Source organism: Camelus bactrianus, chromosome 3 (assembly GCF_048773025.1).
Source record: "Camelus bactrianus isolate YW-2024 breed Bactrian camel chromosome 3, ASM4877302v1, whole genome shotgun sequence".
NCBI lineage: Eukaryota > Metazoa > Chordata > Mammalia > Artiodactyla > Camelidae > Camelus > Camelus bactrianus.
The window spans coordinates 143,436,748-143,495,979 of record NC_133541.1 but is presented as its reverse complement, the minus strand read 5'-3'; the positions used below and the strand labels follow the sequence as shown (position 1 = coordinate 143,495,979).

General features: G+C 43.7%; 1 long non-coding RNA gene across 1 annotated transcript; it reads left to right on the top strand.

The window, feature by feature from the left end:
• Window positions 1–956: 956 nt before the first annotated feature.
• On the top strand, window positions 957–30,303 carry LOC141577182 (uncharacterized). The gene is made up of 4 exons (XR_012505881.1): window positions 957–3,723; window positions 11,144–11,296; window positions 12,054–12,161; window positions 29,420–30,303. It is a non-coding gene; the product is annotated as an uncharacterized LOC141577182 (long non-coding RNA).
• Window positions 30,304–59,232: the final 28,929 nt, after the last annotated feature.

Here is a 59,232-nt window from a genome sequence, read left to right as displayed (position 1 = left end):
GAAAACGAGATAAGCTGAGAAGCATATTTTAAGTATAAAATAAATGATTGCATGCCTTTAAAGACAAGAAAGTAAAAGCATGATAAACTCTGACTTTGACACACTTAAAATATAAAAATTAACATAATGTGATTTTACACACTTCTCTTTAACTCTTTCAGTACTTTCTCAGCCCCTTTCCCATTACACCTGCGTCCCCGCTCCTGACCCGCGCGGTGTACACACCTCCAATCACATGGGGGAAGGGGGACCCGGGCGGTGAGAACCAGGGGCGCGGACACTCACACCCGCATCCCCGCTCCTGACCCTTAGTGTACACACCCCTGATCACACGGGGGAGCGGGGACCCGGGCAGTGAGGACCAGGGGCACGGACACTCCAGCGGCCCGGATGGACGCGGACACTCACCCGCTCCCGGCGGGCGAGGAGAATAGTCGAAGCGTGCCCGCCAGCGCACCCGTCCCCTCCTGCCCAGCCGGCCGGGGCCCCAGCTCGGTCAGTTCCAAACACACCCCGGCAGGAAGCGGGCGCAGGCAGTGGGAAACCGGCGTAACTTCAGACAGCGGGCGGGGAGCGTCCTCCTCCCGCGGACACGCAGGCAGCGCTGTCCTGGAGCCTCCATGGCGCCGCCCGCTCAGTCCTGAGGAAAACAAGCTCCGCCCCCAGGGAAGATGCTGGCTGCTGACGCGGACTGCGCATGCGCACCGCCACCTAAGACACGCTGGCTTCGCGCGCCCCCTGCAGGTCCTCGAGGGCGGTGCAGTATGCTCAGAACTCACCATAGAACACATGACCCCTCCCAGCCAGGATGCTAAATCACTGGAAATCTCAGTGCCCTGGCCTCTTTGTTGATGGCACTGGCGATGCGCTCATCCAGCCATGCCTGCTCTCTTGCCTGGCACATGCCTCAGTCTTTGGAATCCCGCCTGAATCAGATTCTGTTCTGGAGGAAGGACAGGTGCAGAAGAATCTCAAAATTCCAGACTTAGAAGATGATCAGGAACCCAAACTCAACTCTGTCAACTCCCTGGGGTCCCCTGAGGAGTGTGGTTTTCTCAGAACCATCTGCCCTGTGTCAGGAGCAGACCAAGCCTCAGGTAGCTTAGAGAGGCTATCATGCAGCACATGCTTTGGACGGTTCTCAGTTCTGACCTGCATGATCTTGAGACCCTTCTGTAACTCCTAACACTGTTTTCTCATACCTATAGTGATGGTTATTAACGACTGAGTTAATCCTCTTACAATGCTGAGGTGCTATTGTTCCTTGGAAAACAGAATATTTTGAAGGGATCAACTGTTTATCACTTCCCCCTAATTAAGTATGTGTTTAAAATTAGAAATGTTTCAGGGGGCACTCAGGTCCTCCTCTTGCACCAGTTCCTGGTGTTGGCAGTTTCTGCTCTGAGCTCCAGATCCTGATCCTGCCGGTGGTCTATGTTGATGCCAGTGTGTGCATGCTCTTCCTTGTGCACCGGTGTGGAAAGGAGACAGCCCTTCCCCTACATGAGGCTGCAACATTCTGACACTCAAAGCAGGCACAATGAAGAATCAGCTAGAGACCCCGGTACCAGCTGTCCTAGGTAGAAACATCACCTTCACCACAGTGTTCCTGTGCTCCTATCAGGCCTTCACTACTCCCAGCAGGCCATGCATGAGCAGTGTGACAGGTGACTGCCTGTCCCAGCACAGCATGGTGGTGATGATCCCACCTTATCTGTTTGTCTTTGGAGTGTCCCCACACCTCTCTGAGCTTCACTTTGCTCTTCTCACAGGCAGGCTTGTACAGGCATGAACCTCACAGTGTTATGATAGGTAGTCATGGTAGCTGCTCACCCAGTGGCAGGCTCTGCCGAGAAGGCTGCTGGGAGTGCTGTGTGTCTTCACACTTTTCCTTCACTCTCCCCAATGAAAACACTCTTGGCCTTATCCTTCCCTGGCCTGTGGCCTTTCTGTGTTTGCAAAAGAACATGGAAACAATCTGTTTGCAAAGAAGTTTTGAGGTTCTGTCCATCTGGTCCAGGAAATGCTGACTCTGCTAGATGTGCTGTTGGGTGGGCTCTCATGGGAGAGGCTTGGGCAGGACTTCTCTTGGCAACAAGCTGCCCCACCCAGGCCTTTCCATGATCCAGACTCCTGGGACCAGGTTGCAAATCCCCAGCTCCCCACTTGTCAACAATGTGACCTGGGCAACTTTCTCAAACCCAAGCTTTGTCCACCCAAGGTCATCAGAGATGGGGGATAACAGGATGTCCTGCACAGAGTGTCTGTGCAGATTAAGTGAGGTAGAACAGACAGAACAGTGGTGGGGCCTGGCCCATTGGTTGGCAGAAGGGAGCTCACCATGTTCAGCAATTTCCGCGGGTCACCCAGCAATCTGCCCAGAGGCTTAGCCACTCCATCACTATCATGTGTCTGAAGTCCACTTAACCACATGGGAGAGAAACAAACACATATTCTGAGTTTAGCTGCCACAGGGAAAAGTGTATCTGAGCGGGGAGTAATACCAGAGGGTGATCAGGATGGTGGAAGATGCCCCCTGAGTTTGAGCAGACTGGAGCTGCCCTCCAGAGCCTGGGGTTAGTGAGTATGGGCTTGTAGAAATGCCTCTCTCCTTTACCCATCAATGCTAGGTCCTGCTGGTACTGAGTCCCACAATCGGTGTGCTGCTAGTGCCCTCAGCACAGAGAAAAACCCACAGGTTCCCACAAGGCTTCGGCCATGTCCTCTGCTTCCTGAACCCCCATTCTGGTGACCCCACCTGGGATGCAGAGATGAGGTGAGGCAGGGGCTTGTGCTGTCAACACCACTGCTCTACCCTGGGAATCTGACACACAGTAGGTTCTCAGTAAGTCATTGTTGAATGAACAGCAATACTGGGCCAACTTTCTGTGGGTGTCTGTGCCCCCAGATCAGGGACCCCTCAGGGCCCACCTCACAAGTGACATGAAAATAATAATGCCACCAGGAGCAATAACAGTTCCTCAGAATAAGTGGGCTTTTCCAAGCACTCTCCACCTGTTGCAAAGGCCTCCCAGCAGGGAAGTGGGCTGTCAGGGGCAACACTGCACTCTCCACTGTAACAAGGAGAAAGCCAAGGGCCACAGAGAGGAATGCCTTTCCAGTGTCACTGCTCACTTTCCCACCTTTTGGGAGACTGGGAGGCTTTTCTACTTCATTCTGGCTCTGAAGCACCAATACTGTTTGGACATGCCTCCCTCCCTGGAGCAGGGAATCACTAAGTGACCTGTCACTTGTCACCAAGCAGACAGGCTCATTTCAGCTCATTGTGCCACCTGCAGGTTGTACTAGTAGCAGGATCCTCTGGGAGACATCACAGTCTCCCAACCTGAAAACAGGTGAACAGCTCACAGGTTTCCTGGAGAGGATGGTCACATGGCCTTGATCTGGCCAATCAGCATTTTCCATCCTCCCTGGCCACTGTGATTGGCTCAGGGCTGGGCACCAGCCCAATCAGGCTCCACGGAGGTCAGGCCTAGTTACTGGAATCCTGGGAGCAGAGAAGTTCTATTTCAGTTGGGAGTTGAGGGGTGATGATGTCAGCCTGTGGCAGTTGGTGACTATCTTGCTCTCATAAAGGCAGAGCCATGTGAAGATGACACCAGTGGCAGAGCCCAGAGGTGGGGAAGGATGACTTCTGGTGATGTCACTGAGCACCAGGTACAGCCCTGCCTGAAGCTATCTCCCTGTGGATGTCTCAGTTAGGTAAGTCATTCTCTCCTGCCCTGTTTGCTTCTTTAAGCCACTTTGGTTTTCTGTCACTGGTTTTAAGAAAAAGTTTGACTATTCCTTCAAGCTGGATAATTGGAGACCCTGGAACTGCAACAGTGTGGTGACAGGCAACAATGTGGCTAATAGACTCCAGAGGCCTCTGTTCAAACGGGGGATTGTAAATGACAAGGGAGAGTACACATGGCCTCAGTGAACAGACTTGCTAGTGGTAGCTCGCAGTTCCTGGATATTAGAGTGCATGCAATCAGCCAAGTCTCAACTCTGCTCTCACACCTGCTAACTCATACATCTCCTCTCCCACCTGCCCGGCCTAGGGGGGCTGGACACCCCCGGGCACCTGAAACAGCCCAGGGCTTTGTGTTGTAATTTACACAGGCTGCCCCCACTTCTGAGGGTAAGGGTGACTGGGTTCCAGTTTACAGAGAAAACAGACTAGACGGTCTCACTGGTGAGCTGTGGGGGTGGGACCCCAATCTACCATCTGACCTATGACTTCAGAGTGGACAGCCTCCCCACCCTCAGCCAGGATGCTTGCTAAGCCTAGGGGCTCAGGAGTCCTGCTCCCTCCAGCACCCCTCCTGGAGGTGAGAGTGGGGGTGGCTCTGCCCTATAAAACATTCACCCCTGCAGGGGCACACGTGTGACCTCACAGTCTGTCATCCCTTCCTTATGACCTGGACCTCCTTGGCAGGGCATGAGAGGTGCCTTGATGTGTGAGAACTGCAGTTCATTGGTGCATACGTGGGCAGGTGCACCATGTCTGAGAGGACAGCACCCCAATTTAAGCCCCCTCCATGCTCAGATGATTACATCCTGGAATTGAGGGGTTCCCAGGGGTCAGGTGGCCAATTCTGGCCTTAGGGGCAAATTCTTATCACCCAGGGGGCTAATTTTTAAATTAAATTACACATTTACAATTCAATAGTCAAGCCCCTTTCTCAGCAGCCTTGTAGCCTCTCAGCTTTTACCCCTCGCTGTGACCATGTTCTTAGCTTCAAATTGAGTGCCATTATGTACATGAACATGTCCCTGTCATGTGTCACCTTCAGAGTAAGGGGCCACCCAAAACTCCCCTCCCTTCCCCTTGTCGATACCTCCACACAGGGAGTAGGGCCCTTTCGATGCAGTTGTGCAAATGTGTGAGCTAAGGGTTTAGAATGATCAGGCTAGGAGGGGTCTGCCCCACATAGCAGGGCAGGTGGGCTGGCAGGGGGTGATGGTTCACTTGTAAAACTCAGCTGGTGTCAGGCAGCGACAACAGACTGGCAGCCAAGGGCTCAGCTGGTGCAGAGTAAGCGGATTAAATGTGTTCACCCAGACGCCTCGGGGATGGCAGCCCTGGAGTAAGACTACAATTGAGGAAGGTGGAGGGTCCCCACTGCCTGGACCTCAACCTTCTAAAAATCAGGACTGAGATGTGGCTTTGAAATCAGAACACTGTGGTTCAAAGCTTCCCCCAACACTTGGTCAATAATTCAAAGCAAATGAGCCTCAGTTTTCTCATGTGTAAAATCGGAACATTGAAGCCTCTCCCTCTGAGGGTGTGGAGGGAAGTAAATGCGGTGACAGCAGAGCACAGGAGCTGTCTGGGCTGAGCCTGCACACAGGCAGGCCGTTGTTGCTGCCATGACCACCGTCTTCCAGGGCAGGGTCTGCACACTCTCCCTGTGAAGGTCCAGACAGTAAACATTCTAGGCTTTGAGGGACCTACAGTCCCTGTCACAACTACCACCCTCTGCTGTTGGAGGACAAAGGCAGCTCCTGCAGTAGGTAATCCAGGCTCGCACCCCCACTTCCTGGGATAAGTATTCCTGAGATACAGTTGTCACATAACTTTGTTGGCTTTATGTGTGCAGCATAATGACTTGTTACATGTGCATATTGTGAAATGATCACTGCATTAAGTTTACTTGACGTCTGTCATCACCCATAGTCACACACTATTTTCCTTGTGATCTGAAATTTTAAGAGGTACTCTCTTAACAACTATCAAATGCACAGCGCAGTGTTGTTAACTACAGTCACCTTGCAGTACATTATGTCCCCAGGACTTGTTTATCTTCTAACTGGAAGTTTGTACATTTTGATTATCTTCCCGAATTTCAATCACCCCCTGACTCACCTCTGGCAACCACCAACCTGATCTCTGTTTCTATGGGTTTCGGTTTATTTTGTAGATTCCACATATAAATGAGATCATAGGTATTTGTCTTTCTCTGTCTTATTTATTTCACTTAGCATAATACCCTGAAGGTCCATCCAAGTTGTCACAAATGGCAGGATTTCATTTTTTTAATGTCTGAATAAGATTCCATTATATATACATATATATGCGTCACGTTTTCTGTATCCATTCATCTGTTGATGGACACTTAGGTTGTTTACATATCTTGGTTATTGTAAATAAAGATACAGTGAACGTGAGGGTGCAGTTGTCTCATTGACATAGTGATTTCATTTCCTTTGGATATATTCCCAGCAGTGGACTTGCTGGATCATATGGAAGTTCTAATTTTAAATTTTGGGGGAGTCTTCTTACTCTTTTCCAGAGTGATGGCACCAATTTACATTCCCACCAACATTGCAGAAGTTTCCTTTTCTTCACACCACCACCATCACTTGTTATCTCTTGTATTTTGATGACATCCACCCTGACAGGTGGGAGGGGATATCTCATTGTGGTTTTGATTTGCATTTCCCTGATGGTGAGTGATGTTGAGCACCTTTTCATGTACCTGTTAGACATCTGTGTGTCTTCTTTGGAAAAATGTCTATTCAGTTCCTCTGCCCACTTTTTAAATCAGATTGCTTGTTTTTTTGCTGTTGAATTGTAAGAGTTATTTATATGTTTTGGGTGTTAACCCCTTATCAGATATATAGTATGAAAGTACTTTCTCCCCTTCTGTCTGTTACCCTAACCTCTGCTTTCTGGATGACAGGGGTCCAGGCACTTGGGAATCTCTGTTTCTCACATGTTTCCAATGGTGGGGGGTGAGGGCTGTGTTGTGATAAAACTGCACAACCGTGGGTCACTACCCCTTCTTTTAGAAGGTGGGCTCTGAAGAGTGCAGTGTGGGCAGGGATGTTTCCCTGAAGTCATCATTTGGATGGTCATGTGCCCTGGAACTCACATCTTCTAGCCCGGATGTGATGGGGGAATTTGCAAAGGGAGGACCTTGAAGCTAAGAGACTGACCAGGTGCTCTTGTGTCTTGTTGGAAGGACCTGGAAACAAAGTTGTGTGGTACAGGGACTCCTCCAGGTCACAAGGCTCAGTTCAGACTTCTGGGATGCAGAGACCTGCTCTGAGCCACTGTCACTGAGGAGGGAAGGGCCTCAGGCAGGAGGGAGTGGTTGCTGGATTTCACTTGCCCTGTTTGTCAAGTATCAGCTCTGGTGATGTGTGGCACATGGGCTTAGCTTTGGGCATGTAAGAGGAGAGGTTCCTGGGGAAGGCCTGGCTTTTTCCTCTGATTGAGGTCCTACTGTGTGCCAAGAACAGCAGTCCTCTGAGTCAGAGATGGAAAGCCAGGCACAGAGAGGTCAGGGAGTTTCCAGGTCACACAACATTAGGGGCATCATTAGGGTCTGATGCAGACCTGACGCCCAGCCTACATTCTCTCTCCTTTCCCAGGACCATCATGATCCCACATGTCAGCATCACCCAGAGAGGCCCAGGTATGGGCACTGGGACATTTCCTGCCTAACATTCCAGGAGCCTTAAGAGGGAGGACAAGACACTTCCTGAGTCCATGATGCCCAGAGGCTGCTCTCAGCGAGAGGCCCAGCACACACTATTGGATGAATCCTAGCTCTGTCCTGAGTCGCTCTGTCCTCCCTGCCTCAGTCCTTCTGCCCACATGGGGCTGGAAACAGCAGCCACTTCACAAACGTCTAAGGAAACTCCAGGATCCTGGAAGCAGCGCCCTCACACAGGGAGCACGGTGGGGTCAGCCTCCATTGTCTCCTTAACTTTTCCTCACCTCTTTGCTGGATGAGGAGTCCTATCAGGGCCCTGGCTTGTCCCTGTTCTCACCCCAGATCAGGGTCCAGCAGGTGGTGGTGTCCAGGCTGGACTCTGTCCTCTGCCCCTTCTGGGCACCCTCATTCCCTACACCTTGGCTGCCTGGACACTGTCTTCCAGGGGCCACTCTGTGCCTCCCAAACCTACCTAGCATCCACCCACCCTGGGTTACTCCATCGCCCTCTGGCCCTTGGACACACACCTACTCCGTGTTGAGTGGAAATGAGGTGACGGACATGCTGGGCCTCCTGGACAGTGTGGGGAAGCCCGATATCCCCATCCTGCCCACCGCCCCAAGAGCCCAAGTTGGGGAGAGGGTGTGCCTCCATTCATACTCTGATTTGCTCAGATTCTCAGCACCTACTTTGCTGGGTGGATATGGGGGCAGAGGGATGATGTAAAAGCAGGAGACCTGGACAGCAGAGCATGAGAAGGGGGCTAGCCCAGGCTGGTCTCATAACCCCCTTAGCCTTGGCTTTCTCATCTTTAAAGTGGGACAGACTATTGTGAGGTGAGCAGGATCCTGACCCATAGTCAGGCACTGTCCTACACGCATAAGAGAAGATCACTGACTCCTCATGAAAATCTGTGGGGCAGGGACAGGCGTTATCACCCATTTCTGCAGAAGAAGTAACTGAGGCACAGAGAGAACAGGGGAGGTGACCACCCCAGATTACAGAGCCCAGGCCATCTGGTTCCAGTGTCCAGGCTCATGGTCAGTGCCCACTCTGGGTTTCCTTCCTCCCTTCACCCTCCACTGGGACCCATGGCTGCAGCCTCATCTCAGTGTGATTGTTCATGGGGAGCAGGATGGGGGCACAGAGGGCCCGTTTCTCTGAGCACTGCTTTCCCAGAAGGCTCAAGGGGTTGACTGTATTCACTACTGGACACCCAGGCCTGGGCCCAGGCCAGCCACACTGCAAGGCCTGAATCAATGATGAGTGAATACCGGGACCTCTGCATGTACCTGCAAGTTGCTCCCATTTCCTCATCTCCACGTCTGGCTACCCGGCCAACAACTTATGTCATCAGGCCTCTGCCAGGGACAGTGAAGGGGACCAGAGCTGCTCATCTGGGGACAGGGAGCCTCAGGGGCCCTGTGTCTGTCCCAAGCATCTCCTGGGCCAATTCACAGGGAAGCCCAGCCAGCTTCCAGGAACAGCAATCAGGCCCCAATCCCAGGGGTGTAGAGTAGGTCTTGAGGGGTGTTTCCTGAGACTGACTTTGTGTATGAAGGGGTCCTGGGGGTCAGGCTGCTTTCAACCTCCATTCCAGGCCCATACCCCTGCTGGCAGCATGGAGCTAGTCATAAAGGACACAGGCTGTGGGTCCAAGGCTATAGCAGGGCTCTGCTCCCTCTCTGTGGCTCAGTGTCCTCATTTGTAACAGAGAACTAGTAACAGGGCAATGGGAGGGCTCACTGAGACCCTCCTCTGTGGCTTTGGTTGGACACTGCCCTCTCTCTGCTCAGTGCCCTTCTCTGTAATAGAGAACTAGTAACATTTTTCTTAGCCCCTTTTGGCCCCATTTTTCTGAGTCTCTTTCCACATTGAGCCCAGGGCTTTCACAGAGATCACAGACTTGGGAGGTAATCAGAGTGTGGTCTCAGCCCTAGTGGTCCCAACTGAGGCCAGAGGAACTTCAGGAGGGGTGGGAATCCAGAAGTGCTTCATGGAGGAGGTGAGATCTGAGCTGTGTCCCCAAGGATGAGCTGTCATCCAGCTGAGGCCTGGCACTAAACAGGACACATATACATGGTGAATGAGGGTGTGAATGAATGAATGGGCACCCCTCTAACAGAGAGTGAGGGGGGAAGTCCCCCAGGCCAAAGCAGGAAACACAGGGCACCCTGGGGGAACAGAGGGCGGGGCTGCAGTTTGATGCCTGCCTCACCCTTTATGGGTGTCTTGCCCCACTTTAGCCTGTGTTCTGGTGGATTGGGAGCCCTTGCCTCTCCTCTGCTCCAGGATCCTGCTCTTCATTCCCAGCAACACCCGCCTGTGTCACCTCAGTGTCCCCAAGTGGACCTGGACCTGTCTTGTGGGAGATTGTGAAGAGGGATTTGGTGCGCAGCCCAAGACTGAAGTGGGAGGGAGAGGATAATAGGGACCTCCAGAGGGGATCATGGGCTGGGGGAAATCGGAGGGGTGGGGAAGGCAGAGACTCAGGGCTGAAGGATCCTGCTAGTGGTGGCTCCTTCACAAGGGGCTTCACAGGGAGGAAGCATTCATGGGGTAAAATCAGAGCTCAGTTTGGTGCTTGCTGACATGGAACAGCTCATCACAGAGACGTCCAGAGGAGCTGGATATAGGGAACAAAGGTGCCACTGATGTCAGGGTCAGAGCCTGAGACCCAGATGAGGTGGGGCGGTGGTGCAAGGTAAGGGGCTTGAGGATGTCAAGATGTTCATTCATTGGGGTCCTCAGGGTGGGGAACTTCATGTTCATTTCACATGGTGCCTGACAGAGCTAGACTTAGGGAGCTCACTGAGTAGACACGTGCTGACAACCTAGAGTCTCCTGTTTCCACATAAAGTCCCTGGTGTGAAGCCAGCTGGCACTCTTTAGAGTCATACACCCTCACCCCTGGGCTCTCTGTGTGCCTAGAGCCCAGTGGCAGTTTACCTCCCACTCCCCACTGCAGGACCCTTTGCACACCTGCATTTCCACAAGCTATAAAACATCTTCTCTTGCTGTGTGTTTACCCTATGAAAACTCATTGCCCTAGGAAGAGAGGCCTCACATCCTGCCCTTATTAAAGTGGTAAAGCCTGTTGTTCAGAGAAGCCCCTGTCAGATCTCACAACCAACCAGGTACCTGTGCATGAATTGATCATGCAGCCCCCTCCTCCTTGTGTGCACAGCACCCCCCCCAATAACAGACCCCACAAACTCAACCTTGGCCCTCGTGTAGGCACCTCTTGCCTGTGTGGCCTGATGTTGCCTATAGCAGTGTCCCTATTAAACTTTCCTAAACCCTTCTCAGATGCTGGTAATTCTTTACCAACCCAAGTAACTAGCCCGCCATTGTGCCCACAACACCTGAAACAGAATTGGTTAAATTATGCAGATTGATGATGCAGGTTAATTTGCTATAAAGGTGAAATCAAGGTTTACAAATAAAAGCAACATACATACTCACGGCAGGACTAAGAACTCACACGGATAACTAAGACCCTCCACGCGCATCCCACTGTGGCCTCAGGGCCTTTGCGCTGGCTGCTCTTTCAGCCAGGATCTCTCTCTGCCTGCTTCTTAAACACCTCCAGGAATCTGCTCAAATGTCCTCCCTGACCTTATTTTTCTCCATGGAACATATCACCTCCGGACACTGTGCATATTTTACTTAATTTTCTCTGTGTCCCCCACCAGGCTGTCTGCTGCATGAGAATGGAGACCTGCCTGCTTCACTACCTGCTATGCCCGGTATCTGGAACCCGCCCAACACACAGTAGGACGTCAGCGAATGTGTGACGGGTGTGTGATCACTGTAGGCCACAGACAAAAGTCTTCCCAGTAGTGATGGTAAGAGTCATTCATTCTCTACTTACTGAGCCCTACTGTGCACTGGATACTGACCTGGGTGGGAGGCATGCAGTGGATGAGACACAGTGAGCAAACACAGCATGTTAGGAGGGACACGTGCTCTGGAGAGCACACAGGGCTGGGGGAAATCAGGAGTGCAGGAGTGGAGGAGAAGAGGGCCAGGTGGAGACAGTGGTGGCAGAAGAGAGAGAGAGGTGGGGCCCAGGTCTTGCAGGGCTTGATGGCTCCTGTGAGGGCTTTTCATCAGGGCAGAGGAACCATGGCTGGGCGTGGAGCAGGGGCCCGTGTCCTGAATGCTATGCAGGAAATGGAGAAGTTGTCTGCTGGGGAGATGTGCGTGGAGAAGGCTGTCCCTGTAGACTGTGCAGGCAGGGAAGGCTCCTCTGAGGGGGTGACATCTGAGCTGAGCCCTTGTATGGACCGTGTTTCCACCTTCTGTAGACTGGATGCTTTCGTCTGCCCTGCAGGCCTATGCAGGACACACCCTGTTCTCAGTCACCTGGACTTGGCCTCCTGCCTCCCTTGTGGGCCCTCCCACCCCAGAAGGAGTCCTTCTAGATCTAACGTACTACCTCCTCCACTGGACTTGGACTCACACTGAGCCACTGTCCACCTGCCCAACTCACCCAGAGTCAAGTCCAGACACTTGGGGGAGCCCCTCCACCCTAGAGCCCATGAACTTACTCAAATGGCCAGTCCTCAGCCTGCTCACATGCCTCACCCTCCCCTCCTGCAGAAACCCTGTGACAGATCCTGTCCACAGCACCCTGCTCCTCCAATCCTGACCCCAGGCTTTCCCATGGTGTGTGACCCTGCATGGGGTGCAGTCCCCTCCTCCAGTCTGGTGAGTAGAAACTACCTTTTCTTTTTTCTTTTGTTAATATATTTATTTTTTAATTTTTATTTTATTGAGTTATAGTCAGTTTGCATTGTTTTGTCAATTTCCAGCATAGAGCATAATTTTGTCAATTGTGTTTACCCTTTCAAGAAACCATCTCTTGGCTTGATTTTTTCAAATGTTTCTAATATCTCTACTTTATTTATTTCCTCCCTGATCTTTATTATTTCCTTCCTTCTGCTTACTTTTGTTATTTTTTGCTCTTCTTTTTCTAATTCTTTTAGGTGGTAAGTTTGATTGTTTATTGCAGTTGTTCCTCTTTTTTCAGGTAGACCTTATTCTCTCGCTATAAACTTCCCTCTAAGCACTGCCTTTTCTGGGTCCCATAGGTTCTGTGTGGTTGTGTTTTCATCATCATTTGTCTCACTGTGTTTTTTTATTTCTTCTTGATTTCATCATCCACCCTTTTTTTTTTTTAAAGTAGTATGTTGTTTAATCTTCATGCTGTCATTTATTTCTCCTTTATTTTTCTGTAGTTAATTTCTAGTTTTATGGTATTCTGTTCAGAAAAAGTTGCTTCAAATATTTTCTATCTTCTTCAAATTGTTAATGCTTCTTTTGTGCCAAAGTATATGATCTATCCTAGAAAATGTGGTTCGTGCACTTGGGAAGAATGTATATTCTATTTTAGGGAAATATAATGTTCTGAAAATATTAACCAAGACAAATTGTTCTATTTTATCATTTAATTTCTATGTTGTCTTATTAATTTTATGTATGGAAGATCTGTCCAGTGATGTTAATGGATAGTTAAAGTCTTCTACCATGACTGTATTCCGATCAAATTTTCCCTTTTTATCTGTTATGTATTTAGGTGCTCCTATGTTGGGTTCATATATGTTAATGAGTGTAATATCTTCATCTATGACTCCTTTAATCATTATAAAATGTCCTTCTTAATCTTTCTTTATAATCTTTGTTTTAAAGTCTATTTTATTTGAAATCACTGTTGATATTCCTGCTTTCTTGTCACTTCCATTTTTGTGGAATAACTTTTTCAATCCTCTCACATTCAATCTATGTGTGTCCTTCTCCCTAAAGTGGGTCTCTTGTATACAGTGTATTGTAGATACTTGCTTTATTATCCACTCTGCACTCTATATCCGTTGATTAAAGCATTTAGTCCATTGACATTTATAATAAATATTGATACATATGTGTTTATTATATTTTGAACTTTGTTTTGCAGTTGATTTTGTATTTCCTCTTTGTTCCTTTCATTTTCTTTTTGTGGTTTGATAATTTTCCTTTTTATTATCTTGGTGTCTTCTTAGTTTTGTGACTCTATTGTAAATTTTTGGCTTGTGGTTACCCTACTTTGTACATATATTAACCCATTACTATATCTGTTTGTTTTAAACAGATAGTAATATAAGCTCAAACTCATCCTACCAAGAACAAAAGAGAGAGAGAGAGAGAGAGAGAGAGAAACCTGTATATTTTCTTGTTCGCCTCCCCCACCCTTAATGATTTAGTTGTCCTCTTTTATGATTTCATGTTTATTCTGTTGTAATTCATTGTAGCAATCACCTTTCCAATCATGGTTTTCTCCTTTTTGTAGCATCCTGCTTCTTTTCTGTTTAGAGTAGGTCTTTCAATATTTCCTTTAGCATAGGTTTAGTGTTGCTAAATTCTTTTAGTTTTTGCTTGTCTGTGAAGTTCTTTATCTCTCCTTCTATTCTAAAGGATAGCCTTGCTGGATAAAGTATCGTAGGCTGCATCATTTTTTCATTCAAGACTTTGAATATTCCTTGCCCCTCCCTTCTGGCCTGTACTGTTTGTGTAGAGAAATCAGCTGAAAATCTTATGGGGGTTCCCTTGTATCTCATTCTTTGTTTTTCTCTTTCTGCCTTTAGAATCATTTCCTATTCTCAAACCTGGTCATCCTAATTGTAATATGTCTTGGTGTGGGTGTGTTTGGGACCTCCTTGTTTGGGACGCTCTGTGCTTCCTGTACTTGGATATCTGATTCCTTCTTTAGGTTTAGGAAGTTTCCAGTCATGATTTCTTCAAATACCTTTTCAATCCCCTTTGTTCTTTCTTCTCCTTCTGGGACCCCCATTATGAGTAGGTTGGCATGCTTTATGTTATTCCATAGGTCCCTTATATTGCTTTCATTGGTTTTTATTTGTTTTCTCTGAGCTGTTATGTTGTCCTGTCTTCTAAGTCACATATTCATTCCTCTCAATTATCTAGCCTACATTTTACAGCCTTTAGCTCAACTCTCATCTCAGCAAATGAGTTTTCCAATTTTCACTGGCTCCTCTTTAGAGTTTCAATTTCGTTTTTTGACATATTCTCTGTCTCTATAGACAATCTCTTTTAGTTTCTTCAGTACTTTGATCACTCCTTTCTTGAAATCATCTAGTAGACTATCAATGTCTATTTCATTGATTGTTCTTTCAGGGGATTTATCTTGTTCTTTTAATTGAGAGAGGTGATTCTGCTTCTTCATCTTGCTTATATCTCTCTGGCACTATGGCTTATGGAGTATCAGTTATCTACTGTCGTCCTTTAGGAGTTTATTTATTTATATAAAGTGGATGCAGAAATAAAACTAAGCACAAAGAAATTAGTTTTAAAAGCAGTATAATCAATAACAGAAGAACATATTGAAACAAGATAACAATTGATTTGGGATGAATTTTTAAAACATTAAAGGAAGAAAAATATTTGAGAACAGAGTATAATCATAACAGAAGAACAAAACAAAGATAAAAATGAAATTGGACAAATTGAAAGATAATAATATAAGTATTTTAAAAGAAAATTTTAAAAGGGATTAAAAATAGAAATATAAAAATTATTTAAGAAGTAACATTTAAAAAGTAAAAGAAAATAGAACAGAAAAAGAAGAGAGGATGTTCCCGTGGAGATTGTGTGCCCTTAATAATTTTATCAAGAGGTCTTTCTTAAATAAGTGAGGTTGCCAAGTCTTACTTCTGTGCCTTTTGTCTGTTATCCCTTTGGTTACGGATGTGGCCGTTAACCTGTTAACCAGAGCCTACCCTGGTTATTGAATGGGGACTCCTATTTGTTTTGTGGTTGTCACAGCTCCTGCCCCTGCCTTGTTTCATGAACTCAGCTCATTGGTTCCAGAGACCCTCTGGTCACACCCTTGGTCTGTGCTGCTCCCAGTGCCTGTAGGTAGACATGTCACATCTCCTCCCAATGCTGCATCTTGGTGCTGCTCTCCTGCATGGTAGGTGGGCAGGCTGTGCCCCTTCCCAATGCCGTGTCCAGGTGCAGCAGTCCTGCACAGTAGTTGGGTTGGTTGCTCCCCTGTTCAGTGCTACTCCCAACTCCACATCTGTTCCACACTCTGTAGGTGGGCTTGAGGCAAATGGCCACACCAGCCCTAGTCCCTGCTCTTTGCCAGAACTCTGCTCCTTGTTCATTTGTCTTAGAGGTGCGAGTTCATAGACGCACCAGGACAGAACCTTCCTATATGTCTGGGGATGTAAACAAGTCTCAGTCCCACCTATGAGGCTGCAGAACTGCCAGGTACATATTCAGGTTTCAACCCTGCCTCTGCCTGGGTGGGTATGATGGCTGTGGCTGAGCCTCATTTCTCTTCTTCTGAGAAATCACCAGTTATGTTGCTGTGGGTCAGCAGAGACAAAGGACAAAACTCCCCTTCCCTCAGGCAAGCCAGCAATGTTGATTTGCTTTATTTTTTTTTTCTTATTTTATGGGGGGCCCAGGCTGTTCTGATCTGTATACAATCCAAGCAGTTGTCCACAGCACACTGTAGTCCCCCAGGGTTACCTCTGTACAGTCAACCAGAGTCTGCCTGGATCCAGCAGCCTGTCCCTTCCCATCCCTGATTCACTTCTAGGTTTGGGGGTTGTTGACACACTTTGTGCCCATATTACTTAATTCTGTCAGTCAAGGGCGGTTCTGTACACATCTGAGCCTCAGAGGTTCCCTGTCCATCCTGCTGACCTCTCCGTTGGAAAGGGGGAGACCCAGTCAACCAGCACTATCCCTCCTTTGCTGCTCCCTCTTCAAAGGACCAACCCCAAGCCATTTTGCATTTTCTTCCTTCTTTTTTCCGTTTCTCCTACCAGATTGGTGGCACATTTCGTCTTTTGAAGATGGCAATGTTTTATCAAAGTTCAGCAGATGTTCTGAGTTGATGGGTGTGTCTGTGAATGTCAGTCTTGGTGTATTTATTGGAGAGGATAAGATACAAGTATCCTTCTACTCCACTATCTTGGCCTTTCTCCAAGAATATGCAGTCTTAATAATTTTGTCATAAGGTTGTTTTTAATTATGGGTGGTTGCCAAGTCTTCCTTCCATGCCTTTTGCCTGTTATCCCCTTTGTTGGTGCTGTGGCTGGTGTTCTGGTGGCCTCAGTCTGCCCTGGCTATTGAGCAGGAGCTCCTTTTTTTCCTGTGGTTGTCACACTCCTGCCCATATCCTGCTGTGAAAACTCCACTTGCTGGTTCCAGAGGCCCTCCAGTCGTGCTCCTGGTCTGTGTCCCAGCATCAGTTTGTGGGTGGTCTGCACCCCCACCAGATGCCTGGTCCCAGCACCACACTTGTGCAAAGTAGTTGGCAGGTAGCTCCCCTGCCGCATTAGGTCCACGCTTCATAGGTGGACTCAGAGAAAACAGCTGCACTAGCCGTCACCCCTGCTCTGTTCCAGAACACTGCTTCTTGTCCATTTGTCTTAGAAAAGCCAATTCAGAGAGGCATCGCTGTGTAATGGTCCCCTCTGCTTGAGACTGTAAACAAATCTCAGTCCCACCTATGAGGTTGTGGAGCCCCTAGGTAGGGTTTCGGCTTTTGACCCCTCCTTCACCTGGGAACCATGGACCAGAAAATATGGCGGCTATGGCTGAGACTTGACTCTCTTCTCCCAAGAAGTCTCCAATAATGGCACTGTGGGTCTGTGGACACAAAGGCTACGGATCCCCTTCCCCCCAGGGCACACCAGCAGTGTTGCTTTGCCTTTTTTTTTTTTTTTTTGGATTTTATGGGGGACCCAGGCTGTTCTAATCTGTATACTCTCCCAGCCATGGCACACAGAACATTGCAGTCCCCCAAGGTTTCCTCTGTACAGTCAGCCCGAATCCTCTGCTCGACTCAGACAGCCTGTCCCATCCCACCTCTGCTGGTTCACGTCTAGGGCTGGGGATCATTGGGACTCTTTGTGCCCAATTAACATAGTTCTGTCAGTCAAAGGCTATTCTGTACAGATCCGAGCCGCAGATGTTCCCTCTCCATCTTGCTGAACTCGCCATTGGAGTTGGGTAGACCCAGTGTATTAATGCTATTACTCCTTTGCAGCTCCCTCCTCATTGGAATGGTCCTGAACTATTTTCCTTTTTCTCCTTTTCTCCTACCAGATTTGTGGAAAATTTTATCTTTTGAAGAAGGCAATATTCTGTCAAAGTTCAGCAGGTGTTCTGGGTGGTGGGTGTGTCTGTGGATGTCACTCTTGGTGAATTTGTGGGAGAGGGTGAGCTCTGAGCATCTTTTTTACTCCACCATATTTCCTCCTCCTTCACTTTTTCTTTTGATTGGAACACTTAGTCCATTGACATTTATAGTAGTTATTTTATAGATGTGGTTTTATTGCCATTTTGAAATTTGTTTTCCAGTTGATTTGGTATTTCTTATTTGTTTCTTTCTTTTAATATTTTTTTTATTTTTGTCATATGATAAATTTCTTTTCTATAAGCTTGGATTCTTTTTGGGTTTTATGACTCTTTATATACTTCTGATTTGTGGTTATCTTGTCTTTCAAGTATGGTAACCCCTAACTTCATCTGTTTGGTTTTAGTTGATAGTCATGTAGGCTCAAGTGCATCCTAAAAAGAAAGAAGACAAAAAGAAAGAAGAAGAAAAAAAAAAGAAAGGGAACAAAATCTATATTCTCTTGCTCTCCTCTTTCACCTTTTATGATTTTGCTATTCTCTCTTTCTTTCTTGCTTTCTTTATTGACTTACTGACTTATTTATATCTTCATGTTTTCCCTTGCAATTCACTGTATTTATTGCATTTCCAATTATGGTTTCCTAACTTCTATAGCTTCCTGTTTATGTTTTATTTAGATTAGAACTTTCAAATTTTTTTAGCATAGATTTAGTACTGCTGAATTCTTTTAGTTTTGCTTGTCTGTGAAATTCTTTTTCTCTCTTTCTGTTCTAAATGAGAGTCTTTCTAGATAGAATATCCTAGTTTGCAGCCTTTTCTCATTCAGGACTTTGAATATATCTTGCCACTCCCTTCTGGCCAGAAGTTTTTATGTAGAGAAATCTGCTGAATGCTTATTGGGCTCCCTTGTAACTAACATTTTGTTTTTCTCTCACTGCCTTTAGAATATTTTCTTTATCTTTAACTTTAACCATTTCAATTATAATATGTCTTGGTGTAGGTCTGTTTGGTTTCTTCTTGTTTGGGACCCTCTGTGCCTCCTGTACTTGGATAATTCTTTCCTTCTTAAGGTTTGGAAAGTTTTCAGTCATGATTTCTTTAACTATTTTTTCAATCCCCTTTTCTCTTTCTTCTCCTTCTGGGACCCACTATTATGCATAGGCTGGCGCACTTTATATTATCTTGCTTTAATTGGTTTTTATTGGCTTTTCTGTCTGCTGTATTGGGTTATTTCTTTTATCTTGTCTCCTAAGTCATTTATTCATTCCTCTGCATTATCTAGTCTGCTTTTGATTGCCTGTAGTTGAATTTTCTATTTTTAACTAGCTCTTCTTTATAGTTTAAATTTTCTTTTCAAAGTTTTCTGTCTCTATTGATAGTCTCTTTTAGTTCTTTCAGTGTGTTGTTCATTCCCTTTTTGAAGTCTAGTAGACTATCAGTCTATTTTACTGATTGTTCTTTCAGGGGATTTCTCTTGTTCTTTTAATTGAAAGTGGTTCCTCGGCTTCTTTATTTACTTATATTTCTCTGGCTCTATGTATTTCTTCTAGACCCGTTTCTGAGCTGTGGTGTGTAGTAGGCAGTGTGGGAGCACTTCATTTGTGAAGAAAAATAGGCAGATGTCCACTTGGGAGTTCCCTCTGTGGTGTTGTCTGTCACTTGTTATGCAGACTTACAAAGTACTATTTGTTGATGTTGGCTTTATCCCTGCCTTAGCTATGGGAATGTCAGCCACCTACTCTGGTGCCCCTCAGGTTCTGAGCCCCAGGAAACATCAGTGCAGATCCAGCAGTGTCAGTCCCTTGGACCTGCCTTAGCAAGTGTGTAGTCACACACATGCATTTGTGGTCCACTACAGGTTCAGCTCAAACCCCAATCCCGCATCCACATATGGAACCATACACCACCCTGTTGTAAATACTCTCACTGGCCACCCTTCTTGAGTCAGAACTGCACTCACTGCCTGTAAGTCCCAGAGGTGTGGATCCACAAAGTGACCAGAGAGAGCAAATCCACCCTCTCTGCCTGGGGCTGTAAACAAATCTCAGCCCCACCTGTGAAGTTGCAATGGCACAGGATATGGATTCAACATTCAGCTCTGCCTTTGTGCAGCAGTGTTGGCTATGACCAAGCCCCATTTCTCTTCTCATGAGAACACACCAACAATGGAGCCAAGTGGAGAAAGTGACTTTGGCACAGCCGTGCATCATTCCTCCCCCATTATACCAACATTGGTGCTTTTTTATGAGAGTTTCAGTCTGTTCTTTTCCACACACACACACACACACAGCCAGAGCTCACACTGCCCTCTAGTTTCCTGATGCTTCCTCTCTGCAGTGTGACCCAGCCCTCTGCCTGGGCTCTTCACTGACTCCAGTAGCCAGTCCTGGCTCATCCCTGCTAGTTCATGTCTAGTGCTAGTCATCATAGGGACCTTCTGTGTCAGTTCCCCAGTTCTGCCTGCCATGCAGTTGCCACTGTCTCCTCCAAACCTTGGAAGCTCTGCTTCTTTCCTAGCTGATCTCCCAGCTAGAGAGGTTGTGTCCCAGTGTGAGGGTGCCTTTCTTCCTATGCTACATTTTCCCTGCAGGATCAGTCCTGCACTGAATTTGTCTTTCTTCTTTTTATTCTTTACCATATTTTGTGAGAATCTTCCTGTATTTCAAAATGAGAGACTCTCTCCAAGAGTTCAGGAGGCTTCTGTGCAATTCAATGTTTTTGTAGATGTAATTCTTTGTGTATTTGTGGGAGAGGTCAAGCTGTGAGTCTGTCTACTCTGTCACTTTGGCTCCTTCAAATTTTAAAATAGGGCTAGGTCTTTTTTAATTACTCTCAACAAGGTGTTGTAGTTTCCAGCGTACATGTCTTGTAATTTTTCCTTGCCTCTATTGGATGCTGATTCAGAACATACACAACCTTCTAGAGAAACCTGTCCCACCCTGCCATTTGCTGCCAACTAGCTGGCCTGTGTCTGAGTCACCAAAAATGTTTTGTTCTTTATCTGATTCTTAATTCTTTAGAATTTATCATTTTACTCTCATAAATGCTGATTGTACTTGTAACAAATACTTTAAAATAAAAATAATAAACTTTAGGCTGTGGATTCAATATGAATGAATCTCAAGTAACATATGCTTTAAATACCTTAGAATTAGTAAAGCAATATAGATACATTATGAACACTTGAAATGTTGCCTAAAGTAAAAGTGCAGAGATTTGCAAATCCCACCCCCAGAAGTGACCGTCATGAATGGCTTGGTGAACATCTCTCAGTCTCTATCTCTCTTATTCTCTCTGCCTCTGTCTCTCACACACCACAAGATTCATTTACATCTATGATGATTTGACACATATGTGGTCATAGATGGCATCTGGGATGTAGATGATGGATTAACAAGCATCCAAACTGAGGGCTTCCTTGACATCAAGTAAAGACCTAGCACTCATTTTTCCAGCTGCACAACAATCATTCCTCCATGTGAACCAGAACTGATGAATCCCACCCCCTCTCCATGAACATTAGTGTTGCTTCCAATCTCCTACTAGTTAAACAAGAACTGTGATGAACATCCTTGAAAAGACGTCTTTGAAAAATTGTGCAAGAATTTTAGTATGATCAACACTAAGCATCAGCACTACTCGGAAAGGGGTGAACTTGTGGAACTGTAATTCATCCTGCATACTGTTCTCCCAGAGAGGAGTGCCTGCTCACTCTTCCCTCCAGGGGATCTACTGTGGCCTCTGCCTCCTCATGTTGTCACTAGAGCTGGTTGTCACCAGGCTAAAGTCCTGCCAGTGTGATGGTGACCAATGCTGTCTCCAAAGTGTGTACATCTGTGTGCATCCTCACTTGAGAGGTCAAGCACCTCTAATATACACTGGCCACCTGCATTGCCTCTTGTTGGAATTGCATGTGTTTGTTCTGTTTCTGTTTAGAACACAGTGTTTCAAGAAGTTTTTGGACCACAGGGATGTGAAACCTTTCTCTGACTTTAGGTTATGAAAAATGATTTTTCCAGGTTGTGGTTTGTCTTTCATGGCTTTTGAATATTATTATTTTTTATTTTGTAGGTTATGTTTTGCCACAGGAAGAGCTAAGCATCTCACTTCTGGCTCTGGTTTCACACATAGAATAGCAGTGCCTATCTCGAGATTATGCACATAGTTACTAAAAATTTTCATTTTGTACATCTCATGTTTAATCCACCTGGGTTTCCCATTCAAATAACCAAAATGCTACTTCAAGTAAAAAAAAAAAAAAAAAAACACCAGTCCCTTGTTAAAATATGAGAGCAGACACAAACAGCCACCTTTTGTATGATTTCACTGATAGGGAACATCCAGGGTAGGGAAAGACACACAGAAAGAAATAGGATTAGGGCTTTTCAGGGGCTAGGGGAGGGAGAAAAGAGAATGTGTGCTTTGGATACAGGGTTTTATTATGAGGAAAGAAAGTCTGAAACTAGACAGTGATGATGGTTACACAGCATTGTGAATGCACTTAATGCTCCTGAATTGCACAATTTAAAATGGAAAAACATCTAAATTTTATTATTGTAAACTTAAAACATAAAAATAGAAGATACTCTAAATGACATGAAAGAAAACAAGGAAATTACAGAAAAAAACAAACAAAAATGATGCCAGGAGAAGGGAAGTAAAGTTTGGGTCTGGGAGTGGGTTGATTCTGAGAATTAGATGACAGTGTTGGTGTTTGCAGAGGCATTTCAGCCCGTAGGGGTGGTGATGCCTGAATTGGCTCTGGGTCTCATAGAAGTGTGTGTGTAGGTGCAGGAGGAGCTACAAGATCAGGCTCAGGGTCTCCCTGCAGGACTGGTAAAGTAACCTGTCTCTAGGTCTCCTGTAGGGCTAGTCTTACAGTCTCCCTGCAGAGCTGGTGGGATGTGACATGGTTCTGTTTTTTGCAAGTGCAGGTTCGGGTTCCCCTGCAGGGTTGGTAGAATGGCACCCAGTCCTGTGTCTCATGCAGATCCAGCTCAGGATCTCATGCAAGACCAGGCTCAGGGTCTCCTTGTAAGGCTTGTGGAATGAGACCCCATCCTTTTTCTCCTGCAGCAGCAGATTCATGGTGTCCCTGCAAGGTTTTGCAATTTCACCCTACTCTGTATCACCTGCAGGAGCAGGCTCAGACTGTCCCTGCTGGGTTGATGGAATATGACCCATCTCTGATTCTCTTGCAGAAGCAGGCTCAGGGTCCCTCTACAGGGCTAGTCAATTTTGTTCCAGTCCTATGTCCCTTGCAGGTGCAGGATTGGGTTCTTCTTTCAGGGCTGGTGAAATGTGACTCAGCTGTTGGTCTCCTGCAGAAACATGCAGAGTTTCTCCCTGCAAGCCTTGTGGAATTAGACCCAGTGCTGGCTCTCCTACAGGAGCATGCTCGGGGTCTCTATGCAGGGCTAGTGGAATTGGACCTGGCTAATGGTCTCCCTGCAGTGCTGTTGGAATTGGTCCAATTCTTGGGTGTCTTGAAGGTGCAGGCTCTAAGTCTCCCTGCATTGCTGGTGAAATGTGAGCCAGTTGTGGTTCTCCTGAAGGAACAGTCTCAGGGTTTCCCTGCAGGGCTGGTGGATGGGACATAGTCCTGGGTCTCCTGGAGGAGCAGGCTCTGGGTCATTTTAGAGCTGTTGCAATATGACCAATCTCAGGTTCTCCTGCAGGAGTAGGCTCGGGGCCTTCCTGCAGGGCTAGTGGAATTGGACACGGCTCATGGTCTCCCTGCAGTGCCATTGGAATTGGTCCAATTCTTGGGTCTTTTGAAGGTGTAGGTTCTAAGTTTCCCTGCATTGCTCATGGAATATGACCTGGCTCTTGGTCTTCTGCAGTAGCAGGCTGATAAATTACCTGTAGGGCTGGTGGAATGTGACATGGCTCTTAGTCTCCTGCCAGAGCTGATTCAGGGTCTTTCCACAGGGCTGGTAGAATTGGCCCCAGGCCTGGGTCTCCTGCATGTGCAGGCTCAGGTATCCCTGCAGGGCTTGTGGAATGTGACTGGGTTTCTGTTTCCTTCAGGGGCAGGCTCAGACTCTCCTTGCAGTGTTGCTGGAATGGCACATGGCTCTGAGTTTCCTGTAACAGCAGTCTTATGTTCTTCCTACAGGGCTAGTGGAATATGACTCAGACCTTGGTCACTTGCAGGAGCAGGCTAGATTTCTCCCTGCTGGGGTGGTGGAATCAGACCCTGTCCTGGGTCTTCTGCAGAAGCAGGCTCCAGGTCTTCCTGCAGGGCTGTTGGAACATGACCACATCACTTGTTCTGCTTCAGGAATAGGCACAGGGTCTCCTTGCAAGGATAGTGTAATTGGACCCAGCTCAGGGGTCACTACAGGGCTGATGGAATGTGACCTGGCTCTGTGGTTCCTGCAAGTGTAGGTTCTGTGTCTCCCTTCAGGGTTGGTTTAATGGGACCCATTCCTGGGTCTCCTGTAGAAGTAGGCTCAGAGTCTCCCTGCAGTGCTGATGGAATGGGACCCATCTCTGGGTCACCTGCCAGAACAGATTTGGACTCTACCTTCAGGCTGGAGGAATTGGGCCTGTTCTTGCATTTCCTGCAGGAACAGGCCTTGGGTCTTCCTGGAAGAATACTGTAATATGACCCATCTCTGGTTCTCTTGCAGGAGAGGCTCATGGTCTCCCTAGAAGGTTAGCAGAATTTGTCCCATTCCTTGGTCCAAGGCTCAGGGTATCCCTGCAAGGTTGGTGGAATGGGACCTAGTCCTGTGTCTCCTGCAGCAGCAGGTTATGTTCTCTTTGCAGGGCTGGTGGAATGTGATTCCACTCTGTAGTATTTTTTGCAGATGCAGGCTTAGGGACCCCACCAGAACTGATGGCTCTTAGTCTCCTATGGGAGCAGGTGAGGGATTCCCTGCAGAGCTGGTGGAATTCGTCCCAGTCCTCGGTATCTTGCAATTGCAGGCTCAGTGTCTCCCTGCAGGGTTTGTGGAATATGACTTGGCTGTGGGTATCCTGCAGGAGCAAGCTCACTGTTTCTGTGCAGGGTTGGTGGAATGAGATCTAGTTCTGGCTCTTCTACAGGAGGAAGCTGGGGTTCTCCCTGGAAAGGCTGATGGAATTGGACTGGGATGTCTGTCTCCTGCAGGAGCAAGCCTAGGGATTACCTGCAGAGCTGGTAGAATGTCACACAACTCTTGTTCTTCTGCAGGAGCTGGCTCATGTTCTCTGTGAAGGGCTTGGTCTCCCCCAGGATTAGGTTTGTAGTCTCACTACAGGGCTGGTGTTATGTGACCCGATCTGTGTTTTCTGCAGATGCAGTCTCAGTGTTTGACTGCAGGTTTGGTGGAATGGGACGAAGTCCTGGGTTTCCTGGAGTAGCAGGCTTACAGTCTCCCTTCTGGGGTATTGGAATGTGACCCAGTCATGTGTTTCCTGCTGAAGTGGCCTCAGGATATCCCTGCAGGGCTGTTGGAATTGTACCTTGCTCTGTATCACCTGCAGGATCAGGTTTGTGCTCTCCCAGCAAGGCTGGTGGATTTGGACCTATTCCTGGGTCCCCTGCAGGAGCAGGTTTTCAGTCTTCCTGCAGGGCTTCTGGAATATGACATATCTCTAATTTTCCTGCAGGATCAGGCTTGTGGGTCACCCAGCAAGGCTAGTGGAATTGGACCCACTTCAAGGCCTTAGTGCATGGTTGATGGAATGGGACTCAGTCCTGGGTCTCCTGCAGGAATTGGCTCAGAGACTCCCTGCAGGACTGGTGAAATTGGACCCATTCCTGAGTCTCCTGCAGGAGGAGGCCCTGCATCTTCCTGGAGGGATGGTGGAATATGACAGAGATCTGGTTCTCCTGCAGGAATAGGCTCAAGGTCTCCCTACAAGGCTAGTGGAATTGGACACATTCCTGGATCCATTGCAAGTGAAGGCTTGAGGGTCTTCCTACACAGCTGGTGAAATGTGATTTGGCTCTGAGTCTCCTGCAGGAATATGCTCAGGGTCTCCTTGAAAGATTGGTGAAATGGGACACAGTGCTGTGTCTCTTGCAGTAGCAGGCTCAGGTTCTCCCTACAGTGTTGGTAAAATTGGACCTGGCTCTAATTCAACTGCAGTAGCAGACTGAGGGTATACCTGCATGGCTGGTTTAGTGTGAAGGAACAGCAAGTCTTAATATATTGGCCCACTCCTGGGAAAAGTATAAACAGGGCTTGGTGCAAGGTCTCTTTTTTTGTCTGAAAAAGCCCCTTGAGATGTGTTGATTCTGATGACCTCTTCCAAGAACTTAAACACTTTTAGAATCTCTGCCAACTCATCTTGTTTAGACTGAAGGAATCTGCCTTTCATCAGTTCTTGGAATAGAGATCAACACAAAATGAAAGAGGGAAGAAAAAATTACCAATCTATCTATTGAGAAATCAGCTGAAGACATTAGAAAGTTCTCTTGCAATGCACTTGTTTCTATTTTGGTGCATTTAGAATCATTTCTTTATTATCAACTTTGGCCATTTAAATTAGAATATATATTGTTGTAGGCCTACTGGGGTTCATTATGCTTGGACCCTCTGTGCTTCCTGTGTTGAGATTGCTGGTTCTATCTTTGGTTTAAGAAAATTTCAGTCTGATTTCTTCAAATATCTTTTCAAACCATTTGTCTTTCTTCTTTTCCATGTGGGATCCCTATGAGTCATAGACTGTTATGTTTTCTCTTACCCCAGGTTTCAGTTGCATTGCTTACATTGGTTTTCACTTGCTTTTCTATGTCGTGTTCTGACTGAGTGATTGCGGTTATCCTGCTTTCGAAGTCACTTATTTGTTCCTCTGCATTATCTAGTCCGATTTGGACTGTCTTTAGCTTAGCTCTTCTCACCGTTGAGTTTTCTGATTCTATTTGGCTCATCTAAAGTGTTTCTCTTTCCATTTATACTAGCCTGCATTTGTATTCATAGACTCAAGATTTCCTTCAGTGTTTTTATGTCCTCCCTTTTCAAGTCATGTTCTAGTAAATTTTGGTGGTCTATTACATTGGATGTTCTTTCAGGAGACTCCTGTCGTTTGAAAATTTGGAATGGTTCTTTTAACTTTATTATATCTCTCTATCACTATGGGTTAAGGATTATCAGTTATCTATTATAGACTTGAACAGCTTTTGTAAGTGAAATCATTTCTGTGCACATTTAGTATTAATGCTGTGAGGATTGTTTTTGGTATGTAATGATGCCATGCATTCCTTCTGTGTCTGTTGCCTGTTATATCTATGATTGCTAGTGTGGTTTTTGTTGTAGTGAATACAACCTATTCTAGTAAAGTTAGCAGAGTGTCATTTTGGTTAAATGCTTATAGCTCTGACAGTGCTGGGACTAGTAATTTTTGCTGGAATAGAGGCTTCCAAATGGTTTCTGGGCTGCCGCCTGGATATGTGGATAGGGAATGGTTCCAATACCCTCTCATGAAAGTGCATTCGTCCATACTATTGCCACGGAAAAGTCAAAATTTTATAATGGGTTCCCTCAGGTTCTCTGCAAACAAAAACAAAAGTGGAAACAAATCTAATGATGTCACACATTAGAACCTGTTGAAGCATGCAGTGCCACAGTTGGGTCCTTAGTGTAGTACTGGGTCAGCACCACAACTATTGTTGCATTAGCATGTGGTAGTCAAGGCTGATGGAAAGGCTTCAAATTCACCTATTGTTCTGCAGATCTCTGCTCCAAGAACTCTTGCAATAAGGCATTGGAACTCAAAGGCAAGCATGAGGCATTTCAAAAACCTCTGCTTTGGACAATAAGAAATTTCAATCCTGCCTATGAAAGTTGCAGATCCTTGGGCTATAGAATCTGATTTCAACAATAAATTGCCCTGGATTCTAGAAACTAGATGAAGATGGCTCTGAATGAGACCCATTTCTCCTTTATGGAGAAAATGAGCAATTATACCGTGGATGTGGAAAGACTGTGACTAAGGCCCTGGGTTACTAAGCTAATTCACAACACATATGCCAGCAGATTTAATATTAAGAGAGGACCCAGGCAGATCTGTTCTCTAGATAGTACCAACCACAGCCCAAAACAATCTCCAAACCCCTGGGAATAAATTTGTGACATCAGCCACAGCCCTAACACACAGATTCCACAGGCACTCCTAGCTCAAAATTAACAGGTGGAGTATTGGTCTGGGAATGAATTGCAGAGAAATTTTGTGATTATTGCTTTCAGATATGTCAACCAAACGTCCACTATGCACTCTTTTAACCCTCAGCACATTGTCTTCCATCTCAAATGACCTGTCCATTTTAGAGTGTGCATTCCAGTAAAACACAGTTTCCTCTTTACTGCTCCCTCACCAAAGGTCAGGTCCTGCACTGATTTCCATTCTCTAATTTGCCTTCTACTCTTTCCAGGTTATGTGAGAATTTTCTGACTTTTGAAGTAAGAGATGTTTGGGCATTTTTCAGCAGGGTTCCTGAGCCAAGGGCTGGGAGAGTGTATGTTTATCTTGCTGTATACATGGGAGAGAGTGAGCGAAGTTTGCACTGGTACTCTGACAGTTTGGCATGGATAAATTAACACAATTTAGTCATAACTCACAGACACTTGATTCTTGTTTAGCTATTTTTCTGTATATCAATTGTGGGAGGATGTGTCCGAAAACTCCAGGTCTGACAATGTGTTCATACCTCAGTTGCAGACTTTCAAATAATAAACAGAATTGAATTACATACATGGGAAATGTATCAAAATAAAGACAGTTTTAGAAACATACTAAATCTAACTATAAGACAGTGTTGCCAAATTTAGGTACCAGCTTGAAATTTCCAAATAAGAAAAATGCACAGAAAATATAAATTAGCAGCCAAAAGTCAAGAAGGAGGCAGGTCAACAGTTTTCTCTTCGTGCCTCCAGCGCTAACAGAAACAATGAAATAATTCTTAGAACCATTAACAACCACAACCATAGGTTTCCATTGTGCATGTGGTGCCCTTTCCTAATAATGACACATACTGGTCAATGTTGGCGATTCAACGGGAAAAATTATTATTTAGGAAACCACAAAGAAACCCAAACAATGTATTTTTACATAGGCTTGGTTTCAATAGCACTTAGAGATATTACAGATATGAGAACACTGCCGCAGCTTTGCTAGGCTATTGAGAATCATGTGCTCGTCTATCAAAGATGAGAATGTTTAATCGACTAATTATGTTGAGAAAAGCAATTTAACCCAAAAAATACAGCAATCACATTATATCCTGCTCCTGGGACTTGACAAAAGGGAAAAGATGGTCCACAAAAAAAGTGTCACTACATATCTATCCCAACAATTACACTTCATTTCAAAACTGAATTATAATAGTTACAAATACTGTTTTGAAATAATTAGGATAAATAAACATCCAAATTCAGGCAAAAAATTCACTCACTTACAAAACTCCCTTCACACCAAAGTAGACATAAGCCCAGCATTTGCTGAATCTAGGGGAAGATCATCATTTCAAGTTGTGAGCGAAGAATTCAATACCAATCTATTTTAGACGAGAGTAGTTGACAAAGGAGGAGTTCACTGTTGTGCACAGAATGTGAAGGAGGAGGAACTCTGATACTAGGAGGGGCTTGCTCAGCTCCTACTGGCTTCATTGCAACTCAAGTGCTGATTCTTTGAAATGGATACATGAGGGGAGGGGAGGGAAGAGCAAGTGATTGATACCAAGGGCCAACCCTGGGAAAAGGCTTACCTGTGCCTTGTGCTTGGTCATCTGAGTGGTGTATAAATGCCCCTTGGGACGTGTGGATTCTCACGACCTCTTCCAAGAACATGAGCACTTTTATCATCTCTGCCATCTCTTCTCTTTTAGACGTCAGTAATCTTGGACCCGTTCTTGGAGCAGAGAATTGAGTGACTTTCTCAAGTGCACGTTGACACTCCATATGTTTCTGCCAGTATCAGCGAGGTTCAATATGTCTCATGAATGCCTTTCGAGCCTGGTATTCTCAACAGAAGTCTCCATGCCAGTATTCTCCATTGTAGCAGAACAACTCTCATCAATGTGTTTGCATCTCACCCCAATCCATGCAGCCAGCTTCTCTGCCAGCTTCCTTCATGTCTCCTATAAAGTCAAATTCTAAAGGACAGGGCAAGTCTGAAAGTACCTCGGAGCCTCACCTGTAAGCTGATGACAGGCAGATCTTCCACTGTATGCCCTTTCAGTTTCTGGAAACTGACCCGTGAACTCAGGCCATTGCGCAGCACGAGTATCTCGAACTTACACAGATTCCTGAAAAAGAGACTTAAGCCAAGCTCCATAGAGGGCGGTACCGCCTCCATGACACTGATCCACCCACAGAATTCTACCCAGTTACCTTGGATCCACCAGCCACAACAATCCTGGTGGAACACACCAAGATTCCACCTGGAATCCAACCGGTAACTACCATCCCCAATGGTTGCTGCATATTGTAAGTGTTGGGGGAGGGGCTGCATCAGACGAGAGGTTCCAAAGGTAAATGTGATTCTCTCCATTAGTGTCCCATGATCCGTTTTTTCTTCCCTCTATCCTTTTGTACAGATCTGTATACACAGTACAAATGGAGGGAATTCTGTCCATGTTAAGTTTATGGTTTCACACGTCTTTAATCTTTCTAATAGTTAACATTACACAAAGACCCACTATAAGAATCTTTTGTTTGTGTAATATCCATTCACCCACAATGCATATCCGTCTGTTGCTTTTCTGCTGAAATACACACACTCTCAGAACATGGATCCATTTTTTTCATGGGGGCTGAGATTCCTAGAAGTGAAACCAATCCCAATGTGCAGTTTCCTGTCTGTCTCTTTTGCTCTTAGTACAGTTTTGCAGAGCTACTTATCTTTGTTATAGGTGTATGCCATTTATTCTCTACGTAGGGTTGAATATGCCATTCATTGATCCTGTTGGAAGTCATGTAATACTATATCACGGACTGTGACTCCATCTTATTCAAAATCGGCATTTGGGTTAGGTCACGATATGCTCTTATGAATCAATATTTATGAAAATTAATTCATGCATCTGTTTTCTGAATACATGTGTGTAGATTACATGCAAGCCTCGATACTGGGTCAATGCAGGCTGAATGATCCTTGACATCACTTTGAGTAATTTATTTTGAATTATCATGTTTCATTTGGATAGATGTCAGCCAACTGTACAATTTTTGTGTTTATTTGTTTGATTGTTTGTTTGCTTGTTGTCTGTTTTGCAAACACATTACGCCATGCATCTCTCCGTTTGCTTCAGAGAGTCATGTAAGCTGATTTACTTAGTATAGTGCTGAAAATCACCTGATTTCCTGTTCCCCACTCCCATCTTCAGGATTTTGATTTCCTCATTGCCTTCTTGTTTATTCTTTGCAACTCATTGCTCTTCTAGCATTTCCAATAATTGTTTTCTTATTTATATTTCTACTTGCTACTTTTAGATTCAGGGTGGAATTCTCAATCTTCCTTTAAGGATAAGTTCCTAACTGCAGAATTCTTCTAAGGTTTGCCGGTCTGAGAAATTATCTAGCTCTCCCTTTAATAGGAATGGCACTCTTGTAGCATAGATTACCATAGATTGCAGCTTTTTCTTATTCAGGATTTGGTCTATCCTGTCACTCCTTCCTATCCTGTAATATTCCTCTAGACATATAAGATGAAACCCATCTGGAGGTTCTGTTGTGACTAAGTTATCTTCTTCTAGGTGCATTTAAAATCACTGGGTTGATCATGAACTTTGTTGATTTGAATAATACTGCTGAATGTAGATGTACTGGGTTTCCAACTCCTTTGGTATGTGTACTTTCTGATTTCATATACCTCATTATTTCTTGTCTTTCAGCAAGTTTCAGTCTGACTTTTCTACAATTATCTTTTCAGGCTTTTTTTGTTAATCTAGCTTTTCCATCTGGGACTCTTACCAATCATACTCTTTCATGATTTGTCTTACCCCAGGCTTCAACAGCAATGTTTGCATTGGTTTGCACTTCTTTTTCTATGTCTTCTTCTGATTGAGGGATTTCTGTTCCCCTGTCTTCACAGTCTTTCACGAGTCCGTCTGCATTATCAAGTCTGCTTTGGACTGACTTTAGCCCTGGTATTGTCTCATCCTTGGGTTTTCTGATATTGTTTGGCTCGTTTTTAGAGATTCTCTTCCCCTTTCCTGGTGTACTGCCTTTTGTGATTCTGAGACACTGTTGTACTTCATGTTTTCCTCACCTCAGTTTTCAATACTTGCTCTGGTAGCGTTTTGCAGTCTAGATGTTTTAAAGCTTATTTTTTGGGCCTTCAACCCTTTGGAACTGAAAATCGTACTTCCTGTCTCTTTTACTATACTTCTTTATCTCTACTGGTCAAGTAATATCAGGTATATAATAAAGATTTATAGGGCTTTGTTAAGCGAAAATTTTAGACCATTGGGGGTACAAAATTCCATGATATTTCTGTGAGGACAATTTTCCCTAGGCATTGATGCCATGTCCTGTTCCTGTGTGTGTTGTCTGGTATATCTCTAATTGCTGGTGTTGCCTTTGTTGTGATGAGCACACCATATTATTTCAATTAGTAAAACTTCATTTTATTGCACTTACCTCACAATTCTGAAAGTGCAGATTACACTTCCTCTTTTGGAAATGAAGCTTAAAGGTTTTCAGCTCGGCATTCTGCTGTACGTCATATTGGAGTCTTTCCAAAACAGCAAACTGAGAGTGCGCTTGTGCTTTCAATTGCCATGGAAATGTCCCAATGTTACCAGTTCTTCCCAGAGCTTCTCTGTCTACAGAAACACCAGTGGAAACATATGTATTGATGTCATACATCAGGGCCTGCTGGAATGATCCCGCAGACCGATCTTTGTGTCCTCTGGGCAGTACCATGTCAGTGCCATCCAAAATGTAGCATCTGCATTTGGGAGATAATGCTGAAGGAAATGCTTCAACTTCTCACGTTGTGGACTTTGACCACTCTTCCTTGATCCCTCATACTTGCGTCATGGGTGCACGAATGCAACCACAGAGCTGTACCGAATTCTCTTCCTCAAACCAATCCGTAATCCCTGTCCAGGTTATGACTGTAGCAGATCCTAAAGCTTTTAATATTGATTTCAAACCCAAGGGCCACTGAATCCCTCAGACCAGATGCACGGCTTCTCTAGTTGAGACCCACACGTGCTCTATTGGCAAAATGCCAAATTGATCCTGGGCCTGCAAGATGCAGTGGATTTGGCCATGGCACATATCGAAAAATTCAACCTCACACGCCAATGTGGTTGTTTTCTTACTGGGGTAACAGGTCGGTTTGCTCTCTTGATATAACACACCACAACCCACAACACACTCCAGATCCCTGAGACTGAGCGTGCGCCATTATCTGTAGCTCTATACCTCATTTTCCACTGCCTCTGCTAGCTCAAATTTGGCAGATCGGATCTTGGTCTCAGAATCAATTGTGGGGATATTTTGTGCTGATTTCTATGAGTTATGTCAGCCAAGCATCTGCTGTGCACTCTTCTAACACTCAGCGCATAACCTACAGTCCCATGTGTGCTGTCCGCTTGAGAGTGTGCGTCCAAGTAAAACAGAGTTTCACCTTTGCTGCTCTATTAGCAGAGGTCAGATCCTGCAAAGATTACCATTCTCTACTTTGCCTTCTCCTGCTTCCAGGTTTCTTGAGGCCTCATCCTGTCTTTGGAAGAAACAGACCACTCTTCGGAAAGTGTCCTGTGCCAAGGGCTGGGTGAGTGGAAGTTTACATTGCGGTGTACATGGGAGGGAGTGAGCGCACTTTGCACTGGTTCTCTGCCAACTGGGCATCGATAAATCAACACTTTCCAGATGTAATTCACAGAAATGTGATGTTTGTTTAGCTCTGTTTTCTATAAAGCCATGGTTGGAGGGATTGTCCGAAGACTCCAATTTTGACATTGTGTTGATAACACAGTTGCAGTTTTTAAGAAGGTTAATAGAATTGATTTACATGTATTGGGATTTATATGAAAATGAAGTTAGTATTTGAAACGTACTAAATTTACCTAGAAGTCAGACTTGTCAATTTTTGTAACATTATGTGAGCTCTAAGAAAAACGTAGACAGATAGAAATTAAAATCGCTGTCTAAAATGTTGAAGGGGACATGTCAACTCTATACTGTTGAAGCCTCCAACACCAGCAGGAACCATGAAATACCTATTGAAACCATGAAATAACCGAGAACCTGGGGTTCCGTTGTGCATGTGGTGCCCTATACTTCCAATGACACATACTGGCCAATGTTGGCCTTTCAAGGGGTAACATTCCTCTCTAGGAAAGTACAAGAAAAACCAAACAAAATATATACATTTAGGCTTGATTCCAAAAGCACATACAGGCATTTTAGCTATGAGAACCCTGCTGCAGCTATGCTAGGCTATTGAAAATCAGGTGTTCTTCTATCAGAGATGAGAACGCTTAATCATCCGATCATGTTGGGTAAAGCAATTTAACACAACCAATTCTGCACCCCCAATAAATCGTGCACCCGGGGCTTGACTGAAGAGAAAGACGGTCCACCAAACATGTGTCTTTAAAGTCTTTCACGACTTTTACAGTTCAGGTCACTATCTGACATAATATTTACCTATACATAATCTATTGAAAAACTGAGGCCTAGTATATATTCAAGATCAGTCAAAGATTCCTCTCACTTACCACATTCACTTCACCCTAGACAAAACATAAACCCAGCATTTGCTGAATCTAGGGGAAGGTCATCATTTCTTTGTGTGAGCTAAGTATTCAATTCCTAACTATTTTAGGCGAGAGTATTTGACCTTTAAGGATTTCACTGTTGTTCACAGAGTGTGAAGATGGAGGAACTCTGATTCTAGGAGGGGCTTGCTCTTCTCCTACTGGCTTCATTGCAGCTCAGGTTCTGATCCTTTAAAATGGATGCCTGAGTGGAGGGGAGGGAAGAGCAAGTGCTTGATAGCAAGGCCCATACCTGGGAAAAGGCTTACCTGGGCTTGGTGCATTTTGGTCTGAATGGTTTGTAAATGCCCCTTGGGACCTGTGGATTCTCATGAACTCTTCCAAGAACATGAGCACTATTATCATCTCTCCCAACTCATGCGTTTTATATGTCAGTAATCTTGGAGCCATTCTTGGGGCAGAGAATTGAGTGACTTTGTCAAGTTCACGTTGACACTCCAAATGTTTCTGCCAGTATCACAGAGGTTCAGTAGGTTTCATGAATGACTTTCGAGCCTGGTATTCTCTAGAGATGTCTCCTTGCCGTTATTCTCCATTGTAGCAGAACAACTCTCATCAATATTTTCGCATCTCTCCTCAATCCATGCAGCCAGCTTTTCTGCCTGCTTCTCTTCGTGTCTCCCATAAAGTCGACTTCAACAGGACTGGGCATGTCTGAAAGTACCTCGAAGCCTCACCAGTAAGCTGATGACAGGCAGATCTTCCACTGTCTGCCCTTTCAGGTTTGGAAACTTACCCGTGAACTTAGGTCTTTGGGCAGCATCATATTCTCGAAATTACACAGAGTCCCGAACAAAAGACCTAAGCCAATCTCCACAAAGGGCGGCAGCCCCTCCATCACACTGATCCACCCACAGAATTCTGCCCAGTTACCATGGATCCACCAGCCAAAACAAGCCTCGTTGTATACAACAACATTCCTCCTAGAATTCACACGGTAACTGCCATCCCCATTGGTTACTGAATATTGTCAGTGTTGGGGGAGTGGCTGCATCAAACGAGAGGTTCCTAAGTTAAATGTGATTCTATCCACTAGCGTGCCATTGTCCTTTTATCTTCCCTCTTTCCTTTGGTACATATCTCTATATACAGTACAAACGGAGGGAAGTGTGTCTATTTTTAGTTTATGGTTTCACACATCTTGAAACTTTCGAACAGCTCACAGTACACAGAGACACCACTAAAGGAAACTCATGTTTGTGTAATATCCATTCACCCAGAATGCATATCCGTCTGTTGATTTCTGCTTAAACACCCACGCTCTCAGTAAATGGATCCATATTTTTAATGGGGGATGAAATTCCGAGAATTGAAACCAAACCCAATGTGCACTTTACTGTCTGTCTCGTTTGCTCTCAGTACAGTTTTGCAGAGCTACTTGTCTTTCTTATAGGCTTATGCCGTTTCTTCTCTACTTAGGGTAGAATATTGCATTCATTCTTGCTGTTGGAAGAATTGTAAGACTATATCACGGACTATGACCAAATCTTATTCAAAATCGGCATTTGGGTTAGGTCACGATATGCTCTTTTGAATCAATATTTATGAATATTAATGCACGCATCTGTGTTCTGAATACAAGTGTGTTGAGTACATTTAAGCTGCGATACTGGGTCGATGCGTGCTGAATGATCCTTGACATCAATTTGAGTATTTTGTTTTGAATACATATGGTTTCTTTGGTATATGTCAGCCAACCGAACCCTTTTGGTGTCTGTTTGTTTGTTTGATTGTTGGTTTGTTTGCTTGTTGTTGGTTTTGCAAACACATTAGGCCAGGCATCACTCCGTTTTCTTCAATCAGAGAGTCATATATGTGAATCAGTTAAATAGTGCTTAAAATCACCTATGATTTCCTGCTACACTCTCCCATCATATGGCTTTGATGTCCTCCTTGCCTTCTTCTTGTTTCTTGTTTGTAACTCACGCTCTTCTTGCATTTCCAATAATGGTTTTCTTATTTCCATTTCATCTTGCTACTTTTCTATTCAGGGTAGAATTCTCAATATTTCTTTTAGGATAAGTTTTGAACTGCTGAATTCTTTTAAGCTTTGCTGGTCTGTGAATTTCCCTAGCTCTGCCGTTATTAGAAATGGCAGTCATTTGGCATAGGCTACCCATGATTACAGCTTTTTCTCATTCAGGATATGGCCTATGTCCTTGCACTCCTACCTGTTCTGCAATATTTCTGCCGAGATATGAGCTGAAAGCCCTATGGAGGTTCTGTTGTGACTAAATTGCTTTCCTCTAGATGCATTTTAAATCACTTGGGTGATCATGAACTTTGTTGATTTGAATTATACAGCTGCAAGTAGGTCTATTGGGATTCCAACTCCTTTGGACGCTGTGTAGTTCCTGAAATCGTATAGATGATTCTTTCTTGTATTTCAGCAAGTTTTAGTCTGACTTTTCTACAATTATCTTTTCAGGCTTTTTTTTGTTAATCTTGCTTTTCCATCTGGGACTCTTACGAATCATACACTTTCGTTCTTTGTCTTATCCCAGGCTTCAACATCAATGTTTGCATTTGTTTGCACTTCTTTATCTATGTCTTCATCTGATCAAGGGATTTCTGTTCCACTGTCTTCACAGACTTTCACGAGTCCGTCTGCATTGTCAAGTATGCTTTGGACTGACTTTAGCAGGGGTATTGTCTCATCCTTGGGTTTTCTGATGTTATTTGGCTCGTTTTTGGAGTTTCTCTTCCCCTTTCCTGGTATACTGCCTTTTGTGATTCTGAGACACTGTTGTACTTCATGTTTTCCTCACCTGAGATTTCACAACTTGCGCTGGTAGCGTTTTGCAGTCTAGATGTTTGAAAGCTTATTTTTTGGGCCTTCAAACTCTTTGGAACTGAAAATGGTACTTCCTGTTTCTTTTACTATACTTCTTTATCTCTACCGGTCAAGTAATATCAGGTATCTAATATAGATTTTTAGGTCTTTGTTAAGTGAAAATTTTAGACCATTGGGTGTACAAAGTTCCATGATATTACTGTGAGGACAATTTTCCCTAGGCATTGATGCCATGTCCTGTTCCTGTGTGTGTTGTCTGGTATATCTCTAATTGCTGGTGTTGCCTTTGTTGTGATGAACACACCATATTATTTCAATTAGTTAAACTTCATTTTATTGCACTTACCTCACAATTCTGAAAGTGCAGAGTACACTTCCTCTTTTGGAAATGAAGCTTAAAGATTTTCAGCTCGGCATTCTGCTGTACGTCATATTGGAGTCTTTCCAAAACAGCAAACTGAGAGTGCGCTTGTGCTTTGTGTTGCCATGGGAATGTCCCAATGTTGCGACTTATTCCCAGAGCTTCTCTGTCTACAGAAACACCAGTGGAAACATATGTATGGATGTCATACATCAGGGCCTGCTGGAATGATCCCACAGACCCATCTTTCTGTCCTCTGGGCAGTACCATGTCAGTGCCATCCAAAATGTAGCATCTGCATTTGGGAGATAATGCTGAAGGAAATGCTTCAACTTCTCACGTTGTGGACTTTGACCACTCTTCCTTGATCCCTCATACTTGCGTCATGGGGTCACGAATGCAACCACAGAGATGTACCGAATTCTCTTCCTCAAACCAATCCATAATCTCTGTCCAGGTTATAACTGTAGCAGATCATAAATCTTTAATAAAGATTTCAAACACAAGGGCCACTGAATCCATCAGACCAGATGCACGGCTACTCTAGTTGAGACCCACACGTGCTCTATTGGCAAAATGCCAAATTGATCCTGGGCCTGCAAAATGCAGTGGATGTGGCCATGGCACATATCGAAACACTCAACATCACACGCAAATGTGGTTGTTTCTTACTGGGGTAACAGGTCGGTTTGCTCTCTTGATATAACCCACCACAACACACAACGCACTCCAGATCCCTGAGACTCAGCATGTGCCATTATCTATAGCTCAATTTCCGCTGCCTCTGCTAGCTCAAATTTTTCAGATTGGATCTTGGTCTCAGAATCCATTGTGGGGATATTTTCTGCTGATTTCTATGAGTTATGTAAGCCAAGCAACTGCTGAGCACTCTTCAAACACTCAGCGCATTACCTAGAGTCCCATGTGTGCTGTCCGCTTGAGAGTGTGCGTCCAAGTAAACAGAGTTTCACCTTTGCTGCTCCATCAGCAGAGGTCAGATCCTGCACAGATTTCCATTCTCTAATTTGCCTTCTCCTGCTTCCAGGTTTTCTGTGGCCTCATCCTGTCTTTGGAAGTAACAGACCACTCTTCGTAAAGTGTCCTGTGCCAAGGGCTGGGTGAGTGGAAGTTTACATTGCTGTGTACATGGGAGGGAGTGAGCGCAGGTTGAACTGGTCCTCTGCCAACTGGGCATTGATAAATCAACATTTTCCAGATGTAATTCATAGCAATGTGATATTTGTTTAGCTCTGTTTTATATAAAGCCATGGTTGGTGGGAATGTCCGAAGACTCCAATTTTGACATTGTGTTTATAACACAGTTGCAGTTTTTAAGAATATTAATAGGATTGATTTACATGTTTTGGTATTTATATGAAAATGAATTTAGTGTTTGAAACGTACTAAATTTACCTAGAAGTCAGAGTTGTCGAATTTTGTAACATTATGTCAGCTCTAAGAAATATGTGGACAGATAGAAAGTAAAATTGCAGTCCAAAATGTTGAAGGGGATATGACAACTCTTTACTGTTAAAGACTCCAACAGCAACAGGAACCATTAAGTACCTATTAAAACCATGAAATAACCGAGAACCTTGGTTTCCGTTGTGCATTTGTTGCCCTGTACTCCCAAAGACTCATACTGTCCAATGTTGGCATTTCAATAGGTAACATTATTCTCTATGAAAGTACAAGAAAAACCAAACAAAATATATACATTTAGGCTTGATTCCAAAAGCACATACAGGCATTTTAGCTATGAGAACCCTGCTGCAGCTATGCTAGGCTATTGAAAATCAGGTGTTCTTCTGTCAGTGATGAGAACGCTTAATCATCCTATAATTTTGGGTAAAGCAATTTAACACAACCAACACTGCACACCCAATATATTGTGCACCCGTTTCTTGACTGAAGAGAAAGACGGTCCACCAAACCTGTGTCTTTAAAGTCTTTCACGAATTTTACACTTCAGGTCACTATCTGACATAATATTTACCTATATATAGTGTCTTGAAAAATTGAGGCCTAGTACATATTCAAGTTCAGTCAAAGATTCCTCTAACTTACCACACTCCCTTCACCTAAGAAAAGACATAAACCCAGCATTTGCTGAATCTAGGGGAAGGTCATTATTTCTTAGTGTGAGCTAAGTATTCAATTCCTACCTATTTTAGGCGAGAGTATTTGACCTTTAAGGAGTTCACTGTTGTTCACAGAGTGTGAAGATGGAGGAACTCTGATTCTAGGAGGGGCTTGCTCTTCTCCTACTGGCTTCATTGCAGCTCAGGTTCTGATCCTTTGAAATGGATGCCTGAGTGTAGGGGAGGGAAGAGCATGTGCTTGAAGGCCCAAACCTGGGAAAAGGCTTAACTGGGCTTGGTGCATTTCGGTCTGAATGCTTTGTAAATGCCCCTTGGGACCTGTGGATTCTCAAGACCTCTTCCAAGAACATGAGCGCTTTTATCATCTCTGCCATCTCTTGTTTTTAAGACGTCAGGAATCTTGGAGCCGTTCTTGGAGCAGGGAATTGAGTGAATTTCTCAAGTTCACGTTGACACTCCGAATGTTTCTGCCAGTATCACAGAGGTTCAGTAGGTCTCATGAATGTCTTTCGAGCCTGGTATTCTCTAGAGATGTCTCCATGCCGGAATTCTCCATTGTAGCAGAACAACTCTCATCAATATGTTCGCATCTCTCCTTATTCTGTGCAGCCAGCTTTTCTGCCAGCTTCTCTTCGTGTCTGCCATAAAGTCGACTTCAACAAGACTGGGCAAGTCTTTAAGTACCTCGGAGCTTCACAAGTAAGCTGATGACAGGCAAATCTTCCACTGCCTGCCCTCTCAGGTTCTGGAAACTTACCCGTGAACTTTGGACTTTGGGCAGCAGCTTTATCTCGAACTTACACAGCGTCCCGGGCAAAAGACCTAAGCCAATCTCCACAAAGGGCGGCAGCCCCTCCATCACTCTGATCCACCCACAGAATTCTGCCCAGTTACCTTGGATCCACCAGCCACAACAAGCCTCGCGGTATACACCAATATTCCACCTAGATTCCAACCGGTAACTGCTATCTCCATTGGTTGCTGAATATTTTCAGTTTTGGGGAAAGGCCTGCATCAAACGAGAGGTTCCTAAGTTAAATTTGATTCTATCCACTAGCGTGCCATTGTCCTTTTATCTTCCCTCTTTCCTTTGGTTCAGATCTGTATATACAGTACAAATGGGGGGAAGTGTATCAATTTTCAGTTTATGGATTAACACGTCTTGAAACTTACGAATAGCTCACATTACACAGAGAACCCACTAAAGGAAACTCATGTTTGTGTAATATCCATTCACCCAGAATACATATCCGTCTGTTGCTTTCTGCTGAAACACCCACGCTCTCAGAAATTGGATCCATTTTTTTCATGGGGCTGAAATTCCGAGAAATGAAACGAATCCCAATGTGCACTTTACTGTCTGACTCGTTTGCTCTTAGTACAGTTTTGCAGAGCTACTTGAATTTGTTATAGGCTTCTGCCGTTTCTTCTCTACTTAGGATAGAATATGGCATTCATTCTTGCTGTTGGAAGAATTGTAAGACTATATCACGGACTATGACCAAATCTTATTCAAAATCGGCATTTAGTTTAGGTCACGATATGCTCTTTTGAATCAATATTTATGAATATTAATGCACGCGTCTGTGTTCTGAATACAAGTGTGTTGAGTACATTTAAGCTGCGATACTGGGTCGATGCTTGCTGAATGATCCTTGACATCAATTTGACTATTTTGTTTTGAATACTCATGGATCTTTGGTATATGTCAGCCAACGGAACCCATTTGGTGTCTGTTTGTTTGTTTGATTGTTGGTTTGTTTGCTTGTTGTTGGTTTTGCAAACACTTTAGGCCAGGCATCACTCCGTTTGCTTCAATCAGAGAGTCATATATGTGAATCATTAAGATAGTGCTTAAAATCACCTATGATTTCCTGCTACCCTCTCCCTTCTTATGGCTTTAATGTCCTCCTTGCCTTCTTCTTGTTTCTTGTTTGTAACTCCCTCTGTTCGTGCATTTCCAATAATGGTTTTTCTTATTTCCATTTCATCTTGCTACTTTTCTATTCAGGGAAGAATTCTCAATCTTTCTTTTAGGATACGTTTTGAACTGCTGAATTCTTTTAAGCTTTGCTGGTCTTTGAATTTCCCTAGCTCTGCCGTTATTAGAAATGGCAGACATGTGGCATAGGCTACCCATGATTACAGCTTTTTCTCATTCAGGATATGGCCTATGTCCTTGCACTCCTCCCTGTTCTGCAATATTTCTGCCGAGATATGAGCTGAAAGCCCTCTGGAGGTACAGTTGTGACTAAATTTGTTTCCTCTAGATGCATTTTAAATCACTGGGGTGATCATGAACTTTGTTGATTTGAATTATACAGCTGCAAGTAGTTCTATTGGGATTCCACCTCCTTTGGACGCTGTGTAGTTCCTGAAATCGTATAGATGATTCTTTCTTGTCTTTCAGCAAGTTTCAGTATGACTTTTCTGCAATATTCTTTTCAGACTTTTTTTGTTAATCTTTCTTTTCCATCTGGGACTCTTACCAATCATACTCTTTCATGCTTTGTCTTACCCCAGGCTTCAACAGCAATGTTTGCATTGGTTTCCACTTCTTTTTCTATGACATCTTCTGATCGAGGGTGTAATGTTCCCCTGTCTTCACAGTCTTTCATGAGTCCGTCTGCTATATCAAGTATACTTTGGAATGATTTTAGCCATTGTATTGTCTCATCCTTGGGTTTTCTGATATTATTTGGCTCGTTTTTAGAGTTTCTCTTCCCCTTTCCTTGTATAATGCATTTTGTGATTCTGAGACACTGTTGTACTTCATGTTTTCCTCACCTGAGTTTTCAGTAGTTGCGCTGGTAGCATTTTGCAGTCTAGATGTTTGAAAGCTCATTTTTTGCGCCTTCAAACTCTTTGGAACTGAAAATGGTACTTCCTGTTTCTTTTACTATACTTCTTTATCTCTACTGTTCAAGTAATATCAAGTATCTAATATAGATTTATAGGGCTTTGTTAAGTGAAAATTTTAGACCATTGTGTGTACAAAGTTCCATGATATTTCTGTGAGGACAATTTTCCCTAGGCATTGATGCCATGTCCTGTTTCTGTGTGTGTTGTCTGGTATATCTCTAATTGCTGGTGTTGCCTTTGTTGTGATGAACACACCATATTATTTCCATTATTAAAAAATCGTTTTATTGCACTTACCTCACAATTCTGAAAGTGCAGAGTACACTTCCTCTTCTGGAAATGAAGCTTAAATGTTTTCAGCTCGGCATTCTGCTGTACGTCATTTTGGAGTCTTTCCAAAACAGCAAACTGAGAGTGCGCTCGTGCTTTCTATTGCCATGGGAATGTCCCAATGTTGCCAGTTCTTCCCACATCTTCTCTGTCTACAGAAACACCAGTGGAAACATATGTATGGATGTCATACATCAGGGCCTGCTGGAATGATCCCGCAGACCGATCTTTGTGTCCTCTGGGCAGTAACATGTCAGTGCCATCCAAAATGTAGCATCTGCATTTAGGAGATAATGCTGAAGGAAATGCTTCATCTTCTCACGTTGTGGACTTTGACCACTCTTCCTTAATCCCTCATCCTTGGGTCATGGGGGCACGAATGCAACCACAGAGCTTTACAGAATTCTCTTCCTCAAACCAATACATAATCCCTGTCCAGGTTATGACTGTAGCAGATCCTAAATCTTTTAATAAAGATTTCAAACCCAAGGGCCAATGAATCTCTCAGATCAGATGCACGGCTTCTCTAGTTGAGCAACTCATGTGCTCTATTGGCAAAATGCCAAAGTGATCCTGGGCCTGCAAGATGCAGTGGATGTGGCCATGGCACATATCGAAAAACTCAACCACACACGCCAATGTGGTTGCTTTCTTACTGGGGTAACAGGTCGGTTTGCTCTCTTGATATAACCCACCACAACCCACAACGCACTCCAGATCACTGAGACTCCACGTGTGCCATTATCTATAGCTCTATACCTCATTTTCTGCTGCCTCTGCTTGCTTAAATTTGGCAGATCTGATCTTGGTCTCAGAATCAATTGTGGGGATATTTTGTGCTGATTTCTATGAGTTATGTCAGCCAAGATTCTGCTGTGCACTCTTCTAACACTCAGCGCATTACCTACAGTCCCATGTGTGCTGTCCGCTCGAGAGTGTGCGTCCAAGTAAAACAGAGTTTCATCTTTGCTGCTCCATATTGCAGAGGTCAGATTCTGCACGGATTTCCATTTCTACTATGCCTTCCCCTGTTTCCAGGTTTTCTGAGGACTCATCCTTTCTTTGGAAGTAACAGAACACTCTTCAGAAAGTGTTCTGTGCCAAGGGCTGGTTGAGTGGAAGTTTACATTGCTGTGTACATGGGAGGGAGTGAGCGCATGTTGCACTGGTTTTCTGCAAACTGGGAATCGATAAATCAACACTTTCCACATGTAATTCACAGCAATGTGATGTTTGTTTAGCTGTTTTCTATAAAGCCATGTTTGGAGGGATTGTCCAAAGACTCCAAATTTGACATTGTGTTGATAACACATTTGCATTTTTAAGAAGTTTAGTAGAATTGATTTACATGTTTTGGGATTTATATGAAAATGGAATTAGTGTGTGAAATGTACTAAATTTACATAAAAGTCAGACTTGTCAATTTTTGTAACATTATGTCAGCTCTAAGAAAAATGTATGCAGATAGAATTTAAAATCACAGTCCAAAATATTGAAGTGGACATGTCAACACTTTAGTGTTGAAGCCTCCAACAGCAACATGAACCATGAAGTACCTATTGAAACCATGAAATAACCGAGAACCTGGCTTTCCTTTGTGCATGTGGTGCCCTATACTCCCAAAGAAACATAATGGCCAATGTTGGCATTTCAATGGGTAACATTCCTCTCTAGGAAAGTACAAAAAAATCCAAACAAAATATATACATTTAGGCTTGATTCCAAAAGCACATACAGGCATTTTAGCTATGAGAACCCTGCTGCAGCTATGCTAGGCTATTGAAAAGCAGGTGTTCTTCTATCAGTGATGAGAACGCTTAATCATCCGATCATGTTGGGCAAAGCAATTTAACACAAACAAGACTGAACACCCAATATATCGTGCACCCGGGGCTTGGCTGAAAAAAAGACGGTCCACCAAACCTGTGTCTTAAAGTCTTTCACGACTTTTACAGTTCAGGTCACTATCTGACATAAGATTTACCTATACTGTCTTGAAAAACTGAGGCCTAGTACATATTCAAGTTCAGTCAAAGATTCCTCTCACTTACCACACTCCCTTCACCCCAGACAAGACATAAACCCAGCATTTGCTGAATCTAGGGGAAGGTCATCATTTCTTTGTGTGAGCGAAGTATTCAATTCCTAAATCTTTTAGGCGAGAGTATTTGACCTTTAAGGATTTCACTGTTGTTCACAGAGTGTGAAGATGGAGGAACTCTGATTCTAGGAGGGGCTTGATCTTCTCCTAATGGCTTCATTGCAGCTCAGGTTCTGATCCTTTAAAATGGATGCCTGAGTGGAGGGGAGGGAAGAGCAAGTGCTTGATAGCAAGGCCCAAACCTGGGAAAAGGATTACCTGGGCTTGGTGCATTTTGGTCTGAATGGATTGTATAAGCCCTTTGGGACCTGTGGATTCTCATGACCTCTTCCAAGAACATGAGCGCTTTTATCATCTCTTCCATCTCTTGTCTTTTAGACGTCAGGAATCTTGGAGCCGTTCTTGGAACAGAGATTTGAGTGATTTTCTCAAGTGCACGTTGACACTCTGAATGTTTCTGCCAGTATCACAGAGGTTCAGTAGGTCTCATGAATGTCTTTCGAGCCTGGTATTCTCTAGAGATGTCTCCATGCCGGTATTCTCCATTGTAGCGGAACAACTCTCATCAATATGTTCGGATATCTCCTCAATCCGTGCAGCCAGCTTTTCTGCCAGCTTCTCTTTGTGTCTCCCATAAAGTCGACTTCAAAAGGACTGGGCAAGTCTGAAAGTACCTCGGAGCCTCACCAGTAAGCTGATGACAGGCAGATCTTCCACTGTCTGCCCTTTCAGGTTCTGGAAACTTACCCGTGAACTTAGGTCTTTGGGCAGCATCTTTATCTCAAACTTACACAGCGTCCCGAACAAAAGACCTAAGCCAATCTCCACAAAGGGCGGCAGCCCTTCCATCACACTGATCCACCCACAGAATTCTGCCCAGTTACCTTGGATCCACCAGTCACAACAAGCCTCGAGGTACACAACAAGATTCCACTTAGAATCCAACCGGTAACTGCCATCCCCAAAGGTTGCTGAATATTGTCATTTTTGGGGGAGGGGCTGCATCAAACGAGAGGTTCCTAAGTTAAATGTGATTCTATCCACTAGCGTGCCATTGGCCTTTTATCTTCCCTCTTTCCTTTGGTTCAGATCTTTATATACATTACAAATGGGGGGAAGTGTCTCAATTTTCAGTTTATGGTTTCACACGTCTTGAAATTTTCGAACAGCTCACAGTACACAGAGAACCCACTAAAGGAAAGTCATGTTTGTGTAATATCCATTCACCCAGAATTCATATACGTCTGTTGCTTTCTGCTGAAATACCCACGCTCTCAGAAAATGGATCCAGTTGTTTAATGGGGGCTGAATTTCCGAGAAATGAAACCAATCCCTATGTGCATTTTACGGTCTGTCTCTTTTGCTCTTAGTACAGTTTTGCAGAGTTACTTGTCTTTGTTATAGGCTTATGCCGTTTCTTCTCTACTTAGGGTAGAATATGGCATTCATTCTTGCTGTTGGAAGAATTGGAAGACTATATCACGGACTATGACCAAATCTTATTCAAAATCGACATTTGGGTTAGGTCACGAAATTCCCTTTTGAATCAATATTTATGAATATTAATGAACGTGTCTGTGTTCTGAATACAAGGCTGTTGAGTACATGCAAGCATCGATACTGGGTCGATGCGTGCTGAATGATCCTTGATATCACTTTGAGTATTTTGTTTGGAATACTCATGGTTTCTTTGGAATATGTCAGCCAACGGAACCCTTTTGGTGTCTGTTTGTTTGTTTGATTGTTGGTTTGTTTGCTTGTTGTTGGTTTTGCAAACACTTTAGGCCAGGCATCACTCCGTTTGCTTCAATCAGAGAGTCATATATGTGAATCACTTAAATAGTGCTTAAAATCACCTATGATTTCCTGCTAACCTCTCCCATCTTATGGCTGTGATGTCCTATTTGCCTTCTTCTTCTTTCTTGTTTGTAACACACGCTCTTCTTGCATTTCCAATAATGGATTTTCTTATTTCCATTTTATCTTGCTACTTTTCTATTCAGGGTAGAATTCTCAATATTTCTTTTAGGATAAGTTTTGAACTGCTGAATTCTTTTAAGCTTTGCTGGTCTGTGAATTTCCCTAGCTCTGCCGTTATTAGAAATTTCAGTCATGAGGATTAGGCTACCCATGATTACAGCTTTTTCTCATTCAGGATATGGCCTATGTCCTTGCACTCCTCCCTGCTCTGGAATATTTCTGACGAGATATGAGCTGAAAGCCCTATGGAGGTTCTGTTTTGAGTAAATTGCTTTCCTCTAGATGCATTTTAATTCACTGGTGTGATCATGAACTTGTTTGATTTGAATTATACAGCTACAATTAGGTCTATTGAGATTCCAACTCCTTTGGACGCTGTGTAGTACCTGAAATCGTATAGATGATTCTTTCTTGTCTTTCTGCAAGTTTCAGTCTGACTTTTCTACAATTATCTTTTCAGGCTTTTTTTTGTTAATCTTGCTTTTCCATCTCGGACTCTTACGAATCATACTCTTTCATGCTTTGTCTTACACCAGCCTTCAAAAGCAATGTTTGCATTGGTTTGCACTTCTTTATCTATGTCTTCTTCTGATCGAGAGATTTCTGTTCCCCTGCCTTCACAGTTTTCACGAGTCCGTCTGCATTATCAAGTCTGCTTTGGACTGACATTAGCCCTGGTATTGTCTCATCCTTGGGTTTTCTGATATTTTTTGTCTCGTTTTTAGGGTTTCTCCTCCCCTTTCCTGGTATACTGCCTTTTGTGATTCTGAGACACTGTTGTACTTCATGTTTTCCTCACCTGAGATTTCACTACTTGCTCTGGTAGCGTTTTGCAGTCTAGATGTTTGAAAGCTCATTTTTTGCGCCTTCAAACTCTTTGGAACTGAAAATGGTACTTCCTGTTTCTTTTACTATACTTCTTTAACTCTACTGTTCAAGTAATATCAGGTATCTAATATAGATTCATAGGGCTTTGTTAAGTGAAAATTTTAGACCATTGGGTGTACAAAGTTCCATGATATTTCTGTGAGGACAATTTTCCCTAGGCATTGATGCCATGTCCTGTACTTGTGTGTGTTGTCTGGTATATCTCTAATTGCTGGTGTTGCCTTTGTTGTGATGAGTACAACATATTATTTCAATTAGTGAAACTTCTTTTTATTGCAATTACCACACAATTCTGAATGTGCAGAGTACAATTCCTCTTTTGGAAATGAAGCTTAAAAGTTTTCAGCTCGGCATTCTGCTGTACGTCATATTGGAGTCTTTCCAATACAGCAAACTAAGAGTGCGCTTGTGGTTTCTATTGCCATGGGAATGTCCCAATGTTACCAGTTCTTCCCAGAGCTTCCCTGTCTACAGAAACACCGGTGGAAACATATGTATTGATGTCATACATCAGGGCCTGCTTGAATGATCCCGCAGACCGATCTTTGTGTCCTCTGGGCAGTAACATGTCAGTGCCAACCAAAATGAAGCATCTGCATTTGGGAGATAATGCTGAAGGAAATGCTTCAACTTCTCACGTTGTGGACTTTGACCACTCTACCTTGATCCCTCATCCTTGGTTCATGGGTGCACGAAAGCAACCACAGAGCTGTACCGGATTCTCTTCCTCAAACCAATCCGTAATCCCTGTCCAGGTTATGACTGTAGCAGATCCTAAAGCTTTTAATACTAACTTCAAACCCAAGGGCCTCTGAATCCCTCAGACCATATGCACGGCTTCTCTAGTTGAGCAACTCATGTGCTCTATTGGCAAAATGCCAAATTGATCCTGGGCCTGCAAAATGCAGAGGATGTGGCCATGGCACATATCAAAAAACTCAACCACACACGCCAATGTGGTTGCAATTTTACTGGCTTAACAGGTCGGTTTGCTCTCTTGATAGAACCCACCGCAACCCAAAATGCACTCCAGATCCCTGAGACTCAGCGTGTGCCATTATCTATAGCTCTATAGCTCATTTTCCGCTGCCTCTGCTAGCTCAAATTTGTCAGATCTGATCTTGGTCTCAGAATATATTTTGGGGATATTTTGTGCTGATTTCTATGAGTTATGTCAGCCAAGCTTCTGCTGTGAACTCTTCTAATTCTCAGCGCATAACCTACAGTCCAATGTGTGCTGTCCGCTTGAGAGTGTGCGTCCAAGTAAAACAGAGTTTCACCTTTGCTGCTCCATCAGCAGAGTTCAGATCCTGCACAGATTTCCATTCCCTACTTTGCCTTCTCCTGCTTCCAGGTTTTCTGAGGCCTCATCCTGTCTTTGGAAGTAACAGACCACTCTTTGGAAAGTGTCCTGTGCCAAGGGCTGGGTGAGTGGAAGTTTACATTGCTGTGTATATTGGAGGGAGTGAGCGCATGTTGCACTGGTTCTCTGCCAAATGGGCATCGATAAATCAACACTTTCCAGATGTAATTCACAGCAATGTGATGTTTGTTTAGCTCTGTTTTCTATAAAGCCATGTTTGGAGGGATTGTCCGAAGACTCCAATTTTGACATTGTGTTGATAACACAGTTGCAGTTTTTAAGAAGGTTAATAGAATTGATTTACATGTTTTGGGATTTATATGAAAATGGAATTAGTGTTTGAAATGTACTAAATTTACATAAAAGTCTGACTTGTCAATTTTTCTAACATTATGTCAGCTCTAAGAAAAATGTAGACAGATAGAATTTAAAATCTCAGTCCAAAATATTGAAGGGGACATGTCAACTCTTTACTGTTGAAGCCTCCAACAGCAACATGAACCATGATGTACCTATTGAAACCAAGAAATAACCGAGAACCTGGCTTTCCTTTGTGCATGTGGTGCCCTATACTCCCAAAGACACATAATGGTCAATGTTGGCATTTCAATGGGTAACATTCCTCTCTAGGAAAGTACAAAGAAAACCAAACAAAATATATACATTTAGGCTTGATTCCAAAAGCACATACAGGCATTTTAGCTATGAGAACCCTGCTGCAGCTATGTTAGGCTATTGAAAATCAGGTGTTCTTCTATCAGTGATGAGAACGCTTAAACATCCGATCATGTTATATACAGCAAATTAACACAACCAAGACTGCACCCCTAATATATCGTGCACCCGGGGCTTGACTGAAGATAAACACGTTCCACCAAACTGTGTCTTTAATGTCTTTCACTACTTTTCCAGTTCAGGTCACTATCTGACATTATATTTACCTATACTCTCTTGAAAAACTGAGGCCTAGTATATATTGAATTTCAGTCAAAGAGTCTTCTCACTTACCACACCCCCTTTACTCCAGACAAGACATAAACCCAGCATTTGCTGAATCTAGGGGAAGGTCATCATTTCTTTGTGTGAGCTAAGTATTCAATTCCTAAGTATTTTAGGCGAGAGTCTTTGACCTTTAAGGATTTCACTGTTGTTCACAGAGTGTGAAGATGGAGGAACTCTGATTCTAGGAGGGGCTTGCTCTTCTCCTACTGGCTTCATTGCAGCTCAGGTTCTGATCCTTTAAAATGGATGCCTGAGTGGATGGGAGGGAAGAGCAAGTGCTTGAGAGTAATTCCAAACCCTGGGAAAAGGCTTACCTGGGCTTGGTGCATTTTGTTCTGAATTGTTTGCAAATGCCCCTTGGGACCTGTGGACTCTCATGACCTCTTCCAAGAACATGAGCGCTTTTATCATCTCTGCCATCTCTTGTTTTTAGACTTCAGGAATCTTGGAGCCGTTCTTGGAGCAGAGAATTGTGTGATTTCTCAAGTGCACGTTGACACTCTGAATGTTTCTGCCAGTATCACAAAGGTTCAGTAGGTCTCATGAATGTCTTTAGAGCCTGGTATTCTCTAGAGATGTCTCCATGCCGGTATTCTCCATTGTAGCGGAACAACTCTCATCAATATGTTCGCATCTCTCCTCAATCCGTGCAGCCAGCTTTTCTGCCAGCTTCTCTTTGTGTCTCCCATAAAGTCGACTTCAAAAGGACTGGGCAAGTCTGAAAGTACCTCGGAGCCTCACCAGTAAGCTGAAGACAGGCAGATCTTCCACTGTCTGCCCTTTCAGTTTCTGGAATCTTACCCGTGAACTTAGGTCTTTGGGCAGCAGCATTATCTCGAAATTACACAGAGTCCCGAACAAAAGACCTAAGGCAATCTCCACAAAGGGCGGCAGCCTCTCCATCACAATGATCCACGCACAGTATTCTGCCCAGTTTCCTTGGATCCACCAGCCACAACAAGCATCGCTGTATACAACAAGTTTCCTTCTATATTCCACCCGTTAAATGACATCCCCAATGGTTACTGAATATTGTCAGTGTTGGGGGAGGGGCTGCATCAAACGAGAGGTTCCTAAGTTAAATGTGATTCTATCCACTATCGTGCCATTGGCCTTTATCTTCCCTCTTTCCTTTGGTTCAGATCTCTATATACAGTACAAATGGGGGGAAGTGTATCCATTTTTAGTTTATGGTTTCACACGTCTTGAAAGTTTCGAACAGCTCACAGTACACAGAGACCCCACTAAAGGAAACTCATGTTTGTGTAATATCCATTCACCCAGAATTCATATACGTCTGTTTCTTTCTGCTGAAACACCCACGCTCTCAGAAAATTGATCCATTTGTTTCATGGCGGCTGAAATTCCGAGAAAAGAAACCAATCCCTATGGGCACTTTACTGTCTGTCTCGTTTGCTCTTAGTACAGTTTTGCAGAGCTAGTTGCCTTTGTTATAGGCTTATGCCGTTTCTTCTCTACTTAGGGTAGATTATGGCATTCATTCTTGCTGTTGGAAGAATTGTAAGACTATATCACGGACTATGACCAAATCTTATTCAAAATCGGCATTTGGGTTAGGTCACTATACGCCCTTTTGAATCTATATTTATGAATATTAATGCAAGCGTCTGTGTTCTGAATACAAGTGTGTTGAGTACATTTAAGCTGCGATACTGGGTCGATGCGTGCTGAATGAAACTTTACATCAATTTGAGTATTTCGTTTTGAATACTCATGGATACATTGGTACATGTCAGCCAACGGAACCCTTTTGGTGTCTGTTTGTTTGTTTGTTTGTTTGCTTGTTGTTGGTTTTGCAAACACATAAGGACAGGCATCACTCCGTTTGCTTCAATCAGAGAGTCAAATATGTGAATCATTTAAGATAGTGCTTAAAATCACCTATGATTTCCTGCTACCCTCTCCCATATTATGGCTGTGATGTCCTCCTTGCCTTCTTCTTGTTTTTTGTATGTAACTCACTCTCTTCTTGCATTTCCAATAATGGTTTTTCTTATTTCCATTTCATATTGCTACTATTCTATTCAGGATAGAATTCTCAATATTTCTTTTAGGATAAGTTTTGAACTGCTGAATTCTTTTAAGCTTTGCTGGTCTGTGAATTTCCCTAGCTCTGCCGTTATTAGAAATGGCAGTCATGTGGCTTAGGCTACCCATGATTACACATTTTTCTCATTCAGGATATGGCCTATGTAATTGCACTCCTTCCTGTTCTGCAATATTTCTGCCGAGATATGAGCTGAAAGCCTTCTGGTGGTTCTGTTGTGACTAAATTGTTTCCTCTAGATGCATTTTAAATCTCTGGTGTGATCATGAACTTTGTTGATTTGAATTATACAGCTGCAATTAGGTCTATTGGGATTCCAACTCCTTTGGACGCTGTGTAGTTCCAGAAATCTTATAGATGATTCTTTCTTGTGTTTCTGCAAGTTTCAGTCTGACTTTTCTACAATTATCTTTTCACGCTTTTTTTGTTAATCTTGTTTTTCCATCTGGGTCTCTTACGAATCATACTCTTTCATGCTTTGTCTTAACCCAGGCTTCAACAGCAATATTTGCATTGGTTTGCACTTCTTTTCCTATGTCTTCTTCTGATCGAGAGATTTCTGTTCCCCTGCCTTCACAGTTTTCACGAGTCCGTCTGCATTATCAAGTCTGCTTTGGACTGACATTAGCCTTGGTATTGTCTCATCCTTGGGTTTTCTGATATTTTTTGTCTCGTTTTTAGGGTTTCTCCTCCCCTTTCCTGGTATACTGCCTTTTGTGATTCTGAGACACTGTTGTACTTCATGTTTTCCTCACCTGAGTTTTCACTACTTGCTCTGGTAGCGTTTTGCAGTCTAGATGTTTGAAAGCTTATTTTTTGGGCCTTCAAACTCTTTGGAACTGAAAATGGTACTTCCTATTTCTTTTAGTATACTTCTTTATCTCTACTGGTCAAGTAATATCAGGTATCTAATATAGATTTATCCGGCTTTGTTAAGTGAAAATTTTAGACCATTGGGTGTACAAAGTTCCATGATATTTCTGTGAGGACAATATTCCCTAGGCATGGATGCCATGTCCTTTTCCTGTGTGTGTTGTCTGGTATATCTCTAATTGCTGGTGTTGCCTTTGTTGTGATGAGCACACAATATTATTTCAATTAGTAAAACTTCTTTTTATTGCAATTACCGCACAATTCTGAAAGTGCAGAGTACAATTCCTCTTTTGGAAATGAAGCTTAAAAGTTTTCACCTCGGCATTCTGCTGTACGTCTTATTGGAGTCTTTCCAAAACAGCAAACTGAGAGTGCGCTTGTGCTTTCTATTGCCATGGGAATGTCCCAATGGTACCAGTTCTTCCCAGAGCTTCTCTGTCTACAGAAACACCAGTGGAAACATATGTATGGATGTCATACATCAGGGCCTGCTTGAATGATCCCGCAGAACGAACTTTGTGTCCTCTGGGCAGTAACATGTCAGTGCCAACCAAAATGAAGCATCTGCATTTGGGAGATAATGCTGAAGGAAATGCTTCAACTTCTCACGTTGTGGACTTTGACCACTCTACCTTGATCACTCATCCTTGGGTCATGGGTGCACGAAAGCAACCACAGAGCTGTACCGAATTCTCTTCCTCAAACCAATCCGTAATCCCTGTCCAGGTTATGACTGTAGCAGATCCTAAAGCTTTTAATACTAATTTCAAACCCAAGGGCCTCTGAATCCCTCAGACCATATGCACGGCTTGTCTAGTTGAGCAACTCATGTGCTCTATTGGCAAAATGCCAAATTGATCCTGGGCCTGCAAAATGCAGAGGATGTGGCCATGGCACATATCGAAAAACTCAACCACACACGCCAATGTGGTTGCATTGTTACTGGCTTAACAGGTCGGTTTGCTCTCTTGATAGAACCCACCGCAACCCACAATGCACTCCAGATCCCTGAGACTCAGCGTGTGCCATTATCTATAGCTCTATAGCTCATTTTCCGCTGCCTCTGCTAGCTCAAATTTGGCAGATCTGATCTTGGTCTCAGAATATATTTTGGGGATATTTTGTGCTGATTTCTATGAGTTATGTCAGCCAAGATTCTGCTGTGCACTCTTCTAACACTCAGCGCATAACCTACAGTCCAATGTGTGCTGTCCGCTCGAGAGTGTGCGTCCAAGTAAAACAGAGTTTCATCTTTGCTGCTCCATATTGCAGAGGTCAGATCCTGCACAGATTTCCATTCCCTACTTTGCCTTCTCCTGCTTCCAGGTTTTCTGAGGCCTCATCCTGTCTTTGGAAGTAACAGACCACTCTTCAGAAAGTGTCCTGTGCCAAGGGCTGGGTGAGTGGAAGTTTACATTGCTGTGTATATGGGAGGGAGTGAGCGCATGTTGCACTGGTTCTCTGCTAACTGGGCATCGATAAATCAACACTTTCCAGATGTAATTCACAGCAATGTGATGTTTGTTTAGCTCTGTTTTCTATAAAGCCATGGTTGGAGGGATTGTCCGAAGACTCCAATTTTGACATTGTTTTGATAACACAGTTGCAGTTTTTAAGAAGGTTAATAGAATTGATTTACATGTTTTGGGATTTATATGAAAATGGAATTAGTGTTTGAAATGTACTAAATTTACATAAAAGTCTGACTTGTCAATTTTGTAACATTATGTCAGCTCTAAGAAAAATGTAGACAGATAGAATTTAAAATCTCAGTCCAAAATATTGAAGGGGACATGTCAACTCTTTACTATTGAAGCCTCCAACAGCAACATGAACCATGATGTACCTATTGAAACCATGAAATAACCGAGAACCTGGCTTTCCTTTGTGCATGTGGTGCCCTATACTCCCAAAGACACATAATGGTCAATGTTGGCATTTCAATGTGTAACATTCCTCTCTAGGAAAGTACAAGGAAAACCAAACAAAATATATACATTTAGGCTTGATTCCAAAAGCACATACAGGCATTTTAGCTATGAGAACCCTGCTGCAGCTATGTTAGGCTATTGAAAATCAGGTGTTCTTCTATCAGTGATGAGAACGCTTAAACATCCGATCATGTTATATACAGCAAATTAACACAACCAAGACTGCACCCCTAATATATCGTGCACCCGGGGCTTGACTGAAGATAAACACGTTCCACCAAACTGTGTCTTTAATGTCTTTCACGACTTTTCCAGTTCAGGTCACTATCTGACATTATATTTACCTATACTCTCTTGAAAAACTGAGGCCTAGTATATATTGAATTTCAGTCAAAGAGTCTTCTCACTTACCACACCCCCTTTACCCCAGACAAGACATAAACCCAGCATTTGCTGAATCTAGGGGAAGGTCATCATTTCTTTGTGTGAGTTAAGTATTCAATTCCTAAGTATTTTAGGCGAGAGTCTTTGACCTTTAAGGATTTCACTGTTGTTCACAGAGTGTGAAGATGGAGGAACTCTGATTCTAGGAGGGGCTTGCTCTTCTCCTACTGGCTTCATTGCAGCTCAGGTTCTGATCCTTTAAAATGGATGCCTGAGTGGATGGGAGGGAAGAGCAAGTGCTTGAGAGTAATTCCAAACCCTGGGAAAAGGCTTACCTGGGCTTGGTGCATTTTGTTCTGAATTGTTTGCAAATGCCCCTTGGGACCTGTGGACTCTCATGACCTCTTCCAAGAACATGAGCGCTTTTATCATCTCTGCCATCTCTTGTTTTTAGACTTCAGGAATCTTGGAGCCGTTCTTGGAGCAGAGAATTGTGTGATTTCTCAAGTGCACGTTGACACTCTGAATGTTTCTGCCAGTATCACAAAGGTTCAGTAGGTCTCATGAATGTCTTTAGAGCCTGGTATTCTCTAGAGATGTCTCCATGCCGGTATTCTCCATTGTAGCGGAACAACTCTCATCAATATGTTCGCATCTCTCCTCAATCCGTGCAGCCAGCTTTTCTGCCAGCTTCTCTTTGTGTCTCCCATAAAGTCGACTTCAAAAGGACTGGGCAAGTCTGAAAGTACCTCGGAGCCTCACCAGTAAGCTGAAGACAGGCAGATCTTCCACTGTCTGCCCTTTCAGTTTCTGGAATCTTACCCGTGAACTTAGGTCTTTGGGCAGCAGCATTATCTCGAAATTACACAGAGTCCCGAACAAAAGACCTAAGGCAATCTCCACAAAGGGCGGCAGCCTCTCCATCACAATGATCCACGCACAGTATTCTGCCCAGTTTCCTTGGATCCACCAGCCACAACAAGCATCGCTGTATACAACAAGATTCCTTCTATATTCCAACCGTTAAATGACATCCGCAATGGTTACTGAATATTGTCAGTGTTGGGGGAGGGGCTGCATCAAACGAGAGGTTCCTAAGTTAAATGTGATTCTATCCACTATCGTGCCATTGGCCTTTATCTTCCCTCTTTCCTTTGGTTCAGATCTCTATATACAGTACAAATGGGGGGAAGTGTATCCATTTTTAGTTTATGGTTTCACACGTCTTGAAAGTTTCGAACAGCTCACAGTACACAGAGACCCCACTAAAGGAAACTCATGTTTGTGTAATATCCATTCACCCAGAATTCATATACGTCTGTTTCTTTCTGCTGAAACACCCACGCTCTCAGAAAATTGATCCATTTGTTTCATGGCGGCTGAAATTCCGAGAAAAGAAACCAATCCCTATGGGCACTTTACTGTCTGTCTCGTTTGCTCTTAGTACAGTTTTGCAGAGCTAGTTGCCTTTGTTATAGGCTTATGCCGTTTCTTCTCTACTTAGGGTAGATTATGGCATTCATTCTTGCTGTTGGAAGAATTGTAAGACTATATCAAGGACTATGACCAAATCTTATTCAAAATCGGCATTTGGGTTAGGTCACTATACGCCCTTTTGAATCTATATTTATGAATATTAATGCAAGCGTCTGTGTTCTGAATACAAGTGTGTTGAGTACATTTAAGCTGCGATACTGGGTCGATGCGTGCTGAATGAAACTTTACATCAATTTGAGTATTTCGTTTTGAATACTCATGGATACATTGGTACATGTCAGCCAACGGAACCCTTTTGGTGTCTGTTTGTTTGTTTGTTTGTTTGCTTGTTGTTGGTTTTGCAAACACATAAGGACAGGCATCACTCCGTTTGCTTCAATCAGAGAGTCAAATATGTGAATCATTTAAGATAGTGCTTAAAATCACCTATGATTTCCTGCTACCCTCTCCCATATTATGGCTGTGATGTCCTCCTTGCCTTCTTCTTGTTTTTTGTATGTAACTCACTCTCTTCTTGCATTTCCAATAATGGTTTTTCTTATTTCCATTTCATATTGCTACTTTTCTATTCAGGGTAGAATTCTCAATATTTCTTTTAGGATAAGTTTTGAACTGCTGAATTCTTTTAAGCTTTGCTGGTCTGTGAATTTCCCTAGCTCTGCCGTTATTAGAAATGGCAGTCATGTGGCTTAGGCTACCCATGATTACAGCTTTTTCTCATTCAGGATATGGCCTATGTAATTGCACTCCTTCCTGTTCTGCAATATTTCTGCCGAGATATGAGCTGAAAGCCTTCTGGTGGTTCTGTTGTGACTAAATTGTTTCCTCTAGATGCATTTTAAATCTCTGGTGTGATCATGAACTTTGTTGATTTGAATTATACAGCTGCAATTAGGTCTATTGGGATTCCAACTCCTTTGGACGCTGTGTAGTTCCAGAAATCTTATAGATGATTCTTTCTTGTCTTTCTGCAAGTTTCAGTCTGACTTTTCTACAATTATCTTTTCACGCTTTTTTTGTTAATCTTGTTTTTCCATCTGGGTCTCTTACGAATCATACTCTTTCATGCTTTGTCTTAACCCAGGCTTCAACAGCAATATTTGCATTGGTTTGCACTTCTTTTCCTATGTCTTCTTCTGATCGAGAGATTTCTGTTCCCCTGCCTTCACAGTTTTCACGAGTCCGTCTGCATTATCAAGTCTGCTTTGGACTGACATTAGCCCTGGTATTGTCTCATCCTTGGGTTTTCTGATATTTTTTGTCTCGTTTTTAGGGTTTCTCCTCCCCTTTCCTGGTATACTGCCTTTTGTGATTCTGAGACACTGTTGTACTTCATGTTTTCCTCACCTGAGTTTTCACTACTTGCTCTGGTAGCGTTTTGCAGTCTAGATGTATGAAAGCTTATTTTTTGGGCCTTCAAACTCTTTGGAACTGAAAATGGTACTTCCTATTTCTTTTAGTATACTTCTTTATCTCTACTGGTCAAGTAATATCAGGTATCTAATATAGATTTATCGGGCTTTGTTAAGTGAAAATTTTAGACCATTGGGTGTACAAAGTTCCATGATATTTCTGTGAGGACAATATTCCCTAGGCATGGATGCCATGTCCTTTTCCTGTGTGTGTTGTCTGGTATATCTCTAATTGCTGGTGTTGCCTTTGTTGTGATGAGCACACAATATTATTTCAATTAGTAAAACTTCTTTTTATTGCAATTACCGCACAATTCTGAAAGTGCAGAGTACAATTCCTCTTTTGGAAATGAAGCTTAAAAGTTTTCACCTCGGCATTCTGCTGTACGTCTTATTGGAGTCTTTCCAAAACAGCAAACTGAGAGTGCGCTTGTGCTTTCTATTGCCATGGGAATGTCCCAATGGTACCAGTTCTTCCCAGAGCTTCTCTGTCTACAGAAACACCAGTGGAAACATATGTATGGATGTCATACATCAGGGCCTGCTTGAATGATCCCGCAGAACGAACTTTGTGTCCTCTGGGCAGTAACATGTCAGTGCCAACCAAAATGAAGCATCTGCATTTGGGAGATAATGCTGAAGGAAATGCTTCAACTTCTCACGTTGTGGACTTTGACCACTCTACCTTGATCCCTCATCCTTGGGTCATGGGTGCACGAAAGCAACCACAGAGCTGTACCGAATTCTCTTCCTCAAACCAATCCGTAATCCCTGTCCAGGTTATGACTGTAGCAGATCCTAAAGCTTTTAATACTAATTTCAAACCCAAGGGCCTCTGAATCCCTCAGACCATATGCACGGCTTGTCTAGTTGAGCAACTCATGTGCTCTATTGGCAAAATGCCAAATTGATCCTGGGCCTGCAAAATGCAGAGGATGTGGCCATGGCACATATCGA